This window comes from Xenopus laevis, chromosome 7S, assembly GCF_017654675.1.
Source record: "Xenopus laevis strain J_2021 chromosome 7S, Xenopus_laevis_v10.1, whole genome shotgun sequence".
Lineage (NCBI taxonomy): Eukaryota > Metazoa > Chordata > Amphibia > Anura > Pipidae > Xenopus > Xenopus laevis.
In genome coordinates, this window is record NC_054384.1 from 65,303,483 (window position 1) to 65,375,571 (window position 72,089).

At 43.1% G+C, this 72,089-nt stretch overlaps 1 protein-coding gene and 2 long non-coding RNA genes across 3 annotated transcripts; 1 reads left to right on the top strand and 2 right to left on the bottom strand.

Moving 5' to 3' along the window:
* Positions 1 to 17,409: 17,409 nt before the first annotated feature.
* On the top strand, positions 17,410 to 23,701 carry LOC121396024 (neuromodulin-like). Its single transcript, XM_041570619.1, has 8 exons — positions 17,410 to 17,432; positions 17,558 to 17,645; positions 17,741 to 17,794; positions 18,029 to 18,088; positions 18,398 to 18,468; positions 18,851 to 19,379; positions 19,945 to 19,978; positions 23,490 to 23,701. The coding sequence occupies exons 2-8, from the start codon at positions 17,595 to 17,597 to the stop codon at positions 23,699 to 23,701; spliced, it is 1,011 nt and encodes a 336-aa protein (XP_041426553.1). The 5' UTR covers positions 17,410 to 17,432; positions 17,558 to 17,594.
* A 987-nt stretch (positions 23,702 to 24,688) lies between these two features.
* Positions 24,689 to 47,825, bottom strand: LOC121396105. Its single transcript, XR_005962824.1, has 3 exons — positions 47,763 to 47,825; positions 35,027 to 35,128; positions 24,689 to 24,749 (listed from the first exon to the last, which is right to left on the bottom strand). It is a non-coding gene; the product is annotated as an uncharacterized LOC121396105 (long non-coding RNA).
* A 17,100-nt stretch (positions 47,826 to 64,925) lies between these two features.
* On the bottom strand, positions 64,926 to 67,865 carry LOC121396119. The gene is made up of 2 exons (XR_005962839.1): positions 67,803 to 67,865; positions 64,926 to 65,070 (listed from the first exon to the last, which is right to left on the bottom strand). It is a non-coding gene; the product is annotated as an uncharacterized LOC121396119 (long non-coding RNA).
* Positions 67,866 to 72,089: the final 4,224 nt, after the last annotated feature.

Here is a 72,089-nt window from a genome sequence, read left to right on the forward strand (position 1 = left end):
ACTATCTTACATAATTGCAACATATTAGGGTAATAAATATAAGCACATCAACAAAGTCTCATTATTGTGTATCTTTTCTTATGTCTTATCTATGAAGGAAAATTATCAAGTTCTTTTGTAAGCATGAAGTTCAGCATTAATTCTAGTTACAAGCAGAAATGGGTAAACTCCAGTAATCTCTCTTTTCTTAGTCCTTCTGAGGGTATTATATAGCAAACTGTCATATAAAGGGAGACATCGCCAGGGTTTCATTAAGTCCTCTAGGAGCCACCACATCCAATTTATAGATCCACATTGACTCTTTTGTAACAATAGTAGATCCCTGTTGCCTCCTCTCCTTGGGGCTGGCACATGGTCGATAAGCATGTGTATAAATTGAGGTAAGGAGTGTCCAAACTTCAGCCAGTGTTTCGCCACTGGCTGGTCAGCCTTTCCTGTGGTTAGGGCAGCCCTGATGGTTCTTCTGTGGTTATTCATCCTCTCCCTGTAGGTCGTGGATGCTTTGCCTACATAGTGCAAGCCACAAGAGCACTATGCTATATAGACCACATGGTCCGACTGACAGGACAGTCTATGTCTGATCGTGAACTTGCGTCCCGTCCTAAGGTGTGTAAAAAAGGTTCCTTGTGATATCCCGCTACAAGTGAGACACCCTGCACACTTGTAGCAGCCATTTTTGAGTGGTTTCTCCAGCCAGGTCCTTCCCTTAGTTGTCTTATCCGGAGGCACATCTTTAATCACTAGCAGGTCCCCAAGGTTGCGTCCTCATCTTTAGGCCAACAGCAGCCTCTTTTTATCCAAGAAAGAGAGATGTGGATCCGAGTTGATAATCTCCCACCTACTATTCAACGCGTTTTTTTTTTCAAACCAAAAAGTTTTTATTGATTTTCATTCACAAGACAAGGGGGAAGGGGGGGGGGGGGTATGCTCCCGCCTGGGAGGCACGGACCAGTAACAATTCCGTACAATAGTAACAAGAATACAGATACATTTCCCTTGGTCAGGAGATACATGCTTATTCACCCACATCCGAAATACCCTCAGCATCAGTCCAGGGACGCCAAATCTTATCAAACTTGTCAGGACAGCCCCGAGACAAGTAGGTAAGTTTGATCAGGGGGAGGACAGCATTCACTAGCTTACGCCACATTGTCAGTGTAGGGGGCCGAGGCCCCATCCATCTCAGTATAATAGACTTTCTTGCATAATATAGCAGACCTCGAGTGAGCAGTTGTAAGAATTTCCCATGAATAACTCCCTCTAAAATACCCAGCAGACAGGAGTGTGGAGTAAGCACCAGGGGGAGATCCAGACATGTCGAGAGATGTGTTATGACAGCTCTCCAAAATGCTTGTATGTGGGGGCATTGCCATGACATGTGGAGAAAATCGGCCTGCTCCTCCTGGCACCTATGGCAGTTACCAGTAGCCCTACCTCCAAACCTATGTAACTTAGCCGGGGTTAGATAGACCTGATGGAGAAACTTGTATTGAATCAGCCTATCGCGAGAGCATACCAAGAAGTGATACAGATTACCAGTCACCTCTTCCCACTGGTCCTCCTCCAGGTCGCCTAGTGTGTCCCGCCATTTAAGGTAAGTGCGATGGAATGGGGCCGCAGGGGCTCGGACCAGGAGCCAATAGATTCGGGATACTAACTTAGCTGGCGTGTCCGTCTGAACCAGCTTCAAGAGGGGGTAGTCCTCGGCTACCAGTAGTTGGGAGCGAAACTGCGCCACAAAGGCCTCCCTCAATTGGAAATAAGCATGAAGCCTCAGATTGGGAACCCTCATTCTATCTCTAAGCTCAGTATAAGAAATAAACATATCGTCCACTAGAACATCAGATAAGAATCTTATACCCCCTAGTGGCCAGTCTTGGAAATCGGGGAGGTCCTTAAAGTGGATTAGGGTAGAATTTCTCCAGAGTGGCAAGCTCGGGGAGAGCAATGGTGGGTCAGCCCCTGTCATACGGAGAGCGGAGAGCCATGCCCTATGGGTAGTCGTCACCACAGCTAGTCCCTTGGGGAGATCAGTGGGTGCTCTATAAGGAGCATTCCGCAATGCCTCTATTGAGCCCATCCACGAAGCCTGTAGCTGCATGTGAGGGTTCTCTGCATTAGGCACTAGCCACCAATGGACATAGGCAGCCTGGGCTGCCAAGTAGTAGGCCTTCAAATTGGGCAGCGCCAGACCACCGCTATCCAAAGGAGCACATAAAGTTTCCCTGGCAATCCTGGGGGCTTTATTGTTCCAGATAAATGACGTCACCACTTTGTCAATGGTGCGAAAAACCTTATTGGGTACGTGAACCGGGCAATTGCGAAACAGATATAAGAATTTCGGAAGGAAAACCATCTTAAACAGGGCCACTCTACCCCATAGCGTAAGCGGCAGGTGTTGCCATACAGCTAACACCCTCGTACACTGCTGAATCGCTGGATCTAAATTCAAGGGAATAAACTCAGCAAAGTTATTATGAATTTGAAGGCCCAGATATTTAAAGGTGTCAACCACTTTCAGGTCGGGCCTGGGGGACAGAGTTTGAGCAGGGGGTCGATCTAGAGGGAACAAAACAGATTTCCGCCAATTGACATGTAAACCCGAGAATCTGCCGTGATCTTGTATAATCTGCATGGCTACCTCCATAGACGGACCCGTGTCCTGAAAGTACAGCAAGACATCATCGGCATAGAGAGAGATTTTCTCCTCTACAGCACCCACCCGCAGACCCTTACAAGTAGGAGTTGACCGAATTTTAGCAGCTAGAGGTTCTATCGCCAAGGCGAAAAGCAGAGGGGACATAGGACAACCCTGCCTCGTCCCTCGCTGGAGTCGGAAAACAGGGGACAATATGCCGTTTACTTTGACCTTGGCGATAGGATCATGGTATATCATCTGGAGCCATTTTATAAAAGTAGGCCCTATCCCGTACTTCGGCAGCAGTTCCCACAGGTAAGGCCACTCTACTGAATCAAAGGCCTTCTCCCAGTCAATTGACAAAATAGCCCGCTGCCCCTTATTATCATGTGAGATTTGCAAATTGGCATACAGCCGCCTAAGGTTAACGTCAGTTGCTTTTTGTGGCATAAACCCGGACTGATCAGGCTCAATGAGCGTCGTGATGACCTTGGCTAATCTGGTGGCCAGAACCTTGGCCAATATCTTGGCGTCCGCATTGAGGAGCGATATGGGCCTATACGCTCCGCATTGGTCGGGGTACCCTGGTTCCTTAGGTATAACCACTATTGTCGCTTCCTGCATTGATTGAGGAAGGCGGGCCCTCTGGTGGGCATCTATTAGGGTAGCATGTAGGTGAGGAATAAGGGCCTTCGCTTTAGCTAGGTACCAATCAGCTGGGAAACCATCTGGCCCAGGGGTCTTATTCGGGGAGAGGTCATGTAAGGCTAAGGCTAAGTCGTATTGCGTTATCGGGGAATCCAGATAGCCCCTCTGCTGGGGGTCAAGGGAATTAAGGGGGATATCCGAAAGATAAGCGTGGATGCGGTCCCTGGGAACCGTCAATCTGGTCTCATACAGCCTAGAGTAGTAGCTAGCAAATTCCAGGGCTATGCCGTCAGGGTCCGTAATCGCCGTATTGTCCTGTCTCAGCAGTCTAGGCACTGCTATTGTTTCCGTAGGGAATTTGGAGAGTCGTGCTAGCACTTTACTATTCTTTTCACCCTGATCAAATATTCTCTGGTGGGTATAAAGTAATTCCTTCTTAGTAAGTTCCGTCTGCTTTAACCTAAGAGCCTGCTGAGCCCTCAACATCTCCTGATAGGTAGCATCCGTAGGGGCTGCTGCATGGGTTCTCTGGGCTTCTACACATAAACTTTCCAGGTGAGACACCTCGTCTAGCAGGGATCTACGGTAGCGTTTTATGCTATGTATTCAACGCGTTTTTAAACGGTACACTTATGGTACTCCAGTTGTAAATATTAGATCTGGTTGGGGGGTCTCATCTCTCTTAGACAGCAGAAGTTCCTCCTGGGTTCTAAGTATCGCTTTCTGTAGTTGTTCCTGTATCAATCTATTCGGGTATCCCATGGATTCAAACTGTTGCGCCAAATTATCCAGTTGTACTGCTGCGGTGTCTCTGTCAGTATTGTTCCTAATAACTCTGAGGAACTCCTCAATATGGTGGCGCATTCCTTTTCGCGGGAAGCAGAGAACATCACGCCAGCAACAATGCTTCAGCAATGGCAGCATAGGTATTCCCCTGTACTAAGCACAATTCAGCAAGAACTGTCCCTAAGTTTGCTCATAGCCTATACAAAGAGATCCCATAAAACTATGGCAGCATAGGATTTCCCTTGTACCAAGCACAATTCAGCAGGAACAATCCACTACGTTTGCTAGTTTGCTCATAGAATCTACAGAGAGATTGCATAAACCTATGGCAGCATAAATATTCCTCCTTACTAAGCACAATTCAGGAGGAGCAGGCCCTAAGATTGCTCATAGCCTGTACAGAGAGATTCCATGAATCTATGGCTGCATAGGTGTTCCCCCGCTGTATTAAATGGATACTGTCATGGGAAAACATGTTTTTTTCAAACGCATCAAACATGTTTTCCCATGACCGTATCCCTTAATCACAATTCAGCAGGAACAGACCACTAAGTTTGCTCATAGACTGTACAGGGAGATCCCATAAAGTTGTGACAGCATAGGTATTCCACTGTACTAAGCACAATCCAGCAGGAACAGTCCCCTAAATTTGCTCATAGCCTGTAGAGATAGATCCCATAAAACTATGGCAGAATAGGAATTCCCTATACTAAGCCCAATTCAGCAGAAACAGCCCCTAAGTTTCCTCATAGCCTGTACATCGAGATCCCATAAAACTATGGCAGCATATGTATTCCCCTGTACTAATTACAGTTTAGCTGGAACAGTCCGTAAGTTTGCTCAAAGCCTGTACAGAGAGATCCCTGTATAACTCAACCTGCAGCCTTGTGCCTTTATATGGTTATAGAACCCCGGGCCAGTGCCCAAGGCCCACCCCAGATTCTGCCAAGCCCACACCACAGTAAAAAGCCCACATAGACATCAGCGCTAAAAACTAACCCCCCACACATAATTTATAAAAAGCCACTGGTGGTCAGGACCACCCTACAAGTTAAAAAAAATCATTGGTGGCCATAAAAAAATACAAAAACCTTTGCACCAGGATCCCCAAAAAACTCTCTAAAAAAACATTGGTGGCCATGGCCCCCCTCTTAAAAGTTAAGAAACATTGGTGATCAGGGGCCTCATAGATTATTTTTAAAAAAACATTGGTGGCCTGGGGCCTATATAGTATTAACATAATACCATACCTCCCAACATTTTGGAAATAAAAAGAGGGACAAAAAGTTGGTGCAAATATTTTTTGACCACGCTCATTTTTGTGGCCACACTCCCTAATTACCATGTTCATTTTACAAAATTTGTCGGGTTATAAAAGTTTGAACATACTTCTGTGTTTTTTTCAGTTATTACAGTTTTGCTAATGAAGGTGAATTTCCCTTTAAGCTGTGAGTCCCAAGGGACCTGTTGTCTTATATTGTTACAAATACTTATTTGCGTATCTCAAAATTGTTACAAAAGTATCTTATCTGCTGCTCTGGCTGTTCTGGGCTCTCTGCCAAAAGTCAATTAAGTTAGCAACTTTGTTTCTTTTTCTGGCTGTTCAGTGCACAGAAAAACTGGACTTTCCAGTACAAACGAGGGTCTGCGGGTTGAGCAAAAGAGAGACTGTCCCTCTAAAAATGGGACAATTGGGAAATATGTAATACATTAGTAGCCAGGGGTTTAATAAAATAAAAAACATTGTTCAGTGGACCTTACTCCTTACCTGGCTTTGGGTCCTTTCGAGGCTTCAGGACTTCAACTTCGGGTCTTTTCGTGACGTCAGGTCTTTTCGCAGCTTTGAAGACCCCCTCCACATGGTCTGTCATTTCAGGTACTGCAAAATCAACACATTTACAGCATTAATTTGTGTGGCAAAGATAGAAAAATGTACATTCACCCAATAAAATATATATTTTCAGAAAGTAGACATTCCCCTGAATCCAAATTGGGTGTGCATGTCTTTCTACTCTGAAGCACCAAGCTGCGAGCCTTAACTAAATTTGGCGATTTTGGAGATAGTTATGAAAATCACCTCATAACTTCTACCTTGCAGCATTTTACCTGCCACATACTATTAGGTAACAAGATAAAACACCCTAACTACGAAAGCCTGGGTCCCCTGAAAAGTTTGATACCCAAAATACTTAGATTTAATGAAGTATATAACATGTAAAGACCCCAAATCTACCTTGTGCATACTTTTGATGTCTTACACTCATTTATAAACATTGGCAGATTTATGTGGGATAAAAGTTACAAACAATTAGAGGCCCCAGTTCTATAATCCCACGATTAGGACAGCACATGTTGTTACACATATACTTTCTCTAGAGTAAACCGGAGCTCCTCCCCAGATGGTTTGTCCTCAGGTTCACAACCATTCCTACGCTCTTTATATATTTTAACTATACAGAAGTAATGTTTTAACATACTATCCGGTGGTATGAGCGCGCTACTATTATAATCTTAGCAAAGGGGAACTATCCCTTGCCACACACCCCTTCTACATCTCCTCTTGAACTCATCTACCCCACCCCTTTCTTTACCACTGACTTCTCCTCCCCATTCCTCCCCACACTCTAAGTCCTAACCTTCGCCCTCACCCCCCACTTTACTCTCTTCCACTACTTCATCCTCTTTCTATCTCTTTCTATCCCCCCTCCTTTTTTTTTAATGGACTTAACTCACCTCAGAAACGGATCTTATTAAGTTCAGAATTGAGACGACTAAAAGCACAAGTTGCCTTTGTACAAGAGACTCATTTTAAGGTGTCCTCATCCTTCCGATGGACTAATAAATACTTCCCAGAAATGTACAGCAGTATCCCCAGACCAATAAGACAAAGGGCACAGTGATTCTGTTTGAGAAACACTTTAACTTCAAAGTGTCGGCTACCAAAAAAGACCCAGCTGGACGATATATTTTTGTGAGGGGCACCCTAGATACCCAAAAGATTACTTTTGCCAAAAGCGACAGGACAAAACTTTTCACACAATTGCAGAGATCTTCCTCAGATTCTCCGAAGAAATCCTCATACTAGGGGGAGATTTCAACATCCCTATGGATCCCCAAATTGACTGTCCTGACGGAAAATCCAGCATTCCCCACCGCATTATTCACTATATCACAAAAGATTTACATCAACTACAGGTAGTAGATGCCTGGCGACTAGTCAAGCCTAAGGAAAGAGACTATACTTTTTATTCTGCTAGGCACAGCCTATACACCAGAATAGATCATTTTTTTCTATCTCAGCACCATCTGAGTGCGATAGGAGGCGCAGACATTCACACTTGCACATGGTCGGATCACGCCCCCATATCCATGCAACTCTCCCTTAAAACAAATATCTCAAAATGGAGTAACTGGAAATTAAATGAGTCAATACTGAAAGATAATAGTGTCCTGAATGAGGTTAAAACAGCTATTGCAAACTATTTCAGGGAGAATGCCATGGAGGGACGTTGATCCAATTATGTTCCAAAAGGAAGAAAGTGCATCAAGCTAAACAGAACTCACTCTTGGCTGAGGTCAGGAATCTGGAAATGGCACATAAAAAGGCACCAACTACGGAACTATATACACTAGACTTACCGCATCACGGCAAGCCCTAGCGGAACACCATAAACTTTTTACGGAAAAGGTCATCTCCAGAATGAGACACCGTTTCTATGAGCACGGGGACAAGAGTGGCAAGCTACTGGCCCGATTGCTGAAAGCGAGAGTCATTAAAAATCATATACACTGCTTACGGAACAAACAAGGTGATAAAACTTCAACATAGCTCAAGAATTTCAGAAATACTACTCAGAGCTGTATCAAATTGACTCTCCCACAACTGTTGACGGCCTTCCAAGAGCAGAGGCTATAGATGCTTTCCTAGACAAGTTACCTATACCACGATTATCAGACTCGCAGAAATTGCTTATGGAAGCCGATATCACAACGGAGGAAGTCTTTCAGGCGATTAAGACATCTCCAAATGGCAAAAGCCCCGGACCAGACGGCTACCCCGCGGGGTATTAAAAAGAGTGCTCAGACCTGCTTATACCACACCTGACAAGAACCTTTAATGCTCTCCAAAATAACACTCGCTTTCCTCTGACTCCTTGCAAGCTCATATCACTCTTCTTCTGAAAACGAATAAAAATTCAGAAGATCCAGGTAACTACAGACCAATATCACTAATCAATGCAGATGTGAAGATATTAGCGAAGATAGTGGCATCTAGAATACAAACATCCTTAAGTTATCTTATAGGTCTGGATCAAGCCGGCTTTATACCTGGAAGAGAGTCGAGAAATAAATTGATCAACATACTCCACCATGCAAAGCACAAAAAAATCCCTCTCATGCTTCTGTCCACCGATGCTGAAAAAGCATTTGACAGGGTCGAATGGTTTTATATGTTCTCCTGCCTCTCCAGGTTCGGCTTCGGGGACCGCCTGTGCCAGTGGATTAAATCTCTCTAACCGGTAGCTAGGGTTAGAGTGAACGGAGTACTCTCTCAACGCTTACCCATCAAAAACGGCACACGACAAGGGTGCCCCCTCTCACGTACCCTTTTTGCCCTGGCTTTGGAACCCCTGCTCATATCTATTAGATTGAATGCAGATATATCAGGGATTTCCATAAAAGACAAACAATATAAAGTAGCAGCGTACGCCGACGACCTTCTTTTTTTCCTGACAAAACCGCTAACCTCAATCACAAACCTCAACAATCTCTTTGAGATATTTGGCAAGCTTAGCAACTTCAAAATTATTTTCTTAAATCGCAAGCATTAAACGTATCGCTCAGCCAAAACACAATTCAACGACTCTCAAACAACTTCCCATACAGCTGGGCAAACCAGCAGATCACTTACCTAGGAATAACCATTACTAAAGACTATGAAGAATGGACTGATACCAACTGTAAACTGCTATACGCAAACATTCATAAAGATCGACGGAATTGGACCAAACAACCCCTGTCCTGGATAGGTAGAATCAATGTGGTCAAGATGAACATAATGCCACGGCTACTTTACCTATTCCAGGGTGTACCTCTACTATATTCAACCAATTGGCTAAAATCTTTTCAATCTGAAAGCACCAAATTCATCTGGCAGGACCACCCACCACGACTTAAAGCTGCCATCTTACATAAGAAAAATTCGGAAGGAGGTCTTGCCCTCCCGGACTGTGCCAGATACCTAAAAGCAGCAGCACTTGCTCGTATAATTGACTGGTTGCACCACCTAGATAGTAAGGACTGGGTGGAGATTGAGCAACAAGCCACACATCTGATCCACCTGCCATGGTTTGACAAGATCCATCGAAGGATATTACACAATTCCCACCCCCTATTGAAAAGCACGCTAAATACTTGGGACCGGGTTAGTGGCAAAACCCAAATATCGGCATACCCATCTCCGCTCATACCAGTTACAAATAACCCAGCATTTCCATCTGCACTCAAGCCTACCGCCTTCCGAGAATGGCTGGTAGATGGACATCTACAAATTGCCCATATAATGGAACAGGGACAATTAGCAGATTTAAATCTTCTTAGACGGGCCAGGCCGACGGTAAATTTGCAAGATTATCAATACTGCCAGTTTAAGCATTTTTTGGGGTATCTAGGTGGAGCTAACAAATTAGGACAACCCCTTACGCCCTTTGAGACTCTATGCACTAGGGAAACCCCCCTAAACATATAATCTCTTCAATTTATGATATGCTCTCAAGTGAGTGTGAGAGAAAGCAGCTGCCTTTTGTCCAGGCATGGGAGTGGGACCTAGGACTGGACGTCTCAGAAGAACTCATCCAGAAATGGATTCCCAGTCTAATTTACAGCTCTAGATGTTGCAAGATCCAGGAGTTAAATTATAAAATCTTAAGTAGATGGTATTACACCCCAGAAAAATTACATAAGATTTATCCAACCACGAGTAACCCCTGCTGGAGGTGTAAAGCAGATATAGGCACGTTACTACACATATTCTGGGACTGCCCAGCTCTCACAAACTACTGGCAGGTAGTTCTGAAAGCCTGTTCCCAGGTGCTAGGAAGAGATCTATCCTTATCACCAGCCCGCATACTTCTATTTTGGGACACAGAAAATACGGAGGGGATCCCCGATACTACTCTGGAGTATCATCTTCTTAACTCAGACAAAATCCTAATCCCTAGACTCTGGAAATCCACTATACCACCAACCAGTAAAGAATGGACAGGGAAGGTTAACGAATTAGCAAAATTTGAGGAATTATCTACATTCACAGAAAAACAACACTCTAGCTTTAGGGCTACATGGCTGAGGTGGTATTTATACAGGGACTCTGCGGAATATAGACAACTTCTGAACTCCAAAACTCACATAACACAGATCGTTATTAGGGGTTTCTTCAATCTGTACTCTGAGCATTACTACACGTTGTTAACATGCTATATCCCTTCTACCCGTATAACCTTGAGGGGACTGTAATTCTTGCTGTATTGCCTTTGTGTAATGCTTTGTTTAAAAACGATGCCTGAGTCGTGATGCTTTTTGTTAATTTTGTTGTTTCCCCCCTGCTCACTTTCCCTACTCCCCCTCCTTTTTCCTTCTGTATCCCCCACCCCCATCATCTCCTTTTTGGAAAACAATAAAAATCATTATACAAAAAAAGAAAAAAGAAAACCCTCAATAACTTTAAAAAATCCATGTCACAAACTAGGGGGTACAGTATCCGTTATAATACATTAGTTCTATTCCCCTGTATAACACAGCATGCAGCCTTCTGCCTTTATATGGTCTCATAATGCCTCAATGCCTTCTAACATCCTTACAATTTACAGTAGGGGGTACAGTATCCTTAATAGTACATGAGTGATAGTCACCTGACTAACTCAGCATGCAGCCTATGTACCTTTATGATTCCCAAACCCCTCAGTGACTTTAAAATGTCCTTATATTTTACAGTAGAGGGTATATTATCCCTTATAATACATGAGTGGTTCTCAGAGTCCCCTGACTAACTCATTCCGCAGCCTTGTGCCTTGAAATGGTAACAGAACACCTAAGAGATTTCTATAATCCCTAATAATACATGAGTGACACTCAGGGTTTCCTGTACAGCTCAGTCTGTAGCCCTGTGCCTTTATATCAGTGGTCCCCAACCAGTGGCTCGTGAGCAAAATGTGGCTCACCAATCCCTTGGATGTTGCTCCCAGTGTCCTCAATGCAGGTACGAATTTTTGAAATCTTAGCTTGGAAGCAAGTTTAAGTTGCATAAAAACTAGGTGTACTGCCAAATAGAAGCTTCTGTGGGCTAACAGTCCACATAAAGGCTACCAAATAGCCATCCACAGCCCTTATTTTGCACCCCTGGAACAATTTTTATGTATTTGTTACTCGCTGATCCTTCTACATTTGAATGTGGCTCGTGGGTAAAAAAGGTTGAGGACTCCCTCTTTATATGGTCACAGAACCCCTTAGTGAGTTTTAATATCACTACGATTTACAGCAGGTATAGTACAGGTATGGGACCTGTTATCCAGAATGCTGGGGTTTACTAGAAACTCATTTAAACATGAAATAAACCCAATAGACTGGTTTTGCTTCCAATAAGGATTAATTATATCTTAGTTGGGATCAAGTACAAGCTACTGTTTTATTATTATAGAGAAAAAGGAAATCATTTTTTAAAATTTGGATTATTTGGATAAAATGGAGTCTATGGGAGACAGCCATTCTGTAATTTTGAGCTTTCTGGATATCGGGTTTCCGGATAAGGGATCCTATACCTGTATATAAAACATGAGAAATATTCAGAAAAACTTGTATAACTCAGCCTGAAGCATTGTGCCTTTATATAGTCCAATAACCCCTCAGGGACATCTAATATCCTTATCATTTACAGTAGGGGGTACATGCTCTCTCATAATACATGAGTGATCCTCTGAGTTACCTGTATCACTCAGCCAGTTTAAGGGGCAAATTCACTAAGCACCGAACGCTGGCGTAACTTCGCTAGTGTTACTTCGCACCCTTACGCCTGGTGAATTTGCGCAACTGACGTAACTACGCAAATTCACTAACACACGCATTGTTCTGAACGCTACCTTTTACGCTAGACTTCCTTCGCCACCTCAGACCAGGCGAAGCGCAATAGAGTAGATAGGGATTGCTTCAAAAAAAGTTAAAAAAATTTCTAAATCCCAAAAAACGCTGGCGTTTTTTCTTTATTATGGGTGATAGGCTGAAAACGATCAAATTTTTTTTTGGGGCTCCCCTCCTTCCCCCCTACATTTCCTAACTTATGGCAATTTAACTATACAGTGGGCACATGTGTAGGGCAAAATAAAAATTTTATTTGCTGTTTTGAAGGTTTCCCAGGCTTGTGTAGTTCTGCTACATATACCTCCATTGTAACTTCAATTTGGCGCCGTATGCCAATTAACCATCGCTAACGTAACTTTGCTTTGCTTGGCGAATGAACGCTAGCGCAACTTCGCAACTTTACGCTACCCGTGAGCGCAACTTCGGATTTTAGTGAATTTGCGGAGCGCTGGAATAAATACGCCTGGCGAAGTGCAGCGAAGCGGACGCCAGCGCAACTACGATTTTTAATGAATGTCCATATAAGAGTTTTACTTTAGTCCCTTTGTAAATTGTATAATGAAGCAATTGAATGCTTAATGAATAAAAAAAACAATCCCTGTTTTGTTTAAAGGGTAAGGCATTTTTAGTAGCTTAAGGCACATAATCTTTCAATGTCCTTTATATATTGATAATGGGTTAAGTGCAGAGGATTTCTTCTATGTGTCTATGTGAATTTTGTGGTCACCTCATTGCACCTCCCCCCCCCATCTTAATGTTTTAAAAATTAGTGGTGAGTACAATTTTCACTTTTTTGTCTATGGGAAACAGCCTTCCGGTCATTCAGAGCTTTCTGGATATCAGGTTTCCAGATAACAGATCCCATACCTGTACCACAATTAAGAAAGTGCTCTGATAAAGACAAATGTATGAAAATTATACTCCTCCTCAGGATGCTCCATTATACCACATATGAAAATCCAGGCATTCCGAAAACTACTCAGACTGACATGTTGGGCTGCCCCTTAACTACTTAAAAATACTGGACACCCTTTCTAAAACTGGGAAGTGGATTAACGCCCCCGCTCTCCATATCCCAGTCTTTGGCAATCCTACTTTCTCTCCTCACCTAGACTTAGACAACTACAAGGGAATTACTGATACAGATATCCCGGACACTTCAATCACAGTCACAATGATTCCTCCCTGTCTGCTAGCCTGTACAGAAAAGGATTCCTTCCAGTTGATACTGCAAAGGCCCTCATCCTTATGAAACGGAGACCGACTAAGAAACTGACCCAATCAACTGGCTGATTATTCAATTATTAAAGGTATTCCAGTGTACTTGGCAAAATTCAGCAGGAACAGCCCCTATGTTTGCTCATAGCCTGTACAAAGAGATCCCATAAAACTATGGCACCATCTCTACCTACTATAGCTGCTATCCCAAAGCCACACTCCCTTCCCAAATGTGTTGCAAGGACCCCAATATTTGCAGAGACCACTGCAGATGCTAGGTGGTAGCTGAAGAGAAGAACATGTAGATGGCTTTTAATCTGACATATGCTCTTCATATAATGTGGAAAGTAATTGAAAAAAAGTCTTTATTTCTGGGGAACAATCTGAAAACAATTGAACTGAAAATCTGGAAGGTAAACAACCCCTTTAAGTATATGGCACCAGCTAAACAAAAACTGTTCACTGGCTCCATATCCATCACCACTGACCCCAATAAGAAACAACACTGACTACTTACCTGGGATTGAAGATAAGGGATACGAAACTGCTTTTGGGCTCCAGAATCTTCAATCGAGGCACCTTCTAGGCATGGAAAAAGACCAGATCCCCATGCTCCTAAAAAACAAAGAAAAGCGGTGAGTTGGGGACAAGTGGAGGTACAGACAGCTGAAACATTACATGACGTCTATATCAATAGGAAATACTGTGTGTAGACCACTAACCAGCTTTGAAACATAAAGCTCTATAAATACACCGACACGGACTCTCTCTAACGTACAAGGTCATGCTGGAACACAAACACCCCAATTTACCGGACTATACTAAGTCTTGGGAAACAGACTTTGACCTCAATCCCTGAGCAAGATTGGCTGGACATATTCCAAATAATCACAAAATGCTCAGTAAGCAATAAATAACAAGAACAATGAGATCCACCATCTCTACCCACTATTAAGGCTAAGGAAGGGACCCCCTACAAGCCAAGGACCCCCGGATCTACCAGACTGAGCAACAGCAGCAGCACTGATTGGAACCATGGCAGATGAATGAATGGACCCAACAGATATGGCAGCGCACTAACTGCACTGACTCAATAGGCCACACATACAAAGCAATGCTCTGTGTACTTAATAGTCTGTGTATGTGCTGCACATCTAATTAGAAATAAATGTCATATAAACCTCACTCATCAACAGGGGACACTTCCCCTTTAAGAGCAGGGGACAGAGGTGACCTCCACCTGGAAATGTGACAGTTGGTTCAGTCCGTTGGTTGGCCCTGTGGTGAGAGGTAAGAGTACTTTCCCTCTGGGAGATTTTTTGCCAAAAAACCTTTATTTTAGTGGAAAAAGAGGAGGGAATTTGGGCAATGTCCCCCACAGACTAGCAGGTGGTGTGCCTCTGCCTGATTTTAGTGAATTTGGATATTTTTCCCCTAAAATGTGCTTGGGAGATGCCTTTAATCTTAGTGCTGGTTGGGGGGACACAGACTTTTTGTGCATTTGGCATTATGCAGGGCTGCCAGCAAATATTCACATTATCTACAGAAGGAAACTTTTGGGGACCCTGTAGCACACCATAAGGAACTAGGGGTGGCAAGCAGAGGCACGTGCCATGGGGACAGTTGGGGGTGATGAGTGGGGGACATACAGCAGGTCCCATAGAAGAGAGGAGACTTTACACCTAGGGTTTGACAGTTGGTTTAGTCCGTTGGTTGGTTAAGTGTATATTCCCTCTAAGAGATATTTTGCCAAATAACCTTTACTATAGTAAAAACAAGAGGGGGAAAAGGTTAGGTGACGCCCCCAAGCAGATGTTGCTCCTCTCCCTGATTTTAGTGAATTTGGAGATTTTTCCCCTAAAATGTGCTTGGGAGAAGCCTTTAATGTTAGTGCTGGTTGGGAGACACAGACTTTGGCAGTTATTTAGGGCTCTCTGCTAATTGACTGTGTGAGGAAACTTCCAGCATTCTAGAGACTGAGGCTCAGTACCTGCTGGAACTGATACAAAGCTCAAACTTTAGGGGAAATACATTTCTGCTTTCCTCTGTATTAAATAGGAAATATTAAGCGCTAAATTCCTTAACTTGCCTTTATATTCTCTTTTCTATACAGATTGCTACAGTGCCTTTCCTGCATTTTTGGACCGCGACTTCGGTGATTCACACCTGCCCATTAACACCTGGGAGTTTTTTTTTGGCTTCTCCATTGTTCATATAATTACATCTTTATCTGAACAGTGTAAGAGAGCCAGGGGTTCCTTAGGGAGACCCCCCTTGGGGTGGCCCGGCCTTGTGCCGCCCCCTATATTTTTTCCCCATCGGAGAATCTTCTTTAAGAGGTAATCTTGCAAATTCAACTGATTCAGCACATGATTTCTTCTTCAGAGAGTCTGTCATCAATTCACTTGGGGGGTCCCACGTGGCTTTGTGTATATGAGCCCATACGGTTACTGTATATTGTATTTATAAGAAGCCAATCCATCAACAGCATTAATAATGGGCTTTAATCATTGACTGGAACAATGTTTCATACAAATGGGAGAATATAGATAAGGAAATAATTAAATGGGTTGTTCACCTTTAATGTATATTTTAGTATATTATAGGATGGCTACTTCTAAGCAACTTTTCCACTGGTCTTCATTAAATGTTTTCGATAGTTTTCTGACTCTTTCCAGCTTTCAAATGGGGGTCACTGACCCCATCAAAAGACAAATGGTCTGTAAGGCTACACATTTATTGTTATTGCTACTTTTCTTCAGCACATGGTTGCTAGAGTAATTTGGACCCTAGCAACCAGATAGCTTTAATTGCAAACTGGAGAGCTGCTGAAGAAAAAGCTCAATAACTCAAAACCCACATATAATAAAAAAGGCAAACCAAGTGAAAATTGTCTTAGGATATCATTCTCTGCATCATACTAAAAGTTCATTTAAAGGGGAACAACTCTTGACTTCATTTTGGCTGATTATGTCTATTTGTCCCTCTAGGTTTCAACGATGGACAAGAAGCAGAGAAATCCATCTCTTCTGGTAATGCCTCAGTGTAAAACAATCCTCTCTCATCTGAACTGGTGTTTCCCTTTCACTCTTCTATATAAGCTCTCCTTAAGCAGCTGTCTGTCTGCTTCCTTTTATATATATACGTATATATATATATATATATATATATATATATATATATATATATATATATATATATATATATATATATATTGCACTCTTAACAATCCACAGCTGCCTGGGTGCTCGTGAACACATTAGTATGCAGTGAACAAACAAGCCACACTCCAAGGACTTTATTTTGAAAAATAAAGGTGAAGTTTTATTCTCAACGTTTCGGCTCCTGAAGACGGCCCCAGTTAAGGAGCCAAAACGTTGAAATAAAACTTCACCTTTATTTTTCAAAATTAAGTCCTTGGAGTGCGGCTTGTTTGTTCACTATATATATATATATATATATATATATATATATATATATATATATATATATATATATATATATATATATATATATATATATATATATATATATATATATATATATATATATATATATATGTATATGTATATATATAGATACGTGTTGGAGCTGCCAAACAATGTGACTCAGGTAGAACTGAAATCCAGGGAATCCAATCACTACGTTTATTAAATTTTCAAAATAAAATGCCCTTATTCCTGGCATGTTTGCCCCATAAAAACCCAAACCCCTTTCTGTCTCTATTCTCCTCAGAGCCAGAGCCACTTAGTATTCTGTCCCTAATGCTTTTTCTTTTTACTTATAGACGCTGTACTCCGTCCTGAAGGACTTCAGGGGGGAACATACGGACTTTGAGGCCCTCGCTTCTTATTATGGTAAAATCCTATATTATTTATCAGTTCCTAAGGTTGTGCCCATTGTTTTATTATTTGTGAATTCCTTTCCCCCTTTAGCTCCGTATTTAACTGAATTGTGTTTTTCCCGCAGAACATCACTACCGGGTCGAATTCGGCGAGAACATCGTCCTGTAAGTAAAACATAAATGGACTTGTTACATGTTGGGAATCATTTGCTATTGCCCCAGGGGTAACTGCAAGGGCAATACGGCTGGAAAATGTTTTATTAACATTCAGTGATATCTTTCTTTTTCAGAAAGCACTTCCTTCTTACATGCGACGTGGACCCGAGGATGAGGGCCAAAGAGAACATCATGCATTACTGGAAAATGCTCAACTCTCTGGTATGTAATGCAGAATAGATGTTTAGATGAATAGGGAACAAATGATATTAGATTGCCAGCTCTTATCTCACGCTGCTTCTTTCTTTATGTTACAGGAAGTGATCAAGAGGGAATATGCCGCCCTCAGGAAATCTGCCAAGCTGCCTCCTGTAAGTGTCACTAGTATAATATTATAGGAGAGGTTATTATTCACTGTGTGTCTCTATAATAATCTAGAACATTATCATTCATTGTATCTCCTGCTCCCCTGGGGGCATCTAAAGTCTCCCATCCAAGTGCCATTTTCACCAGAAACAAAAATGGTTTTATTACAAGTGTTCACATGGCCACAATAATGGCATTGGTACAAAGAAGCGCTTAACTTTGTTTTTTTTCTTCCACAGGATCATCCAACTCGAGTGCGAAACCGGAGGAAGCAGCTTGAGTATTTGCGGCTGGAGAATGTAAGTTCCCCTGGGATCACTGTCCCTGATGCTTTTCTTGGGTGTTTAACCGCTAGATAATGAACTTTGATTGGTCTATTGCAATCTGGACAACGGCACAAGGGGTAATTTGGTTTTTTTTCTCCCTATGATGAGAAAAGGCTGATGCTCAATTATAATTTCACAACATCAGCTGCCGGCAGGGAATCCCACACCCTGACTGCCCTCAGCATATAAAGGTACTATTAGCAGCACATATACAGGCATAATCCTAATTGTCTCCTTTCTTTCCCCTTTGCTCCTATCCTTGTGCCTGCCCTGCGCTCACAGACTATCAACCAACATCTGACCCAGCTTCACCATGAGTTCCTGAGGGAGCTGAAGCTACAGAAAGCAGCTAGGTATGTATTTTGCAATTAACACTTTCAATTACACTTACTGGCACATAACGTATTCAAAAAAACTAGATGTTTTCTCGTACCTCTTGGTGCTTTTGGCCATACTGATAGCACAGAAACTTGTTAAACTTTTTTAGGTCCCTACAACCATATCATGTATCTCAGCATGTATCACTGGGTGAAGTCTAGCATGGAACTTACTCAGCTCAGTAACTGCCCAATGTGTTACAGTAGGGACAGGTGTGTAGCAGGTATAATGATATTTCTTAGGTACAAGGCTATCTGGCTATTTTAATCATCCAGTGATCAGAATTGTAGTTGCAATACTTTGGAAACAAATTACAATAATGACCCATTTTTTTCATTTTCTTCCCTTTAAACCTAGTAGCAAAAAAGCACACAGTCCTGCAGCTGAAGAAGAGGAGGATGGAGCCCCCGCAGCAGCAGATGAGGAAGCCCTTCATACAGAAGACAAGGAAGAGGAAGGAGCTCCCGCTGAAGACCCTGCAGTGGAGAAGATGATGGAGGAGCAAGCTCCTGCAGAGGAAGAAAAGGAAGAAGAAGCTCCTGGAGCAGCAGAAGAGGAAGCTCTTGCCTCTCAGGAGAAAGAGAAAGGAGCTGAAGATAATGATGAAGCTCCAACAAATGAAGAAACAGCTCCTCCCGCTGAAGAACAGCAAGTCCCTGAAGAGGAGGAGAAAGAAGAGGGAGCAGAAGTAGGAGGTTCTGCAGAAGAACATCAAGTCCCTGGAATGGAGGAGAAGACGACGGAGGAGCAATCTCCTGCAGTGGAGGAGAAAGAGGAGGGAGCTGATGGTGAAGAAGAGATCATCAAAGATCCTCTGGTGGAGGAGAGGCCGACCCTCCGAAAACAGTTCAGGAAGGCCATCATGAAGAGGCTCCGGAGAGTTTGGGTAATGTATCAATTTACTGACAATTACCCATTATCTAGAGATGCCTCATGTTGTCCAATGCAGCTCCACTTTACTTCCTGCTGTTCTGAGCATTTTCAATCAGAACAATAAAAGGAAATCATACACTGTCTGTTGATGCCGTAGGCTGATTACTTTGAGGGCACCCCATAGACCAATGTTTGGCTGCCTTTAGGTTGTAAGAGGGTGCTGACAGAGATAAGTCTGCAGATAAAGTGTCGATTCTATAGTAGGCCAATAACAGGGGAGGTAGGTAACGCTTATAGGGCTGCTGGACATCTGGCTTAGATATCCACCTATGGAAATGGGTTGCTACTGGGTAATGGACTGGCGCCAGGTGATCAAAGCGTATAAAAGATTAAATGGCGCAGGCTCAGACTGAGATTCATAATAAGCCAAGGCATTCCATGTGTAGAGAGACCCAAACAGTCCCCACAGGCCCAACGAATAGTGCGTTCTTAAAGCAAGACCTATAGCCTTTAATATCATAAGGAAACAAGTATGTCTTTATTCTTATGTCAACACTTTCTATATCTTTTCTTTTCAGCATTCCACCCAAAGACTCGCCGCCTGCTGCTGCTGCTGCTGCCGCCGACCCAACACCATGGCCTAAATCCTAAATGATCCAGGGTGTAAAACCGACTGCCGTTTCTAGGAGTCAGGAAGGAATTTTTACCTACAGTGCAGATTGGTTCCCATAGTACTCTAGGGTTTTTCGCCTTCCTCTGGATCATTGGTCGTTAGGGATGCCCAAATATAAATTAGCTGTTAATTTTAATAAATCCTGTGCTCTCCGACAGGTTTCCCCATAAAAAAGTCTCTGTTTTTCTTTAATCCCTATGGTGAATATTGAGGAAAGGGGCTCCTGTGCCTCATTCTACCGGTTGGGTGACAGGGCAATTAATACTGCTGGGAGCTGCTCAAAATGGCAGCGTAAGGGTAAAACTGGGTTGTGGTGCTGATACAGAGGTTTATTTGAAGAAGGGAATGGGTTAATATCTCTGCAGGGTTATTTGCTTAATATGTACATTGATGGGGATGAAAGACATAAGGACACATATTGATCTCAAATGATTGCAAGGAACTACAAAATTGGTTTACTCCATAGGCCACAATGTAAGCATTTCCATTCAAGTCCATTGCCCTCTTAATATTGGAATTCCATCCACTTCCCACCAGCCTATTTATACTATACCAGACATTTAGTATATGAAGGTGCTTGATATTGGGGAATGCCTGTGCTGGATTTGTTTTTTGGTTACCACTCTCTCCAGGTTATGAGACATCCTTTTGGGGTGGGGGATTCCTGCTAAAGTGATGGAGGAATATTATATTTCTTCCTGCCCCCACAATGACACACTCCATTGTTTGCTAGGCGAGGAAGCCCTTTGAGGGGTAATAAGGAAGGTAGGGGCAAGTTGGGCCAATCCTGCACATGAACCTGGAACAGTAACTTTTAGTCAAGGTAGACTCTTTAAACAGTTACCTAACTCAACCTAAATCAAATTTATTAGTAGAACTAGGCAGTAGGTTAAATACTTTGGTCAAACACTCGCCGGTCCGAATAAAGGCAATGGTAAACGAGGAAATGTATTGCCTATGGAAAATCTGTGCTTCTGTCAGGTGACAATTCTCATGAAAATACCTTCCCCTCATTTAAATCTTAAAAAAACATTGGTGGCCTAGGGCCTTAAGAGTTAAAAACATTGGTGGCCCGGGGCCCTAAGAGTTAAAAACATTGGTGGCATGTGGCCCTAAGAGCTGAAAACATTGGTGGCCTAGCGCCCTAAGAGTTAAAAACATTGGTGACCCGGGGTCATAAGAGTTAAAATATTGGTGGCCCGGGGCCCTAAGAGTTAAAAACATTGGTGGCATGTGGCCCTAAGAGCTGAAAACATTGGTGGCCTAGCGCCCTAAGAGTTAAAACATTGGTGACCCGGGGTCATAAGAGTTAAAACATTGGTGACCCGGGGTCATAAGAGTTAAAACATTGGTTGCAAGGGGCCCTAAGAGGTAAAAACTTTGATAGCTTGGGACCATAAGAGTTGAAGACATTGGTCGCCTGGGGCCCTAAGAGGTAAAAACATTGGTGGCAATGGGGCCCCAAGAGTTAAAAACATTGGTGGCAAGGGGCCCTAAGAGTTCAAAACATTGGCGGCAAGGGGCCCCAAGAGTTAAAAACAATGGTGACAAAGGGGCCCTAAAAATTAAAAACATTGGTGACCTGGGGCATAAAGAGCTAAAAACAATTGTGGCAAGGGGCCCTACTACAAATATCCTTATCATCTACAGTGGGGGTACAATATCCCTTATAATACACAATACTCAGAGTTCCCTGTATAACTCAGCCTGTAGCCGTGTGCATTTATATGTGATGTCTATAGCCTTATAATTTACAATGGGAGTTTATTATCCCCTATAATACTTCTGTACCAGTCCCCAGTGTAACTCAACCTGCAGTCTTGTGCATTTATATTGTCACAGAACCCCTCAATGACTTCAAATCTGCTTATTATTTAATGTAGGGGGTACATTATCCCTTATAATACATGACGAATGCTCCGAGTTCCCTGTATTAGTCAGCTTGCAACCTTGTGCCTTTATATGGTCAAAGAACCCCTCAGTGACTTCTAATGTCCATATCAATTACAGTATAGGGCACAGAATCTGTTATAATACGATTCGTAAAGAAATGAGGAGAGCACTCTGCAAGCAATTAATGCTGTGGTTATCTTTTTATTACTTGACTACTTGTACAAGTAGTCAAGTAATAAAAAGATAACCACAGCATTAATTGCTTGCAGAGTGCTCTCCTCATTTCTTTACGAATCGAGTTACAGATATCAGGATACCGGTGACCTGATCGAGGACCCTTTTCCTGAACCAAGCGGGCAGAGCGTTTTTGGGATATTATACTTTCTGAATCTGTTATAATACATAAGGGATAGTTCCCTGTATAACTCAGCCTGCAGCCTTGTGCCTTTAAATTGTCAAATAACCCCTAAGTGACTTCTAATATCCTTATGAATGACAGTATAGGGTGCACAGTCTCTGTTATAATACATAATACATGAGTTATACAGTGATAGTTCCCTGTATAACTCACCGCAGCCGTGTGCCTTTATATGGATTCTAAAATCCTTATAATTTACAGTAGGGGTACATTATGCATTATAATACACAAAATATACTCATTGTTCCCTGTATAACTCAGCCTGTATCCTTGTTCCTTTATATGGTCCCAGAAATGTTTCACCGTCCCTCTCTACTATAGCACCTCATCTATTCAATGTGGCAAAACTGCTGATCCCCACATGATAGAAATCACTGCAGCCCCCAATAATCCAGGACTGGATAAACAAAATGAGTGAATTATACCATTCTGACGAAATCTCAGCTACAGCCCCTGAATATGTCACTAAATTTACAGCTAAATGGATATACTGGACCCTCTATAAAGGGGTTGTTCACCTTCCAAACACTTTTTTCAATTCAGTTGTTTTCAGATTGAAAACTTTTTTCAATTACTTTCCATTATTTATTTTTTACGGTTGAATGTTGAAAGTTGAATGTTCCTGTCTCTGGTGTTTGATTCTAGCAGCTCAGTAAATCAGGTGCAGACTCTGAACTGTTACAATTTTGCAACATTAAGTTGATACATTTCTCAGCCGCATCTCTGGAGTATTAGCAACTATTGTATCAATTCTAACAGCTGCCTGTAATGAAACCCAGAGATTCTGCTCAGCAGGGACAAAGATAAGAAATGTATCAACTAAATGTATCCATTTAGAACAGTTTACAGGGTCAGCGACCCCCAGGGCTGCTTCAGAATGTGAAAAATGACACTTTACACTTCAATATTAGAAAAACTGTGACACATAGAAAATAGAAAGTCATTGGAAAAAGTCATTATCTCTGGTGATCTATCGGAAAACAACTAGTTGTTTGAAGGTGAACCACCCCTTTAAAGGGAGGCTGGGTTGTGCGCTGGGCCCCTCGGAAGTGCCAATTTAAAAAAAGCACCCAAATTGCCTACCTCTACAGCCACTCTGAAGATAATCCTCCCAGCCGCTCCTAAATGAATCGTTCTAGACACTTTGCAGATAATCCTCCCAGCCGCTATGAAGATAATCCACACAACCGCTCTAGAAATAATCCTCCCATCTGCACTGCGGATAATTCACTCAATCCATATGAAGATCATCCGCTCAATCACAACAAAGAAAATCATCCCATCCAACCTGAAGATAATCCTCCCAGAAGCTTTGAAGTTAATCCTCTCAGTTTCCTCTCAATCGCTCTGAAGATCCCATCTGCACTGCGGATAATTCACTCAGTCCATATGAAGATATTCCTCTCAGTCTCAATGAAGAAAATCCTCCCATCCGACCTGAATATAATCCTCCCATCCGACCTGAAGATAATCCAACCTCTCAGAAGATAATCAAGCCACTCTGAAAACAATCCTCACAGCCGCTCTGAAGATAATCCAGCTGCTCTGAAAATAATCCTCCCAGCCGTTCTGAACATAATCCACCAAGCCGATCTGAAGATAATACTCCCAGCCGCTCCAAAGATAATACTCCCAACCCTCTGCAAATAATCACACAAAATGAGGTCTCAAAAGTAATTGCTTTATTGGGCCAAATTCCAAATTGCTTTCTTAAAGAACAAAAAATCATTATCCTATTTATCCAGATTAGCATCCAGGCAAATCCTAGCTCCCCAACTGGTAAAAATCTCCAGTACAGGTATGGTACCTGTTATCCAGAATGCTCAGGGTTTTCTGGTAAACCTTTCCGTAATTTGGATCCTCATACCTTTAGTCTACTAGAAATTCATTTAAACAATAAATAAACCCAATAGGCTTAGTTTGGATCAAGTACAATGTACTGTTTGATTATTACAGAGAAAAAAGAAAACTGTTTTTAAAATTTTGGATAATTTGAATAAAATGGAGTCTATGGGAGAAAGCCTTCTTGACATTCAGAGCTTTCTGGATTACAGGTTTCCAGATAACCGATCCCATACCTGTAAAACAAATTAAGCACGTGATCCTAGAACTACCACAATATATACAACATGAAAAAAACCTTCTGTAGAATTTTACACCAACCACATCACACTAAAAACCTAAAAAATGGGCTCTATGCTAAAAATAACTCACAATATCAACCCCCCAATATCTCCCACAGCAATGCTGGACTAAATACAAACATGTTCAGTACCGACCAAAGCCATAATACTTACCATGAGAGTGTCCCAGGCAAACGTCTTCCTCTGTCTTCTGATCTCTCTTCTATCCCTTCTGCTATATCCTTCTCTTTTCTTCTGCTTCTTATTTGCATATTCCTGATAAAGACAAATGTATGTAAAAATATCCATTAAAAAAACCTATATTATGGTTTTTTTTTTGACAACATAAACTTTTCAAATCTGCCGTCATTTTTGTACAATTCTATTTCTATAACAAGTTATAGACTAAAAAAATGAAGGGGAAAAAGATCAAATTGAAGGTCACTTTAGAAATCAACATACTTTAGGTTCCAAGTCCAAAAACTGTAGGTTCACCCCACAGAATCATAGACTTTTTTTGCAAAATACACACAATCACCAATATGAGCCCATAACCCTTTAGCCCACACAAAAACCTCTGGCTCACTGTCCTGACCTGACTCATAACACTGCTACAGTGCACTATAAGAAAACTAAACCTATGCTAACTGAGCCTCACACTTCCTACTCACTTGGGTCCTGGTTGTGGTTCTCCTGCAAGGTGGCTTCTTCAGTAGATGTTCATCCTGTGATGCACAAATGTCCCTGTGGCTTGTCTCCAGTTCTCTTCTAAACTCCACCCCTTTCTATGTGTTTCACTACTCTCACTCCCTCTAGTGGCCAAACACTATATATACAGGTAAAATAGATCCAACCCAACTCTACACTGCCATCTAGGAGCAGAAGTTGGTAATTACAATGTAATAACTTGGGAATGCCTTTAAAGACTAATGGCACACTGGGAGATATGATGCCCACGTTTCAATTTGTGCTACCATGGGTGAAACATATCCCTGAAATGTTTTTCCACTGGCCAGGGCCAGAACTAGGAGCAGGCAGAAGAGGCAGGTCCTACAAAGCAATGAAAGGGGGGCGCTGGGAGCTACCTTTAAAAATGTCTTCTGCCTTCCCCTAGCCGGGTTCGCACCACTTACTTCCCTTTGCTCTCCCCTCCCTCGTCACCCTCCCCTCCGTTGCTTTCTCTACCCACCCTTCGTCGCATTCTCCTCCCCTCCATTGCTCTCTACTTCTTTGGGTGCATCCGGGTTGTTCTGCCACCGGCAATAAAGTAAATCGCCAGTCGGAAAACATACTCGGCACTTTGTTCCCAAAATGCAACTTCAGGTAACTTAAGGAACTTTTTATTACCAGCAGGGGAAACATTTTGAGAGAGATTTGTATAAATTCTATTTTCTGTATAATCTTGTCCAGCCCTAGAAGGGATTTTGATCTCCATCTCTTAATTCTGCTAAAAACATATAAACTTTAACTTAGTTACCATCAAGTACAAGACACTGTTTTATTATTAGAGGAAAAAGGCAGTCATTTTTAAAAAGTATAGGTATTCCTTTGTACTAAGCTTTATGCACTGAATCTAGGATTTGCATATTCAAATTAGGGGTGAGAAGGGAAATCACGTAACTATTTGTCACAAAACAAGGAAGTAAAAATATTTTTTCCACTTTTTACATTCCTGTCACTGCTCATATGCAAATTTAGATTCCGATTCTATATGGTATTCGGCCGAATCTTTAATTAAGGATTCTGGTATTTGGCCGAATCCCAAATCCCTGACACCACTACACACTATGGGTGGCAACAAGACCCAGATGCAGCCGCCAGGCTGGAACTCCATGACTGGACTGCTCCACAAGATGGCGGCACAATGCTTTAAGTCCAGGCTACTATGCACCGCAATAAAGGATTGCTGGGCAGCCCTATCTGTAAAAATAGAGGCAGTTAAGACCGACCTCTCCCTCCTACAAGCTGACCTCCAGACACTGATAAAGAGGACAACTGGAGCGGAGAGAAGGATCTAAAGATTAGAGGACATGTGCAACCCCCTGGGGGTACAAGTGCACACTCTACAAAGCCAAAACCCAACCCTGGCATCCAAACTGAACAACAACGAAAACAGGCAGCTAAGGAATGCCTAAGTTTGCTTTAAGACTGTACAGAGAGATCTCAAAAAATAGGGAAGCAAAATTCAGCAGGAACAGTCCATAAATTTGCTTACAGCCTGAACAGAGTTCCCATAAAACTATGGCAGCATAGGCATTCCCCTGTAATAAGCACAATTCAGCAGGAACATTCCCAAACTTTGCTCATAATCTGTATAGAGAGTTCCCATAAAAATGACCACCATGATGATGGTCAATGTTCATGGGTCAAAGATCGTGTGCCAAATGGTATGGGACAAAGGTCATGGGTCAAATAGCATTGGTCAAATGTTTGGGTCAGAGGGCAATCCACCAAAGCATATGGCTGCAGATATCGAACCCCATGATGGTGGTCAAAGGTCATGGGTCAAAGGTCATGAATCAGGGGTAACTCCCTCAAAGCAGATGGTGGCAAGGTCATGGGTCAGAGGGGACTCTGACAAAGCAGAAGGCTGCAAGAGCCACCAAGGCAGACAAATGACAACTATTATGGTGGTCAATAGTCATGGGTCAAATGACATATATCAAAGGTCATGGGTCAAATGGCATGGGTCAAAAGAGTGTTCTATGCCAAAGCCGATGGCTGCAAGAGTGACAAGGCAGAAAAGTATACCACTCCGCCAAAGCAGAAAGCTGCAAGAACCCACATGGCAGATGAGCCTCATGATGACGGTCAATGGTCATGGGTCAAAGGTCATGTGCAAAATGGCATGGGTCACAGGTCATGGGTCAAAAGGGACTCTGACAAAGCAGATGGCTGCAAGAACCCCCACAGCTGATAAGAAAACCCCATGATGGCTGTCAAAGGTCATGTGTCAAAAGTCGAAGGTCTAATGGCATTGAAGGCCGTCCAAGTAAAGGCACAGCTGCAAATTATGTTGTGCTGATCACAAGAAGAAACTGGAGGGATTTTGTTACATTTGTGTTCGACTTCTATAGTCAGATTTTAACTTGGTGCTTACTAGCACGGTGAAGGCAGGCTGGTATCACCTGTAGCAATAAAGAGCATGGGTTAAAGGTCATGAGTAAGATACAAAGAATTTAAATTGGTGTTTACGCAAAAAGCCCTCTGTTTGAATAAGGGCACAGCTAGGAATAAGCAAACCCCATGATGGAGACCAAATTGCATGGATCAGAGGGAACTCCCTCAAAGCAGATGGTGGCAACAGCCACTAAGGCAGACAAGTGACAACCATTGTGGTGGTCAAATTGTATGGGTCAAAGGTAATGGGTCAGCAGGCACGCCGCCAAAGCAGATGCTGCAAGAGCCCACAGGGCAGATGTTCATATACTATTCATATACTACTTCTGATTTGATCGTGCACCTCTGGCTTTGTCTTGGATCGAGTGCGGGCACTGCCGGATAATATATATATATATTAGCAAAAAAGAAAACCGCACCAAACAGGACTTCATATTGTGTCAAAAATTCAAAAATGTATTTTCAACATTTCGGCTCTAGTGCTCGAGCCGTCTTCATGAATAAGAAAATTGTGTACCACCATACAAACTTAAATCCCTCAAAAGCCCGCCAAACAATGCAGTGACGTGTGTTAAGGGGGTTGAACCATTTAGGGCCCCATGATGACATCATCCGATAGCCCCATCTACTATTTAACTGTATAATTCCCAGTGTGACTTATCCAAATATAGTGACTTCAATATAAGTGCATTTTAGTGTGAACAGGCAATTGCTCGACTGTTAGAAGTACCTTTAATGGGGGGCGTGGCCTAACTGCCGATGTGAGAGCACGCATCTAGGAGAGCTCCGCCATAGACCCTGCTACAAACCCTGATTAAGCAGCACTAACTCGCTCAGAACGGAGCCACACGAGCACCTGTGGCACCCTTTACCCCAGAGGCAAATTATGGAGTACACCAAAGCGCAGAAAAGAGCGTCGGAGGCAGCATCTCACCTGGAAAAGTTTGCCCGCGAAGAGCCACAAAATGGCGGTGATGATGAGCAGGCCGCAGATCAGCCTGGAACCACTGCCGAGAGCCAGCGAGCAGAACACGAGGGCAACCCGCCAACTGACACCTGCGACCCGCCGGTAACACCAGAGCCTACGCTAGGCGACATTATGGCTGAAATCAAGTCTGCAAACACCTCCTGCACCGCACTAATACAGACCAAGACGGAGGAAATCCGGATCGACCTGTCGATCATCAAAGGCGACTTGCAGAGGCTGAGGGAGCGCACAACCGAAGTGGAAGCCCGAGTGAGTACGCTAGAAGATAACTGCCGTGACCTCCCAGAACAATATCGTGAGGTCAGAAAACTACTGTCTGACGGTCAGCGCAAGGCAGACGACCTAGAAAACCGCTTGAGGCGCAACAACCTCAGATTTGTGGGGTTCCCCGAACAGGCAGAAGGCAATGCACCAGAGGCCTTTATCGAAGGATGGCTAAAGGAGACCTTCGGAGCAACACACCTGTCAGCCACCTTTGCCATAGAGAGAGCCCACAGAATCCCCACACGAAGGTCCCCCCCAGGGGCCCCCCCCAGACCCCTGATAGCCCGTCTCCTGAACGCGAGAGACAGGGACAAAATTCTATCACTGGCCAGAACCCGGGGCCCTCTCCGCTACGAAGCGGCCACCATTTCTATATTTGCAGACTACTCAATGGAGGTACAGCGCCAGCGAGCAGTCTTTCAGAGCGGGAAAAACAGGTTACGGGCGGCAGGAATCAACTACGCCATGCTGTATCCGGCGCGTCTCCGTGTCCTCGCAGGCGGTAATACGCACTTCTTCACCTCGCCCCAGGAGCTCAACGCCTGGATGGATGCGAGAGGAATCCCTGCTTGAGACTCAGAGACCCATAGTCCCACTTAACTGTGAGTATGAGCGCAAGCTCACAACCAGCCCAGCAGTTACAACCCAGGCAACAGGGTAATACCCGGGCCGCTGGGGCCCCTGTTCTCCCCTGCTGGAGTCGCGGCACCAGCGCCCCTGAAATATAATGGCTACTATTTTTTTTTTCAATTGTCTGCCTGGCCGAGGGGGGGGAGGGGGGCTTGGTGACAACATACAGCAGAACAACCAGTGGCTGAGGCCACCCACCCCTGAAAGCCTACTCCTACCACAAGGCTAAATCACCACAATTTACTGCTTAAACAACTCAAGGGACGTAATACAGTCACCGCAAGCTGCAACCCAGTTGAGGCATAGGGGTAAAAGGCGGTCCCTTTGCTCTCCAGAAGATATCCCCAACAGACGTTGTTTAACACAGCTCACTACGGTGGTATGCTTTACCCCACATGAGATGTCTTTTCACCACTTTTTGGTTTTGGTACAAATTCTGCCCTCAGTTGGGGATTGGGCGGAAGGGGAGGGGGGTTTTAAGGGGGTAACAGGTTTATACAAGTTTACGCAGTTAGCTCAAAAATGTTTGTTTGATATGTGCAAAAATGTATTGATATTTGTATGGTATGCCCACAACTCTAAAGGAAAATGGCAGTGGCCTTAACAAGCTGGAATGTAAGGGGCCTAAATGACCCAATTAAAAGAAGGCTAGTCCTTGACTTCTTAAAATCCCATTCCACAACAATTGCCTTCTTGCAGGAGACCCACTTGGTGGGGTCTAAGACCCTGTCCCTCAAAAGGCCTTGGATTGGTTGGGCCTTCCATGCCACCTTTTCCACACACTCCTCAGGGGTTTCGATTTTGATAGGCAAAACAGTCCCCTTCAGGTTCATCAACCTTAAATCTGATCCAAAAGGGAGATATGTATTTCTCCATTGCTATATCTATACAAGCGAGGTATTGCTGGTGAATGTATACATTCCTCCCCCGTTCGAACCAACAGTGCTGCGGACCATAGCCGGCTTACTAGTGCAACATCCGCATGCACTCACTATAATAGCTGGTGACTTTAATGAGGTTTTGTCCCCTAATATAGATAGGATGCACAGAAACCAGGCTATCCCCTCGCCTTCCACTACAGTTCTGAACAGGTTCATGTCATCCATGGCGTTGTTCGACCCATGGAGACAAGCCAACCCAGACTCTCGGCAATACTCTTGCTTCACTACGTCACATTATGCTCTCTCCAGAATCGACATGGTGTTTGTCAATGCCCTAGCGATCCCAATGGTGAGGCAAACCTGTTATTTGCCCAGAGGCATTTCCGACCATGCCCCCCTACAAATACGTCTGCAATTCCCCTATAGAATTGAACGACCTAGACCTACGATTAACCCAGTCTGGTTAAATATTTTAGATAACGTGGAAGCAGTAGAGGGATACTTACAGGATTATCTGGAGCTAAACCAAAGTGTAGACCTGATTCTCCCATTTTGGGATTCCCTAAAATCCTATCTTAGAAACTCTATATCAGCTGAAATTTCAGCATACAAAGCCCAATCCCGACAAGCAGAAAGGGCCCTAGAAAAACAAGTCTCCCAACTAGATACCCAGGCCGCTGAAAACCCATCCCCTGAGGCCCTTAAGCAGCTAAGAGAAGCCCAAGAGCAATACTCGCAGTACCTAGCCCAAAAAGCCCAGCGTAAACACTTCTTCTCAAAGATCAATGTTTACGAACATGGGGAAAAACCGGGCAGGCTACTTGCCCACCTAGCAAAAGCACACTCATCCCCCCCACCCATACCAGCTCTGAGGGATCACGAAGGTAACCTTCAGTCAGACCCAGACAGAATAAAAGAAATATTGGTATGCTTCTATAAAGACCTATATGCCTCCAAACTGCAAGCCTCAGACGATGAGATAAGAACATTCCTAACCCCCTTGGGGCTCCCTAAATTGCCACGGGAGCTCAGTGACTTCCTAGAGGAAGAAATCTCCAGCAGTGAAATACAAGAGGCAATTGACTCCTTTCCCCTGGGCAAGGCCGCTGGCTCAGATGGTATACCAATCGAGCTATATAAGAGGCATGGCAGAACCCTAACCCCCCTACTTCTGAAACTTTATCGTGAAGCACTCCAACAGGGGCATTTCCCCGAATCCCTGTACGAGGCAGCTATAATTCTCTTACCCAAGCCGGGCAAAGACCCGCAAAAATGCGAATCATTCAGGCCCATATCACTGCTAACAGCCGACGTAAAAATATACGCTAAAGTCCTGGCTAAGAGATTAGGCAAAGTGATCACCGAAATAATCCACCCGGACCAAATAGGTTTCATCCCAGGAAAAACCCCGGCCCTAAACACCAGAAGACTATATCTCACTCTCGAGGAGGCACTCAACAGCACAGGCCACAGAGCTATAGCTGCGTTAGATATCGCCAAGGCATTTGACACAGTCGAATGGCCATACCTGTGGCGTGTGCTGGAGAGCTTCGGTCTGGGCCCTAAATTTATTGCAAGAGTTAAACTCCTATATAAGTCCCCTCAAGCCACGCTCCGTATTAACTCTATTTCAACCCCCAGTTTCTCCCTGACCAGGGGCACGCGGCAGGGCTGTCCCTTGTCCCCCCTGCTGTTTGCCATAGCCATCGAACCTTTTGCCCAGGCAGTCAGGCTCCACCCTCAAATCAGGGGCTTAGGTGGCAGTGGGCCAGACAACAAAATCCAGCTATACGCTGACGACACCCTGGTATATCTGGGGGACACGGGCCCCTCTGTCGAGGCCCTGATGGCACTTACGCACGACTTTGGGGAAATATCAGGGTTAATTACCAGCACCACCAAGTCAATGCTTTTCCTGGTAGACAAGCAAGGCAGAGCAGGGCCTCCAACCACCTGCCCCCTCCATATTGCCTCTGAGTTCACGTACCTAGGAGTTAAAATTGCACTCCCCCTCGATCAGTTCAAGGCACTCAACGTGAACCCATTGATAGGATGGGTGCAAGACAAATGTAAATCTTGGAGCTCGCTTCCACTGGGCCCTGCAGGTAAAATCCACCTGACAAAAATGTTCATACTACCTAAGCTCCTGTACACCCTATGGCACTCCCCAGTATACATCCCTAAGGCAACTTTTTTGAAAATCAATACGTTGTTGAACAAATTCATATGGGGCAAGTCGAGAGCTAGGCTTCGCCTCACAAACCTGATGAGAGCGAGAGACCAGGGAGGTATGGCTTTTCCCGACCTCCACCTATACTATCTAGCCGCTCAACTTACCCATATCTCACCCATGTTGCATCAGAAAATCTCTCCACCTCTCTACAACATGTGGACCCAGGCCACAAAATGTCCAGAACACCCCTGGCGAGCCCTCCTGGTGAAAAAACCCAGAGGCCCAGTCTCCTCATTATCTAAACTGCAGGGGAAAATCCTGCACCTAGCCCATGCAACAATCCGATATACGAACCTCTTGCCACAGACTCCCATATGGGGCAACGGGGTATTTCCAGGCTTAGTCCCCTTTAACCCACCCCAGGTATGGTTAGATCTAGGCCTCACCACTCTTGAGGATGTGTGGTCCGAAGGTAACGTCAGGACCTTCCAAGAACTCCTGAGCGAGAGAAACCTCCCCCAAGCACAATGGCTAATGCACCACAGACTGAGCTCTATCTTAAAATCCCAATCCTCCAAGCAACATATTCAGTTAGCAAACTCACCAATAATGGACATACTAGCGGATCACAACCAAAGGGGTAAGGTTTCTAAACTTTATAAACGAATGCAGGAAAAAACACACAATGATAGGACCTTCCCAACTAGAGAGACTTGGGAAACAGACCTAGGGGTCATCACTGATGAACAATGGAAATGGCTTTTGACCACGCCACTTCTGGTCTCCGTGTCTCCTCGCCACCACCTACAACAGCTCTACCTAATACACAGGTCATACTTTACTGTACAGAGACTATACAGAATGAAGGTACTTCCATCCCCAATATGTCCAAGGTGCGGGACAGAAATAGCCACCCTGTTGCATACACTCTGGGAATGTGCGAGCATTAGACAGTATTGGGGAGATGTCTGTGACTGGCTAACAAGGGCTGCCCCCGGGTGGAGTGATTGTTTGGCCAGGTCATGCCTACTGACTCTGGACCTAGACACTAACCTGGAATTCCCCAAGAAAGTTTTCATAACCAAAGCCCTATTCCAAGCTAGGAGAATCCTCAACCTACACTGGAAAGACATTTCCCCCCCTACTATACAGGAGTGGCACAGAGCAATGTCGGACCTTGCCACAGTGGAGTATGCAATAGGGTCCAAGCAAGGTCGCCTCGGCAAGTTCATTAATATCTGGCAATGGTGGACTGAAAATCCAAACTAAATGGAGAATGCTCTGCTCGGTGTTAGTAAGGTCTAGGCCACAGATAGGGTTGGGTGGGGCAACATAGAGCCCTCTGGAACTACAGGTCCCTTGCTGTCATCCAAACACTATTAGTCCCCAGAACTGTTGTTTATGCACCTACCTATAATTCTGTACTGTAATATGCTACCCTCCATGCATGTGAACCTGATCCTGTACTGCTAAGCATTACTCTATATACATATGACTTTGAATTGTAAAATACTATCAACCATGCATATATCTGTTGTACAACTGGTAAACAAAATAAAACAAATTTTTTTTGAGCAAAAAAAGAAGTACCTTTAATACTCACAGTTAAAAAAAGGGGGGAAAAAAATAACCGTGTCTTCTCCACTTTCCCTCTTCAGAGGGAGTAAAGCCATTGAGGTAGACGCTACGCTGGAGAGGATCCAGCTATACACATGCCTTGTATGTTGTCGCCTCCACTACAGATACGGAGAGGTGCATAGAGATGGCAGTTCCGTTGTGCTCCATGGCCATACCTTCCTTGAAAACATACTACACCTTAGAGCAGGGATCCGCGACCTTTTGGACCCTCGAGCAACATTCAGAAGTAAAAGTAGTTGGGGAGCAACACTAGCTATGAAAAATGTTCTTGGGGTGCCAAATAAGTGCCATGATTTGCCATTTGGTAGCCCTATGTGGATTGTCAACCTACATTGAGGCTCTGTTTGGCAGTGCACCTGGTATTTATACAACCAAAACTTGCCTCCAAGCCAGGAATTCAAAAATAAGCTCCTGCTTTGAGGCCACTGGGAGCAACATCCAAGGGATTGGTGAGCCACATTTTGCTCACGAGCCACTGGTTGGGGACCACTGCCTTAGAGTGTCCTGCGCTTGCCGTATTATCCGCACCACTTGGCCCGCACCTCATTGGACAATCGCTGACACACACTACCAATTAACCCTTACTGGGATCTCTATAGGTAACTCATCACTCGAACAGCTTACACCATTACCCACCAGATGTGGAGAACGGTGAGCATATTACATTGGCGTTTCTGTTACACACAATAGGCAGTGGTCATGCAATGTTCACTCAAGTACATCCTCTACCAGAGGAATCTACTCGCACTTCCTATAGGCGCTGTGTCGGCTATATTGCTTGCTCATTGTAAGTGGCATGTGGGGATTCAATAGCGCACTCTCTTAGTGTTAGTAGATGAAATGTCATCGCTATTCTTACGTTTCTTATTTCACCGGATACTGCCACACACTAGCCGAACTCTGCAAGAGGCATGTAACCATCTGTGAGCCGGATCCTCAATCGAGCGTAAATGTATAGAACCTGAAGAGCAATATACAGAAAATAGGGGATTAATTCTTACAAAAGGGAATAACAATAAAAAACAAAAAATGAAATAATAAAAAATGAAACAAAAAGGGGGGGGGAATAGGGGGGAGGGGGAGTTACATATAATTGAAAGTGTTGGCAGTGGTGTAACTAGACCACAAAGGGCCCTGGTACAGACATTTACAACTGGGCCCCCCCTAAAAGGATTGTTCGCCTATGAGTTACATTTTAGTATGATGAGAGGGATATCCTGAGACTATTTGCAATTGGTTTTCATTTTTTATTATTTGTGGGTTTTGAGTTATTTAGCTTTTTATTCAGCAATTTCAGTAGTCTGGTTGCTAGTAGTCTGGTTGCTAGGGTCCAAAGTCCCCTAGGAACCATGCATTGATTTAAATATGAGACTGAAATATGAATAGGAGAGGGCTTAAATACACAAATGAGTCATTAAAAATTAGCAACAACAGTTAATGTAAAAGTTACACGAAAAAAGGACATTAGAAGTCACTGAGGGGTTGTTCTGTGACCATAAAAAGGCTCAAGACTGCAGGCTGAGTTATACAGGGAACTCTGAGTATCACTCATGTATTATAAGGGATAATGTACCCCCTACTGTAAATGATAAGGATATTAGAAGTCACTGAGGGGTTATTCTGTGACCATATAAAGGCACAAGGCTGCAGGCTGAGTTATACAGGGAACTCTAAGTATCACTCATGTATTATAAGGCATAATGTACCCCCTACTGTAAATGATAAGGATATTAGAAGTCACTGAGGGGTTATTCTGTGACCATATAAAGCATATTCTAGTACCATATCGACCACATAAACTACAACTGCCAGCATCATGAACCAGCAGGTGGAAGAATTTGCCCAGGGTTATATGGCAACACTTCAAAGTTCTATAAAGAATCACAATATTTATATTAAAAAAAAAACCCTGGGTGTCCCAGTGCAACTAGCAATGAGCTCCCTGGTGCCAGGGCCTGGACTGCAGTCTGCAGAAACTTTTCCCTCTCCTGCTGTAGCAGCGCTAACCCAGGGACCGTCTTAGTCAGTGTGCCCACACACCTGCCATTCATCTCAGGCTGCAGGCACAAAAAGACTTTGTACCAGAACACAGACAGACACACACACACACACAGCACACAAAGGCTGAGAGAAACTTACCCCATGCACCTGAGGTCTCTAACGCACAGGGGTGCTTCACCAATGAGGCAAGTTGAGGTGGTACTAGGTACCAGGGGCAGCAAAAATGCTGCTCCTGGTACTTTAAGAGCGAATTTCGGGGGGGGGGGGCAGCAGCAATGGCTGCTGCCTCAGGTGGCGGAGGGGCCAGGATCGCCCCTACTAACGCATCAGGGATGCCCCTCCCCCTAGTATAGCGGCAGCAGCTCCTCCATGTGGGTCTGCGTGATAGCCAGTGCCTGTGTAAAATGGAGGAGGTGGGGAGAGAGATGAGAAAAAAACAAATTCCCACTCCGAGAATGCCTGTGCTTCCACCAGCATTTGCCATGATATCATGACGGACCCGCCCCCTGCTTGCGCTTCCCAGCGTAGCCTGGAGACGGGGGAGATCACATGCAGGAGCTGAACTGAAGCGGAGGCGGAGCTACTGTCACTTGAAACTCCCGGTGTGCAGGCTTTGAAGGGACATTGGTGGAGGAGGAATAACAGAACTTCCTGCTTCCTTCCATCGCTGCCCGATTGGACGAAGCATGCCACTGCCACCAATGATGTCACACGAAAATACAAGTAACTTAATTCCTTTTCTGGGACGCTGCGGCGCCTGAGGGCCCCATAAATGGGGCAGGGGTGTGGGGGCCCTGGTACAGCCGCACCCGCGGTAGTTCCACCATTGTAATAGGGGAAAAAAGAGAAATTTATAGGAAGGCCGGTATTTTTTTCCAGAAAAGGTGGCAACCCTAGCAGGCTGGTATAGCTATTCTCAGTAAACTCTCCCATCTCATCTTATTTGTAAACAATGTTTCTTCATAAGCATTTTCATAAGCATCTTTTCATAAAATATCTTTCTAACTTGCATGTGTTTCCCCACTACTGCTGCTCCTGAATCTGGTGCTGCCAAACTCAGGCATGGCTGAATACAAGGGAGGGCAGAGACCTGCAGGATTTCATATAGCATGCAGGGCAGTCTGCAAAAACATGGCACCGCCATTTTGAGAAATTTGTACTCTGCCTTGCAGCTGGCAACATCATATCCTACTGTATCTTGTGGGCAGGATGTGGTAGCAGCCATACGCTAGCCAATACGATACCGCATCTGACCACTTGGCTCACACACTGAACTTATGGATAGCCTACAAACCATTTTTTATGTTCTGTTTTTAAAGCTTATGGTGTGAGCCAGGACTACCATCAGTGAGGTTAGAGCCTCTGTCTATGCGGGGTACTTGGACTGTAGGGTTGCCACCTGGCTGGTATTTTACCGGCCTGGCCGGTAAAAATGACGATTGATCCCAATGTTATTAATAGGGAAAAAAGATAAATATATAGGAAGGCCGCAACCCTATTGGACTGCCATATAGTGGTGGGATTTGGGCGGGACGGGGTAGGTGGGTTTAGGTGGGCTGTGTATGGCAGATTTGGTCTAAACAATTGGAACAGCGGGAAGTGAAGAGGAGCTGCGGCTCCTCTTTGTTTTGTTATCTGCAGGGCTGGAGTCTGTACATAAATCCTTCGACTCCTACTCCTCATTTTATAGTACTTCCAACTCCTCTGTTTTTAAACTACATAAACCAAAAAAAAACTTGTATTGAATATTAAACCTCGCATATAACTGTTAATCCAAAATAAACTAAAGCTTTTGGCGACTCCAGATACCCAAAATTCCTCCCAACTCCGACTTCACAGCTCTGCTTTTCTGTCTATGCACCATGTTCTGGCCTGTACATTGGCAGATTAAAAGTGTACATAATGTACATGCAAAATGAATAAAGAGTAACCCATACTGGGATTTGGTGGGTTTCCTTGGTGCAGCAGCCATGGGGTCCGCAGAAAAGTTTCCAGGGGGGGGGCAAGGAAGAAAACATATTTCACAATTTACTAGTACCCACATTTTGGTTTTCACACAAACCTAACAACAGCTTTTCTATAAATATTTCGAGTAGTAACTGTTGCACATGTATAGCATTGCCATTCTGTTAGTGACACAAACTCCTTGTTTGCCAGGACAACACTTGGTATTTTCTACTTTCTTAACAAAATTACTAGCCAGAGGTTTGTAGAAAGTTATTCCCTCTAGAGTTCCTGTTACAACTAGATACATACAGTGATGCCTCCATTTTACATAGCCTCATTTTAAGTATTTCCATATGTTATACAACTTTTTGTGGCCCCACGGTCCCACCAATATTTAATGCATAATACGTTTCACTGACTTTACACCATTTTTCTGGTCCATTTTTTTACATATGGCAACAGAATATCCTCTATTATGACGTGTGTGTGTGTGAGAGAGGGAGTGTGTGGAAATATTATGCAACAAACAATTTGGTTTTCTCGCAGTCCTCATAAAAGGAAGCACTGCATGCAAACACTGCAGCATTCGCAGCATTAAACATTCGCAGCATTAAAGCCCGAACAACCAGGCCGCGCGAAAGCTTTTTTTATCGTCAACTCACTGCCTGCCCTCCCACTACATTCCAGATACACCTGAACTGGGAACTGAACTTTGTGAACTGTTCATTTATTTGCACAATTCTAAAGGTTTACACATGTATATATCCAATTTCTGCCAATATATTGTACATTTCAAATGTTTAAATATATATTGTGTATTCTATGTGCTTTTTTGTGATATATACTAGCTGGAGCCACGTCGTTTCATCTCACTGTGTATCCGTATACTGCTGAGATTACAATAAAGTTTAGTTTGACTGTCCTTGTCAGATTTAATTAGAAGGTGGATGCCTTCCTCAGCACCTGCTACAGTATTGTACATACAAAATATCTGCGGTTTCCAGAAACTGCTACTGATGTAGGTGCCGTGTTATCTCTTGGAGAGGACAGGGGAGTATTTATATTAAGAAACCCGAGGGCCTGTGCCTAAGGCGGCAGGTTTTGGGGGGCGGCCCTCGGGTGCCTATAAATGTAGTTTTTTAAATTAAAAAAAGGTTAGGGTGCACGGCTTAGGGGGAATGTTTAGGCCCTTGCTGGGTCTGCTGCACCCTACTAAAGCATATTTGTTGGGTGCAGCTCTAGTCTCAGTCTCTATAGACAAGTAACAATAGGCTGTGGCAATAGGCTGCAAGCGTCAAGGGATACTATGCCTTTCTATGTCTATTTAAGCCTCTGCCTGGATGCTAGGGAGGTAGAACATTTGAACAAGAAAATTATTCCAATTTAAACATAAAGAGCTGCAAAAGAGTAAAGTGAAAAAACAGAATAATACTGTCTGCCTCAGTGATCCCATAACTGTATCTCTCTAGCCACTGCTAAACTACAATTCCCAGCATTCAAAGCCAGAACCAGTAGCAGAGTTGTAGCTGATGGGCTAAGAGAGGAGATCTCAGCAGGACCTTCCTTCATTGGGCATGGGAGAGTCCAGTCAGCGACCAGTGAGTTCTGATGGTGGCCCTGGTTCTATGACTGCTTATGTTTAATGTCTATTTGTTGTATTTTCATAAATGCACATGTGTGTGACTGATGTGATTGGCTGCCAATTACTGGTATATCATGCCTTACTTGAGGATGACATCACTCCCAGCTCAGCACTGATTGGCTGAAAGCTTCCAGGGAAGGTGACTTAACAGCTCAGGCACAAGTGACCAGTATTTCATTTCTGGATTCAGAGGTAAGTGGAACATACTTTATGGGGGGAGGGGGGTATCAATAATACAAGGGGATAGTTTGGGCAGTGTGGCTTCCATGATTTATAGTAGTGCGGGGACTAGAGCCAGGCCCGGACTGGCAATCTGTGGGATCTGGCAAATGACAAAAGGGCTGCTGTAAGATGCCATAGACAGTCACTATTTATTGGGCTGCTGGGGGGGCTATGAGGGCCTATGTGTGTCTCAAATTCCAGGGCCATTTTTAAATCCCAGTCCGGACTTTAGTCTAGAGCCAAAGCTCCCAAAATTGCCCCACTATTGCCTGCTACTGTAATTGTCTGGGAAGGTGCTTGTCATGAAATTGTCCATTGGAGATGTCAGTTTATCTTTCCAGTTCCATCTTTTCCAATTTCATTGGAAAAGGGGGGGGTATTTTTGGTTATAAGCCACCAGGGAGTACAAATGGGTATAACTACAAGGAAGGGTACAATCAATGATGGGGCCTTGAAAATGCCCCTTCCCAAACTACTAAAACTTGTGGGTGCCAAAGTACCCAAAATCTGCCTGTGTGCCATTGCTAAGGGGAATGAGACAACATGAGAACTTGCTGTCCCACCAACTCTAATCCTGTGCTTATCTAGCTGTGCCTTAACTACAATTCCCAGCACCCCCTGTGGCCTGTAGTTATAGAATATAGTATGTTTGGTATTTCTTGTTTACTTGTTACAGCTTTTGAAGTGTTAGACCATATACTCAGCTGCTCTTTAGCTGTAACTGTCAACTGCCATTTTTCCAACTGCCATTGGCCAACTGTCCCACTCATCACTCATCCTAGTGGCCTCAGCATTAGAGTAGATGATGGGTAAGGGAGGACCTGAGAAGAAAGACAAGTAGCACAAGCCTAGAATTAGGGTGCCTTGTGTTATGGGTGCAGGGGCAATGATCAGAGCTTGACTGGTTATGAAAAGCCCCAGTGGGCCCTTTACTCACCTGGGCCTCTAATGGGAACCAGTTTCTTCTGCCCCTATTAAACCCCGCCAGTAACATACAGCTTTACAGCAATGGCACAGAGGGGGATTTGGGATTTGATTGATGACTCCCGTTCAATTCTAAATTCAATTTAATTGAGCCCTGGTGAAAGCAATTGGCAAAGAAATGAATGAGGGTGATTCCAAGTGTTCATTTAACTATTAGTTTGTGCATTGTATCACCAGGACCCAACCTAGATTAGCAGGGGTGTCTAGGGCCCTTGATTGCACCAATAAATTCTGTCTCTCCCAATCAGCTCCTTTATTCTATTAAAGTTGCTGCTGATTGGTGTTACTGGTTATTTATAAGGCACAACTATATCCAGTAGAGCAGTATTGAACTATTAAGGGAAATCCAGTATATACAGATATATTTATGGCAGAGAGGGTTCAGTTCACAATCTCTTCTCTCTCTTTCTCTTCCCATAAAGTGAAATACGAGCGATTCCTAGTGATTTCCAGTGATTCCTAGTGATTCCCAGCGATTCCTAGTGATTCTCATCGATTCCCAGGAGCAGAAGGAGAAAGAAGAAACACAAAAGTCTTTTTAAAGACTATCAACGTTCATCAGGAGCAGAAGAACAACTTGCCCAACCCATTGCGGGTTATTTGGAAGAAGGTAAGGATCCAGGGCCGCCATCAGGGGGGGACAGGGGGGACAAGTGTCCCTGGCATGAAGGGGGGCCCAGCAGTGCTGCACTTTTGAAAGAGCTGGGCCCCCTTGAGAGCGCCCGAGCCATGTGGCCATTTTTCAAGTTCCGAACAGCCGAAATGCGGAAGTGCCAAAAAGCCGAGCAGCCAAAGGACCCGAAGTCATGAAAACAGCCGAAGCCGAACTCCCGAAGCGGCGAAAAGGCCGAAGTCATGAAAAGAGGCGAAGTTTAAGTCCTGAAGCCATGAGTTCAGTTTTACTGAACACCAATTTGTGTTTTATTTTTTAAATCCCCTGGCCACCAATGTTTTATTATAATATTCTAGAGGCCCCTGCCACCAATGTTTTTTTAAAAAATATTTTTTGGGGCCCCAATTTTTTTTAACTTGTAAGGGGGGCTCTGTCACCAATGCTTTTTAAAAAAAACATTTATGGGGGGGCCATGGCGCCAATGTTTTTTTTTTTTAACTTATAATAGCGTTTTATAACTTGGCTGGGGGGTTACTTTTTTAGCGCTGATTTTTAGCACTATTTTCTTTAACTTATAATTGCGTTTTATAACTTGTGTGTGGGGGGGGGTTACTTTTTTAGCGCTGATGTCTGTGTGGTCTTTTAACTGTGATGTGGAGTGGGTGGTATCTAGGGTGGGGCTCGGGCGCAAGTGTGGGCAGGGCCCAGGGGGCAACGAAAATTTTGTTGTACGGGGCCCCGTGATTTCTAATGGCGGCCCTGTTCCCATCTGTAATATGTATTAAACAGTAGATGAGGCTGAAAAAAGACACACGTCCATCAAGGTCTACCTTTTGTGTAACTGCTGATCCAGAGGAAAGTAGGGCCCTGACAGAAATAATGGGCTGATTTGTGGACCAAATAAAATGGGATGGTATTGTCTTAAAATGGGGACATGGGGAGCTGGTGGGGAGGGGCATTCTATATACATAAGTTAGCATTTGTTTCTAATTGGAACCATATTAAAACCATAGTTTCTGAATGAAAAGGGTTCTTATTAAATAAGGTGTAAATATGCTGCTGTGTTTACCTCTTTATTGTGTTTATTTGGGGGTCTTACATCTTTACGTTAACTCTAACCTTCCCAAATCTCTATTTTATATTACAGGAACATCAAAGATGGGCATGAGTGCAAGTAGCCGGCAATACTACCAGTGGCGCTTTGAAAAGGTAAAGGTGCTCACAGCTAATTTCCTCATTTTATTTTCTGACTGCTGCGAAAGGTATCCAAGGGGCTAAAGGAGGGGCTAACCCAATGCTAAACATGTCATATCTTCTGTGTAAATACAACGAAACAGAAATTTGACAGGGTTTAGCATAGTGTGTGCCCTGACCTCAATGTTTTCTTGCTTCTTACATTTTTCTAGCCCGCACCGTGGATCTCGCCTGATCTGGACATCTTTGAGATCAGGGATTTTGAGGATCCACTCGCGGGCCCTTATCTCGAGTGCATCAGGGACAAGATCACCTTTGACATCAGGTTTGCACTCTACGATCTGTGGATGGCCAAGGACTGCGTGAAGATCACAAAATGGTGGAAATTACACCTTAAGAACGAGTTCTGGCAGGACTACAGATACATCAAGGCCCACCTGAAACACCTCTACAAAGAGCTAGAGAAGATCAACAAGGCCATACTGATTAAGAACAATGAGAGATATTCAGGTGCAGTATATAATCCATCCTTTTCTTTCCCACACTTGGCTTAATCACCTGATTTGTGCTTAATGTGCTCCTAAGTCCTAAATATTACAGGTGTGGGATCCGTTATCCGGAAACCCATTATCCAAGAAGCTCCGAATTACGGAAAGTCCATCTTCCATAGACTTCATTTTATTCAACTAATCCAATTTTTTTTAAAAATGATTTCCTTTTTCTCTGTAATAATAAAACAGTTTCATAACCTTGATTCCAACTAAGATATAGTTATTGGAAGCAAATTCACCCTATTGGGTTTATTTAATGTTTACATGATTTTCCAGTAGACTTGAGGTATGAAGATCCAAATTACAGAAAGATCCGTTATCCAAAAAACCCCAGGTCCAAAGAATTCTTGATAATAGGTCCCATACCCCTATAAGGACTTTACAGGAATATCACTTGCTAAGGTGAAAAAATACGTAGTCTGAGTTATCTTGTTTGGTTTTACAGGTGGTCCTCGGATCAACTCGGCCAATGATACCAGCACCACCAGCAGTTTCCTCGGTACCAAATACCGATGTACCTCAGTCTAGGCACCACATCCTCAGGAAACAGCAGTAACTATGGGACATCTCAATTCCACCAGTGATGCCCCCCTTTCATCCACTGCACTTTCACCAGCGGTGCTTTCAACCACTGTAGTTCCACCAGTGGTTCCTCCCCTTTATCCAAAATATGGTGTTATACACAGGGACTCCTTTAAGCCACTTGGTAGACCCTGCATTCCTTTTCATTGCATCCCTCCAATGGAATGGAAAGGAATGCAGCATTCATCGTGCGGCTTAAATGTGCCCTTGTTTATGCTGCCATATTCCCTTCTCTTTCTCATCCTTTCACTGCAGTCCCTTACCTTACCATATTCCCCCCCCCCCGCTTCCCTTGATTCTATTTGGCGCATTGATCGTGGGAGCAAATCCGATCGCCTTTAAGGGGTCAGGAAGGAATTTTTCCCTCTAGTGAAGGAAATCCGCTTCTCAGAGGTTTTTTGCCTTCCTTACGATCAAAAAGCGCAGTTTATCTAATTATTAATAAAGCTGTGAATTACACAGATTAACCACAATGTCATTGTGTGTATCTTTATTGTGGGTATTGGGATAGGGATTTGGCAGGGATAACATATAGAGGGGGAGGGAGAGAACTTAGGATAAGGCTCTTATAGAGCAGGAAATGGTTATGTTTCTCTTTGGTTCCTAAAAATGAAACGGAAACAACATAAAACTACTGTGTTAGTCCTACTATCCTCCTTAGGACTTTTAGGAACCTATGTAATACTGAGAGCCAATACACATCCTTCCCAAATCTCACCCTTACTGGCCTTCGGACAACTTCTCCCTTTGGAAAAGTGCCGGCTCCATACAGCAGCGATCCTAGAGGGGGACGGGCCCTGGTGCGTGACACGCAGCTGTGACCCGCTGCCCTCCGTACGGCCGCATTTGGCCGCATTTTCAGCGGCGAACGGACTACCGGGGGGCCCTGAGGGGGTGCGGGCCCTGGCCCGCTCGCACCCCCTGCTCCCCCGGTAGTCCCGCCACTGAGTGTTGGTGAGTTAGGCACAACCCTGGATAATGTGCTCTTATCTTTAAGAGAATGTAGAGGAGGTTACCCAGCAGCTACAATGTAACACCACCACCAAATAGATTATCAATACAAGGACTATCTTACATAATTGCAACATATTAGGGTAATAAATATAAGCACATCAACAAAGTCTCATTATTGTGTATCTTTTCTTATGTCTTATCTATGAAGGAAAATTATCAAGTTCTTTTGTAAGCATGAAGTTCAGCATTAATTCTAGTTACAAGCAGAAAGGGGTAAACTCCAGTAATCTCTCTTTTCTTAGTCCTTCTGAGGGTATTATATAGCAAACTGTCATATAAAGGGAGACATCGCCAGGGTTTCATTAAGTCCTCTAGGAGCCACCACATCCAATTTATAGATCCACATTGACTCTTTTTGTAACAATAGTAGATCCCTGTTGCCTCCTCTCCTTGGGGCTGGCACATGGTCGATAAGCATGTGTATAAATTGAGGTAAGGAGTGTCCAAACTTCAGCCAGTGTTTCGCCACTGGCTGGTCAGCCTTTCCTGTGGTTAGGGCAGCCCTGATGGTGCTTCTGTGGTTATTCATCCTCTCCCTGTAGGTCGTGGATGCTTTGCCTACATAGTGCAAGCCACAAGAGCACTATGCTATATAGACCACATGGTCCGACTGACAGGACAGTCTATGTCTGATCGTGAACTTGCGTCCCGTCCTAAGGTGTGTAAAAAAGGTTCCTTGTGATATCCCGCTACAAGTGAGACACCCTGCACACTTGTAGCAGCCATTTTTGAGTGGTTTCTCCAGCCAGGTCCTTCCCTTAGTTGTCTTATCCGGAGGCACATCTTTAATCACTAGCAGGTCCCCAAGGTTGCGTCCTCATCTTTAGGCCAACAGCAGCCTCTTTTTATCCAAGAAAGAGAGATGTGGATCCGAGTTGATAATCTCCCACCTACTATTCAACGCGTTTTTAAACGGTACACTTATGGTACTCCAGTTGTAAATATTAGATCTGGTTGGGGGGTCTCATCTCTCTTAGACAGCAGAAGTTCCTCCTGGGTTCTAAGTATCGCTTTCTGTAGTTGTTCCTGTATCAATCTATTCGGGTATCCCATGGATTCAAACTGTTGCGCCAAATTATCCAGTTGTACTGCTGCGGTGTCTCTGTCAGTATTGTTCCTAATAACTCTGAGGAACTCCTCAATATGGTGGCGCATTCCTTTTCGCGGGAAGCAGAGAACACCACGCCAGCAACAATGCTTCAGCAATGGCAGCATAGGTATTCCCCTGTACTAAGCACAATTCAGCAAGAACTGTCCCTAAGTTTGCTCATAGCCTATACAAAGAGATCCCATAAAACTATGGCAGCATAGGATTTCCCTTGTACCAAGCACAATTCAGCAGGAACAATCCACTACGTTTGCTAGTTTGCTCATAGAATCTACAGAGAGATTGCATAAACCTATGGCAGCATAAATATTCCTCCTTACTAAGCACAATTCAGGAGGAGCAGGCCCTAAGATTGCTCATAGCCTGTACAGAGAGATTCCATGAATCTATGGCTGCATAGGTGTTCCCCCGCTGTATTAAATGGATACTGTCATGGGAAAACATGTTTTTTTCAAACGCATCAAACATGTTTTCCCATGACCGTATCCCTTAATCACAATTCAGCAGGAACAGACCACTAAGTTTGCTCATAGACTGTACAGGGAGATCCCATAAAGTTGTGACAGCATAGGTATTCCACTGTACTAAGCACAATCCAGCAGGAACAGTCCCCTAAATTTGCTCATAGCCTGTAGAGATAGATCCCATAAAACTATGGCAGAATAGGAATTCCCTATACTAAGCCCAATTCAGCAGAAACAGCCCCTAAGTTTCCTCATAGCCTGTACATCGAGATCCCATAAAACTATGGCAGCATATGTATTCCCCTGTACTAATTACAGTTTAGCTGGAACAGTCCGTAAGTTTGCTCAAAGCCTGTACAGAGAGATCCCTGTATAACTCAACCTGCAGCCTTGTGCCTTTATATGGTTATAGAACCCCGGGCCAGTGCCCAAGGCCCACCCCAGATTCTGCCAAGCCCACACCACAGTAAAAAGCCCACATAGACATCAGCGCTAAAAACTAACCCCCCACACATAATTTATAAAAAGCCACTGGTGGTCAGGACCACCCTACAAGTTAAAAAAAATCATTGGTGGCCATAAAAAAATACAAAAACCTTTGCACCAGGATCCCCAAAAAACTCTCTAAAAAAACATTGGTGGCCATGGCCCCCCTCTTAAAAGTTAAGAAACATTGGTGATCAGGGGCCTCATAGATTATTTTTAAAAAAACATTGGTGGCCTGGGGCCTATATAGTATTAACATAATACCATACCTCCCAACATTTTGGAAATAAAAAGAGGGACAAAAAGTTGGTGCAAATATTTTTTGACCACGCTCATTTTTGTGGCCACACTCCCTAATTACCATGTTCATTTTACAAAATTTGTCGGGTTATAAAAGTTTGAACATACTTCTGTGTTTTTTTCAGTTATTACAGTTTTGCTAATGAAGGTGAATTTCCCTTTAAGCTGTGAGTCCCAAGGGACCTGTTGTCTTATATTGTTACAAATACTTATTTGCGTATCTCAAAATTGTTACAAAAGTATCTTATCTGCTGCTCTGGCTGTTCTGGGCTCTCTGCCAAAAGTCAATTAAGTTAGCAACTTTGTTTCTTTTTCTGGCTGTTCAGTGCACAGAAAAACTGGACTTTCCAGTACAAACGAGGGTCTGCGGGTTGAGCAAAAGAGAGACTGTCCCTCTAAAAATGGGACAATTGGGAAATATGTAATACATTAGTAGCCAGGGGTTTAATAAAATAAAAAACATTGTTCAGTGGACCTTACTCCTTACCTGGCTTTGGGTCCTTTCGAGGCTTCAGGACTTCAACTTCGGGTCTTTTCGTGACGTCAGGTCTTTTCGCAGCTTTGAAGACCCCCTCCACATGGTCTGTCATTTCAGGTACTGCAAAATCAACACATTTACAGCATTAATTTGTGTGGCAAAGATAGAAAAATGTACATTCACCCAATAAAATATATATTTTCAGAAAGTAGACATTCCCCTGAATCCAAATTGGGTGTGCATGTCTTTCTACTCTGAAGCACCAAGCTGCGAGCCTTAACTAAATTTGGCGATTTTGGAGATAGTTATGAAAATCACCTCATAACTTCTACCTTGCAGCATTTTACCTGCCACATACTATTAGGTAACAAGATAAAACACCCTAAATACGAAAGCCTGGGTCCCCTGAAAAGTTTGATACCCAAAATACTTAGATTTAATGAAGTATATAACATGTAAAGACCCCAAATCTACCTTGTGCATACTTTTGATGTCTTACACTCATTTATAAACATTGGCAGATTTATGTGGGATAAAAGTTACAAACAATTAGAGGCCCCAGTTCTATAATCCCACGATTAGGACAGCACATGCTGTTACACATATACTTTCTCTAGAGTAAACCGGAGCTCCTCCCCAGATGGTTTGTCCTCAGGTTCACAACCATTCCTACGCTCTTTATATATTTTAACTATACAGAAGTAATGTTTTAACATACTATCCGGTGGTATGAGCGCGCTACTATTATAATCTTAGCAAAGGGGAACTATCCCTTGCCACACACCCCTTCTACATCTCCTCTTGAACTCATCTACCCCACCCCTTTCTTTACCACTGACTTCTCCTCCCCATTCCTCCCCACACTCTAAGTCCTAACCTTCACCCTCACCCCCCACTTTACTCTCTTCCACTACTTCATCCTCTTTCTATCTCTTTCTATCCCCCCTCCTTTTTTTTTAATGGACTTAACTCACCTCAGAAACGGATCTTATTAAGTTCAGAATTGAGACGACTAAAAGCACAAGTTGCCTTCGTACAAGAGACTCATTTTAAGGTGTCCTCATCCTTCCGATGGACTAATAAATACTTCCCAGAAATGTACAGCAGTATCCCCAGACCAATAAGACAAAGGGCACAGTGATTCTGTTTGAGAAACACTTTAACTTCAAAGTGTCGGCTACCAAAAAAGACCCAGCTGGACGATATATTTTTGTGAGGGGCACCCTAGATACCCAAAAGATTACTTTTGCCAAAAGCGACAGGACAAAACTTTTCACACAATTGCAGAGATCTTACTCAGATTCTCCGAAGAAATCCTCATACTAGGGGGAGATTTCAACATCCCTATGGATCCCCAAATTGACTGTCCTGCCGGAAAATCCAGCATTCCCCACCGCATTATTCACTATATCACAAAAGATTTACATCAACTACAGGTAGTAGATGCCTGGCGACTAGTCAAGCCTAAGGAAAGAGACTATACTTTTTATTCTGCTAGGCACAGCCTATACACCAGAATAGATCATTTTTTTCTATCTCAGCACCATCTGAGTGCGATAGGAGGCGCAGACATTCACACTTGCACATGGTCGGATCACGCCCCCATATCCATGCAACTCTCCCTTAAAACAAATATCTCAAAATGGAGTAACTGGAAATTAAATGAGTCAATACTGAAAGATAATAGTGTCCTGAATGAGGTTAAAACAGCTATTGCAAACTATTTCAGGGAGAATGCCATGGAGGGACGTTGATCCAATTATGTTCCAAAAGGAAGAAAGTGCATCAAGCTAAACAGAACTCACTCTTGGCTGAGGTCAGGAATCTCGAAATGGCACATAAAAAGGCACCAACTACGGAACTATATACACTAGACTTACCGCATCACGGCAAGCCCTAGCGGAACACCATAAACTTTTTACGGAAAAGGTCATCTCCAGAATGAGACACCGTTTCTATGAGCACGGGGACAAGAGTGGCAAGCTACTGGCCCGATTGCTGAAAGCGAGAGTCATTAAAAATCATATACACTGCTTACGGAACAAACAAGGTGATAAAACTTCAACATAGCTCAAGAATTTCAGAAATACTACTCAGAGCTGTACCAAATTGACTCTCCCACAACTGTTGACGGCCTTCCAAGAGCAGAGGCTATAGAAGCTTTCCTAGACAAGTTACCTATACCACGATTATCAGACTCGCAGAAATTGCTTATGGAAGCCGATATCACAGCGGAGGAAGTCTTTCAGGCGATTAAGACATCTCCAAATGGCAAAAGCCCCGGATCAGACGGCTACCCCGCGGGGTATTAAAAAGAGTGCTCAGACCTGCTTATACCACACCTGACAAGAACCTTTAATGCTCTCCAAAATAACACTCGCTTTCCTCTGACTCCTTGCAAGCTCATATCACTCTTCTTCTGAAAACGAATAAAAATTCAGAAGATCCAAGTAACTACAGACCAGTATCAATAATCAATGCAGATGTGAAGATATTAGCGAAGATAGTGGCATCTAGAATACAAACATCCTTAAGTTATCTTATAGGTCTGGATCAAGCCGGCTTTATACCTGGAAGAGAGTCGAGAAATAACACCAATAAATTGATCAACATACTCCACCATGCAAAGCACAAAAAAATCCCTCTCATGCTTCTGTCCACCGATGCTGAAAAAGCATTTGACAGGGTCGAATGGGTTTATATGTTCTCCTGCCTCTCCAGGTTCGGCTTCGGGGACCGCCTGTGCCAGTGGATTAAATCTCTCTAACCGGTAGCTAGGGTTAGAGTGAACGGAGTACTCTCTCAACGCTTACCCATCAAAAACGGCACACGACAAGGGTGCCCCCTCTCACGTACCCTTTTTGCCCTGGCTTTGGAACCCCTGCTCATATCTATTAGATTGAATGCAGATATATCAGGGATTTCCATAAAAGACAAACAATATAAAGTAGCAGCGTACGCCGACGACCTTCTTTTTTTCCTGACAAAACCGCTAACCTCAATCACAAGCCTCAACAATCTCTTTGAGATATTTGGCAAGCTTAGCAACTTCAAAATTATTTTCATAAATCGCAAGCATTAAACGTATCGCTCAGCCAAAACACAATTCAACGACTCTCAAACAACTTCCCATACAGCTGGGCAAACCAGCAGATCACTTACCTAGGAATAACCATTACTAAAGACTATGAAGAATGGACTGATACCAACTGTAAACTGCTATACGCAAACATTCATAAAGATCGACGGAATTGGACCAAACAACCCCTGTCCTGGATAGGTAGAATCAATGTGGTCAAGATGAACATAATGCCACGGCTACTTTACCTATTCCAGTGTTTACCTCTACTATATTCAACCAATTGGCTAAAATCTTTTCAATCTGAAAGCACCAAATTCATCTGGCAGGACCACCCACCACGACTTAAAGCTGCCATCTTACATAAGAAAAATTCGGAAGGAGGTCTTGCCCTCCCGGACTGTGCCAGATACCTAAAAGCAGCAGCACTTGCTCGTATAATTGACTGGTCGCACCACCTAGATAGTAAGGACTGGGTGGAGATTGAGCAACAAGCCACACATTTGATCCACCTGCCATGGTTTAAATCTTCTTAGACGGGCCAGGCCGACGGTAAATTTGCAAGATTATCAATACTGCCAGTTTAAGCATTTTTTGGGGTATCTAGGTGGAGCTAACAAATTAGGACAACCCCTTACGCCCTTTGAGACTCTATGCACTAGAGAAACCCCCCTAAACATATAATCTCTTCAATTTATGATATGCTATCAAGTGAGTGTGAGAGAAAGCAGCTGCCTTTTGTCCAGGCATGGGAGTGGGACCTAGGACTGGACGTCTCAGAAGAACTCATCCAGAAATGGATTCCCAGTCTAATTTACAGCTCTAGATGTTGCAAGATCCAGGAGTTAAATTATAAAATCTTAAGTAGATGGTATTACACCCCAGAAAAATTACATAAGATTCATCCAACCACGAGTAACCCCTGCTGGAGGTGTAAAGCAGATATAGGCACGTTACTACACATATTCTGGGACTGCCCAGCTCTCACAAACTACTGGCAGGTAGTTCTGAAAGCCTGTTCCCAGGTGCTAGGAAGAGATCTATCCTTATCACCAGCCCGCATACTTCTATTTTGGGACACAGAAAATACGGAGGGGATCCCGATACTACTCTGGAGTATCATCTTCTTAACTCAGCCAAAATCCTAATCCCTAGACTCTGGAAATCCACTATACCACCAACCAGTAAAGAATGGATAGGGAAGGTTAACGAATTAGCAAAATTTGAGGAATTATCTACATTCACAGAAAAACAACACTCTAGCTTTAGGGCTACATGGCTGAGGTGGTATTTATACAGGGACTCTGCGGAATATAGACAACTTCTGAACTCCAAAACTCACATAACACAGATCGTTATTAGGGGTTTCTTCAATCTGTACTCTGAGCATTACTACACGTTGTTAACATGCTATATCCCTTCTACCCGTATAACCTTGAGGGGACTGTAATTCTTGCTGTATTGCCTTTGTGTAATGCTTTGTTTAAAAACGATGCCTGAGTCGTGATGCTTTTTGTTAATTTTGTTGTTTCCCCCCTGCTCACTTTCCCTACTCCCCCTCCTTTTTCCTTCTGTATCCCCCCCCCATCATCTCCTTTTTGGAAAACAATAAAAATCATTATACAAAAAAAGAAAAAAGAAAACCCTCAATAACTTTAAAAAATCCATGTCACAAACTAGGGGGTACAGTATCCGTTATAATACATTAGTTCTATTCCCCTGTATAACACAGCATGCAGCCTTCTGCCTTTATATGGTCTCATAATGCCTCAATGCCTTCTAACATCCTTACAATTTAAAGTAAGGGGTACAGTATCCTTAATAGTACATGAGTGATAGTCACCTGACTAACTCAGCATGCAGCCTATGTACCTTTATGATTCCCAAACCCCTCAGTGACTTTAAAATGTCCTTATATTTTACAGTAGAGGGTATATTATCCCTTATAATACATGAGTGGTTCTCAGAGTCCCCTGACTAACTCATTCCGCAGCCTTGTGCCTTGAAATGGTAACAGAACCCCTAAGAGATTTCTATAATCCCTAATAATACATGAGTGACACTCAGGGTTTCCTGTACAGCTCAGTCTGTAGCCCTGTGCCTTTATATCAGTGGACCCCAACCAGTGGCTCGTGAGCAAAATGTGGCTCACCAATCCCTTGGATGTTGCTCCCAGTGTCCTCAATGCAGGTACGAATTTTTGAAATCTTAGCTTAGAAGCAAGTTTAAGTTGCATAAAAACTAGGTGTACTGCCAAATAGAAGCTTCTGTGGGCTGACAGTGCACATAAAGGCTACAAAATAGCCATCCACAGCCCTTATTTTGCACCCCTGGAACAATTTTTATGTATTTGTTACTCGCTGATCCTTCTACATTTGAATGTGGCTCGTGGGTAAAAAAGGTTGAGGACTCCCTCTTTATATGGTCACAGAACCCCTCAGTGAGTTTTAATATCACTACGATTTACAGCAGGTATAGTACAGGTATGGGACCTGTTATCCAGAATGCTGGGGTTTACTAGAAACTCATTTAAACATGAAATAAACCCAATAGACTGGTTTTGCTTCCAATAAGGATTACTTATATCTTAGTTGGGATCAAGTACAAGCTACGGTTTTATTATTATAGAGAAAAAGGAAATCATTTTTTAAAATTTGGATTATTTGGATAAAATGGAGTCTATGGGAGACAGCCATTCTGTAATTTTGAGCTTTCTGGATATCGGGTTTCCGGATAAGGGATCCTATACCTGTATACCTGCATTAGGTTTTCAGCTAAAAACACAGAACAGAAATGGTTGTCCTTTAAAATGATATTAAATCATTACTGTTCTCAATTTATTCCCTTAAGGACTAAACGTAGAAGCTCTAAGAATCATCCTGTGTGGCTTAATGCAGAAGTAAAGAAGTTAATGGGAAAGAAGAGAAAGGCATTTAAAAACTACAAATCTGTAGGGACAGAAGCTGCATTTAATGAATATAAACACTGTAATAAATGTTGTAAATCAGCAATCCGGAAGGCTAAGAAAATAAATGAGTTAATTGCGGTGGAGGTGGAAACTAACCCTAAAAAGTTTTTTAAATATATTAATAGTAAATCTGTGCTACTATCAGGTGACAATTCTCATGAAAATACCCCTCCTTTAAATCTTAAAAAAACATTGGTGGCCTAGGGCCTTAAGAGTTGAAAACATTGGTCACCTGGGGCCCTAAGAGTTAAAAACATTGGTGGGCAAGGGGCCGTAAGATTAAAAACATTGGTCACAAGGGGCCCTAAGAGTTAAAAACTTTGATAGCCTGGGACCATAAGAGTTGAAGACATTGGTCGCCTGGGGCCCTGAGAGTTAAAAACATTGGCGGCAAGGGGCCCTAAAAATTAAAAACATTGGTGACAAAGGGGCCCCAAGAGTTAAAAACAATGGTGACAAAGGGGCCCTAAAAATTAAAAACATTGGTGACCTGGGGCATAAAGAGCTAAAAACAATTGTGGCAAGGGGCCCTACTTCAAATATCCTTATCATCTTCAGTGGGGGTACAATATCCCTTATAATACACAATACTCAGAGTTCCCTGTATAACTCAGCCTGTAGCCTTGTGCATTTATATGTGATGTCTATAGCCTTATAATTTACAATGGGGGTTTATTATCCCTTATAATATATTTGTAACAGTTCCCAGTGTAACTCAACCTGCAGTCTTGTGCATTTATATTGTCACAGAACCCCTCAATCACTTCTAATATCCTTATGAATGACAGACAGTATAGGGTGCACAGTCTCTGTTATAATACAAAACACATGAGTAAAACGATAGTTCCCTGTATAACTCACCAGCAGCCGTGTGCCTTTATATGGATTCTCAAATCCTTATAATTTACAGTAGGGGTACATTATGCATTCTAATACACAAAATATACTCATTGTTCCCTGTATAACTCAGCCTGTTTCCTTGTTCCTTTATATGGTCCCAGAAATGTTTCACCGTCCCTCTCTACTATAGCACCTCATCTATTCAATGTGGCAAAACTGCTGATCCCCACATGATAGAAATCGCTGCAGCCCCCAATAATCCAGGACTGGATAAACAAAATGAGTGAATTATACCATTCTGAGGAAATCTCAGCTACAGCCCCTGAATATGTCACTAAATTTACAGCTAAATGGATATAATGGACCCTCTGTAAAGGGGTTGTTCACCTTCCAAACACTTTTTTCAATTCAGTTGTTTTTAGATTGTTCCCCGGAAATGAAGACTTTTTTCAATTACTTTCCATTATTTATTTCTTACTGTTGAATGTTGAAAGTTGAATGTTCCTGTCTCTGGTGTTTGATTCTAGCAGCTCAGTAAATCAGGTGCAGACTCTGAACTGTTACAATTTTGCAACATTAAGTTGATACATTTCTCAGCAGCATCTCTGGAGTATTAGCAACTATTGTATCAATTCTAACAGCTGCCTGTAATGAAACCCAGAGATTCTGCTCAGCAGGGACAAAGATAAGAAATGTATCAACTAAATGTATCCATTTAGAACAGTTTACAGGGTCGGCGACCCCCAGGGCTGCTTCAGAAGGTGAAAAATGACACTTTACACTCCAATATTAGAAAAACTGTGACACATAGAAAATAGAAAGTCATTGGAAAATGTCATTATTTCTGGTGATCTATCGGAAAACAACTAGTTGTTTGAAGGTGAACCACCTCTTTAAAGGGAGGCTGGGTTGTGCGCTGGGCCCCTCGGAAGAGCCAATTTAAAAAAAAAAAAGCACCCAAATTGCCTACCTCTACAGCCACTCTGAAGATAATCCTCCCAGCCGCTATGAAGATAATCCACACAACCGCTCTGGAAATAATCCTCCCATTTGCACTGCGGATAATTCACTCAATCCATATGAAGATCATCCGCTCAATCACAACAAAGAAAATCCTCCCATCCAACCTGAAGATAATCCTCCCAGAAGCTTTGAAGTTAATCCTCTCAGTTTCTCTTTAAAAAAATCCTCTCAATCGCTCTGAAGATGATCCTCCCAGCTGCTCTGAAGATGATCCTCCCATCTGCACTGCGGATAATTCACTCAGTCCATATGAAGATAATCCTCTCAGTCGCAATGAAGAAAATCCTCCCATCCGACCTGAATATAATCCTCCCAGCCGTTCTGAAGATAATCCTCAAAACCGCTCTGGAGATAATCCTCCCATCCAATCTGAAAATAATCCTCACAGCCGTTTCGAATATAATTCTCCCAGCAGCTCTGAGTCTATGGATACACGTGCGGTTGTTCAGCGCAGTTTCAGTGCAGTTTTTAAAAAAAGCCGACCACTGCATAAATACGCTAGCAGTTTCAATCTTAGGTTTTTTTAAAAAAACGCGTTGCGAACCTCTGAAAATCCACACGTGTCAATAGCCTGAAGATACACCTCCCAGCCGTTCTGAAGGTAATCCTCCCATCCGACCTGAAGATAATCCAACCTCTCGGAAGATAATCAAGCCACTCTGAAGATCCTCAAAGCAGCTCTGAAGATAATCCAGCTGCTCTGAAGATAATCCTCCCAGGTGCTCTGAAGATAATCCTCAAAAGGCTCCAAAAATAATCCAGGCACTCTGAAGATAATCCTCCCAGGTGCTCTAAAGATAATCCTCAAAAGGCTCCAAAAATAATCCAGGCACTCTGAAGATAATCCTCCCAGCCGCTCTGAAGATAATCCACCAAACCGATCTGAAGATAATCCTCCCAGCCGCTCCAAAGATAATACTCCCAACCCTCTGCAAATAATCACACAAAATGAGGTCTCAAAAGTAATTGCTTTATTGGGCCAAATTCCAAATTGCTTTCTTAAAGAACAAAAAATCAATATTCTATTTATCCAGATTAGCATCCAGGCAATCCTAGCTCCCCAACTGGTAAAAATCTTCAGTACAGGTATGGGACCTGTTATCCAGAATGCTCAGTGTTTTCTGTTAATTAATCTTTCCGTTATTTGGATCCTCATACCTTTAGTCTACTAGAGATTCATTTAAACAATAAATAAACCCAATAGGCTGATTTTGCTTCAAATAAGGATTCATTATCACTTAGTTTGGATCAAGTACAAGGTACTGTTTAATTATTACAAGGAACATTTTGGATAATTTGAATAAAATGGAGTCTATGGGAGAAAGCCTTCTTGACATGCAGAGCTTTCTGGATTACAGATCCCATACCTGTAAAACAAAATTCAAGCAAGTGATCCTAGAACTATTACAATATATACAACATGAAAACAACCTTCTGTAGAATTTCACACCAACCACATCGCACTAAAAACCTAAAAAATGGGCACTATGCTAAAAATAACCCACAATATCAACCCCCCAATATCTCCCACAGCAATGCTGGACTAAATACAAACATGTTCTGTACCGACCAAAGCCATAATACTTACCATGAGAGTGTCCCAGGCAAACGTCTTCCTCTGTCTTCTGATCTCTCTTCTATCCCTTCTGCTATATCCTTCTCTTTTCTTCGGCTTCTTATTTGTATATTCCTGATAAAGACAAATGTATGTAAAAAAATACATTAAAAAAACCTATATTATGTTTTTTTTTTTGACAACATACACCTTTCAAATCTGCCGTAATTTTTGAACAATTCCATTTCTGTAACAAGATATAGACTAAAAAAATGAAGGGGAAAAAGATCAAATTGAAGGTCACTTTAGAAACCAACATACTTTAGGTTCCAAGTCCAAAACTCCCACTAACTGTAGGTTCACCCAGCAGAATCATAGACTTTTTTTGCAAAATACACACAATCACCAATATGAGCCCATAACCCTTTAGCCCACACAAAAACCTCTGGCTCACTGTCCTGACCTGACTCATAACACTGCTACAGTGCACTATAAGAAAACTAAACCTATGCTAACTGAGCCTCACACTTCCTACTCACTTGGGTCCTGGTTGTGGTTCTCCTGCAAGGTGGCTTCTTCAGTAGATGTTCATCCTGTGATGCACATCTGTCCCTGTGTTTTTGTCTCCAATTCTCTTCTAAACTCCACCCCTTTCTATGTGTTTCACTACTCTCTAGTGGCCAAACACTATATATACAGTTAACATAGATCCAACCCAACTCTACACTGCCATCTAGGAGCAGAAGTTGGTAATTACAATGCAATAACTTGGGAATGCCTTTAAAGACTAATGGCACACTGGGAGATATATGATGCCCACGTTTCAATTTGTGCATCCATGGGTGATACATATAACTTCAGGTAACTTAAGGAACTTTTTATTACCAGCAAGGAAAACATTTTGAGAGAGATTTGCATAAATTCTATTTTCTGTATAATCTTGTCCAGCCCTAGAAGGGATTTTGATCTCCATCTCTTCATTCTGCTAAAAACATATAAACTTTAACTTAGTTACCATCAAGTACAAGACACTTTTATTATTAGAGGAAAAAGGCAGTCATTTTTAAAAAGTATAGGTATTCCTTTGAACTAAGCTTTAGCACTGAATCTAGGATTTGCATATTCAAATTAGGGGTGGGAAGGGAGATGACGTAACTATTTGTCACAAAACAAGGAAGTAAAAATGTTTTTTCCACTTTTTACATTCATGTCACTGTTCATATGCAAATTAAGATTCCGATTCGACATGGTATTCGGCTGAATCTTTAATGAAGGATTCTGGGATTTGCCCGAATCCCAAATACCCCGACACCACTACACACTATGGGTGGCAACAAGACCCAGAGAGTATGCTCAGATGCAGCCGCCAGGCTGGAACACTATGACTGGACTGCTCCACAAGATGGCGGCACAATGCTTTAAGACCAGGCAGTACAGCTGCTATGCACCGCAATAAGCGACTGCTGGGCAGCCCTATCTGACAAAATATAGGAGGTTAAGACCGACCTCTGCCTCCCACAAGCTGACCTCCAGACACTGATAAAGAGGACAACTGGAGCGGAGAGAAGGATCTAAAGATTAGAGGACATGTGCAACCCCCTGGAGGTACAAGTGCACACTCTACAAAGCCAAAACCCAACCCTTGCATCCAAACTGGACAACAATGAAAACAGGCAGCTCAGGTATTCCTACGTTTGCTTATAGACTGTACAGAGCGATCTCAAAAAATAGGGAAGCACAATTCAGCAGGAACAGTCCATAAGTTCGCTCACAGCCTGAACAGAGCTCCCATAACTATGGCAGCATAGGCAATCCCCTGTAATAAGCACAATTCAGCAGGAACATTCCCAAACTTTGCTCATAGCCTGTACAGAGAGATCTCAAAAAAATATGGCAGCATAGGAATTCCCCTGTACTAAGCACAATTCAGCAGGAACAGTGTCCAAGTTTACTCATAACCTGTATAGAGAGTTCCCATAAAACAATGGCAGCCGACCACCGTGATGATGGTCAATGTTCATGGGTCAAAGATCATGTGTCAAATGGCATGGAACAAAGGTCATGGGTCAAATGGCATTGGTCAAATGTTTGGGTCAGAGGGCAATCCACCAAAGCATATGGCTGCAGATATCGAACCCCATGATGGTGGTTAAAGGTCATGGTTAAAAGGTCATGAATCAGGGGTAACTCCCTCAAAGCAGATGGCGGCAAGTTCATGGGTCAGAGGGGACTCTGACAAAGCATAAGGCTGCAAGAGCCACCAAGGCAGACAAATGACAACTATTATGGCGGTCAATGGTCATGGGTCAAATGGCATGGGTCAAAAGAGTGTACTCCGCCAAAGCAGATGGCTGCAAGAGTGCCAAGGAAGAAACGTAAGCCACTCCGCCAAAGCAGAAGGCTGCAAGAACCCACATGGCAGATGAGTGTGCCTCATGATGACGGTCAATGGGTCAAAGGTCATGGGTCAAAAGGGTCTCTGACAAAGCAGATGGCTGCAAGAACCCACATGGCAGATGAGCATACCTCATGATGACGGTCAATGGTCATGGGTCACAGGTCATAGGTCAGAGGGCACTCCACCAAAGCATATGGCTGCAAGAGCCCCCACAGCTGATAAGAAAACCCCATGATGGCTGTCAAAGGTCATGTGTCAAAGGTCGAAGGTCTAATGGCATTGAAGGCCGTCCAAGTAAAGGCACAGCTGCAAATTATGTTGTGCTGATCACACGAAGAAACTGGAGGGATATTGTTACATTTTTGTTCGACTTCCATACTCAGATTTTAACTTGGTGCTTACTAGCACGGTGAAGGCAGGCTGGTATCACCTGTAGCAATAAAGAGCATGGGTTAAAGGTCATGCGTAAGATAAAAAGAATTTAAATTGGTGTTTACGCAAAAAGCCTTCTGTTAGAATAAGGGCACAGCTAGGGGTCTGACTGGATGGCCTAGCAGAGGAATAAGCAAACCCCAGGATGGAGACCAAATTGCATGGATCAGAGGGAACTCCCTCAAAGCAGATGGTGGCAACAGCCACTAAGGCAGACAAGTGACAACCATTGTGGTGGTCAAATTGTATGGGTCAAAGGTAATGGGTCAGCAGGCACTCCGCCAAAGCAGATGGCTGCAAGAGCCCACAGGGCAGATGAGCATACCTCATGATAACAGTCAACTGTCATGGGTCAAAGGTCATGTGTAAAATGGCATGGGTCAAAGGTCATAGGGGACTCTGACAAAGCAGATGGCTGCAAGAGCCACCAAGGCAGACAACTGACAACCATTGTGGGGATCAAAGGTCATGGGTCAAAGAGAACTCGGACTAAGCAGGTGGTGGCAAGAGCTACCAAGGCAGACGCGTGACAACTATTGTGGTGATCAAAGGTCATAGGTCAGATACCACTCTGCCAAAGCAGATGGCTGCAAGAGCCCACATGGCAGATGATTGTACCTCATGTTGACTGTCAAAGGTCATGAGTCAAAGGTCATGGGCAAAATTTGAGGGTTAGGTTAACCAGGAAGAGAGGGTGAAGGGAGTACGATCAGAGTAAGGGGTCATGCAGTGTAACCTAGCACATGAATTAGTGAATCTCATTATGGCGGTCAAAGGGCTTGCGTTCAAGGTCATAGGTAAATTGCATGGGTTAAAAGGTACTCCATCAAAGCAGAAGGCTGAAATATCCATCAAGGAAGATGCTTTGGTTAGATAGTTGAGCTTTTGATTAAAAAGGAAGGGGAATTGAAGTGAGCAGAGTTAAGGGAGCATGGGGCAAAGGGGACCCCACAAGAGCAAATGCAGATAAGCGGTCCCCATGATGGTGGTCAAAGTTCATAGTTTAAAGATAATGGGTTAAATGACATGGGTCAAAAGTCATGGATCAGAGGTCACTCCACCAAAGCAGATGGCTGCAAAATCCCCAAGGCAGACAAGCTACCACTATGATGGTGGTCAATGGTCATGGGTCAAAGGGCACTCCACTAAAAAAACATGGCTGCAACAGTCCCCAAGGCAGATAAGCGAACTTAATGATGGTGCTCAAAGGTCATGGGTCAAAGGTCATGGGTCTCTGACTGAGCAGGTAGTGGCAAGAGCCACCAAGGCAGACAAGTGACAACCATTGTGGTGATCAAAGGTCATGGGTCAAAGGCCATGGGTCAGATAGCACTCTACCGAAGCAGATGACTGCAAGAGCCCACAGGGCAGATGAGCGTACCTCATAACGGTCAATGGTCATGAGTCAAAGGTCATGTTTAAAGTGCCATGGGTCAAAGGTCATGGGTCAGAGGGAAGTCTGTCAAAGCAGGTGGCTGCAAGAGCCACAAAGGCAGACAAGTGACAACCATTATGGTGGTCAAAGTTATTGGGTCAAATGACATGTGAAAGGTCATGGGTCAAATGCTATTTGTCATATGTCATGGGTAAGAGGGAACTCTGACAAAGCAGGTGGTTGCAAGAGCCACCAAGGCAGATAAGTGACTACAATTATGGTAGTCAAATGTCATGGGTCAAACGGAATGGGTCAAAGGTCATAGGGAACATTGACAAAGCAGATTGCTGAAGAGGTTAAGATCGACGACCACAATGATGGCGGTCAATGTTCACGGGTCAAAGATCATGGGTTGAAAGTCATGGGTCGAATTGCATGGGTCAGAGGGAACTCCGGTCACTGCCCTCTACAGAGAGATCCCATAAAATGATTGCAGCATATGTATTCCCCTGTACTAAGCACAATTCAGCAGGAGCAGTCCCTAAGTTTGCTCAGAACATTTACAGAGAGATCTCAAAATCTATGGTACCATATGTATTCCCCTGTACTAAGCACAATTCAACTATGGAAGCATAGGTAATCCCTTGAACTAAGTACAATCAGCAGGAACAGTCCCCTACTTTTGCTCATAGCCTGCACAGAGAGATCCCATAAAACTTTGGAAGCATAGGAATTCCTTTGTACTAAGCATAATTCAGCAGGAACATTATCTAAATTTGCTCATAGCCTTTACAGAGAGATCTCAAAAAATATGGCAGCATAGGAATTCACCTGTATTAAGCACATTCAGCAGGAACAGTCCCTACGTTTGCTCTAACCCAGTACAGAGACATCCCATAAACAATGGCAGCATAGGTATTCCTGTGTACTAAGCACAATTCAGCAGGAACAGCCCCCTACATTTGCTCATAGTCTGTACAGAGAGATACCATAAAACTATGGCAGTATAAGGATTCCTCTGTACTAAGCACAATTTAGCAGAAACAGCCCCTAAGTGTGCTCATAGCCTGTACAAAATATACCATATAACTATGGCAGCATATGTATTCCCCTGTAGTAGGCACACATCAGTAGGAACAGTCCCCTAAATTTGCTAGTTTGCTCTTAGCCTGTACAGAGAGATCCCATAAAACTATGGCAGCATAGACATACCCCTGTAGTAAGCACAATTCAGCAGGAACAGGAAGTTACATCACACAGAACTGATATGGTGCTGCAATCATAAGCAAACAGAGAGCTTCTAGAGCTGTTTTACTCAGGTATGGTAGAACATTCTGCATTATAAATATAGAGTTCTATCTTGTACTATAGTGACAAATTTATTGGTAATGTAATGATGCATCACTAGTTTTAAAACGTTGCTTTTGCTCGGGCAGGACACTTGCTTCCTTGGGACAATCCCGCAATTCACTGATTATTTGCTTGCGACTGCTAAGTCACTAATTTGAGGCTACGGACTTCTTAATTACTTTGTAGCAGTTCAACAGATTCGGGTGCCCATACATTACAAAACATTTGCTTGCAAGGAGCAGTCACCAAAAACTGAGCGCTGGGTCTGTATGCACTGTGAGGCCCGTTTAAACTAGAATAGTTATGGGGTGTACCAACTACATGAATTTAACATTGGCCCCCCTAGGCATTTCATCATGTGAACGATTATTCTGAGGACTCTGAATTCATATCACACTGACTTTGCACACTACTACTACTACTACTACTACTACTACTACTACTACTACTACTATCTACTGGGGTAAACTATTCTTATGTTATCATCATTTTTCTCATACAAAGTTACTGTTCTGGCAATTAACGTGTACCATACACGGGATAATACGCAGCATACAATTACGACTACGATATGGAGATTGTGCTCTGTTAAAACAGCAGTTAATCGAGTTATTATGCATGCACTTCCCTCACATTCGACTCTTTGATTCGGTAGTGGGGTGACAGCATATCTAATAGAGGGATCCCTCTTTTTTTTGTAAATTCTTTATTTATTTTGCTTTGCAATAAAGAAGAAGATGGAGGGTAGGGGGGATACAGAAAAGAGAGGGGGAGGGGATGGGAGGGAGACGTTACACATTCAATAAGTACATATCAGTTATCAGAGCATACCAAACATAAGCATTCCCAGTGTGACGGCCCTTCCCTCGAGAAGGAATAGGGGGAACTTGATAAGACAAATATGGGGGGAAACAAAAAAAAAAAAGAGGGGGGAAAAAAAGTCGATTAGTCTCTTTTAATAAACTTATTTCAGCTTATGAAGTCATGTTTCAGAACATTCAATCCTTAAGGAATATTTCCAAGAGAGCAGCTAGAGGATCAAATGAACATTTTATATCATGTTGTTTTTACAAGGGTACTTTTATATAGTGACCAAGGGTCCCATATGCCTTTATTTTTCAAATAGGAGCCTTGTCTAATCGTCTTTATTTCTTCAAATTTTTTAATCTCGTCCATTAGTACTATCCATTCCTGAACAGTGGGTACATTTAAGCTTCGTCATTTTTTTGGGATCAGAGCTTTGGCCGCTTGAATCATAAATAATAGCAATTGGTTTTTTATAACACATTTAGTTTCTGTATTATAATGCATTGCAATCAGTGCCGGTAAGTTTACCTGGGGGTGCAGAGGGGTTATTGAGTGAATAGCCAAATAAATTTCTCCCCAATAGCGTTGTATTTTAGGGCATTCAAATCATATGTGTGTGAGAGATCCCACCTCTTTCAAACATCTCCAGCACAAGTCTGTTGCTGTACTAAACATTTTACTCAACCTTTGTGGGGTGAAGTACCACTGTGTTATAAGTTTATAAATAGCCTCATGTGTTCTAGACGAAACAGAGCTTTTATGCATTGATTTATAGATAGCTTGCCAATCCTCTGGCTCTTAGGTGATTTGCAAGTCTCTTTCCCATCTTGACTCTGACTATCATACCTTTACCTCTTGCTGCAAGTAGACCTTTATGAAATATAGAAATGGATCTCCTGAGTGGGGTAGGCTTACTTATCAGTGACTCCCACCAAGTTAGCTCCCTCTCAAGTGCCTTCACATGTAATGAATGGATATAGTGGCGCAGTTGTGTATAGCACCAAGTGTCCCTAGGTAGGGATCCGTATCTTTCGCAGATTTGTCTTAGAGGTAGTATATCTCCGTTCTGCATAAAATCCACAATTAGTGAAACTCTATTCCTTGTTGTTGCCCAATGGGGAAATGCTCTGGGATCCAAACTAGGGGTAAAGTCTAGATTCCCTATTATTGGGAGTAGTGGGGAAGGCCTTGAGGATAACCGGTATTTTAGCATATTATTTCTCCACACTTGCAGTGTGGCCCCAATCAGAGGGTGGTTGAGGCATTCCTTAGGGATGTTCTGGGGTGACGCCCAGGTAGTATTCGCTAAAGGCACCCTAGAGCATTCATATTCTGTCGTGCACCAGTATTTACCTTCATCTGTTCCGAAGTGCCAATGATGTATCTGGAACCCCCAGACCTCCCTGCTGTTTGTTTCTGGTTATACTATTACATTTTTGTCTCGGCCTTTTGTTGTGCCATATGAATCTGGAGAATGCCCTTTCAATCCTCTGGAAGAAAATATTTGGAATTTTCACTGGTAGCATTTGAAGCAACTTCTCAGCCCATTGGAAGGGGAAATTCTGCTTTATTTTGGTCACCTCCTGTTCTGATAAATTTATGTTCAGTGCTTCTGACTTGTTAGCATTAATCTTGAAATTGGAGATCTCCTATACCAAAGCCCATTAGGGTATGTCTTAAGAAATCCCAGGAAACCCTATCAAATGCCTTTTCCGCATCTGTTGTCAAAAGCATGCTAGGTTCTTTTCTGTTTTTGGCAGAGTATATAATGGAGATTAACCTGGTGGTGTTGTCCTTAGCTTCTCTAGCTGGAACAAACCCTGCCTGATCTTGATGTATTAGGGAATGGATTAATTTTTTGATTCTGTTCGCTATCATCTTGGCATACATTTTTAAATCTATATTGATAAGTGATATCGGTCTATAGTTCCCACATATATGATGGTCTTTCTTGGGTTTGGGAATTACTGTGATATGAGCTTATTTCGCTTGTTGAGGGAAAGGAGTATCTTCGTTGGAATGATTACAATATTTTAATAGGTGTTTACATATTTCCTCTTTGAAAACTTTATAATAGGATGCTCCATAGCCATCAGGGCCAGGGCTTTTGTTATTGGGAAGATCCTCTATCGTTTGTTGGAGTTCTAATTCCGTAAAGGGTTTATCTAGTTGATGGGCTTGGGTTTTGCTTAGTTGGGGCAAATTGGCTGTCTGTATAAAATGTTTAATTTTATCTATGTGTTTGGTCTTGTTTGGCGTTCTTTGGATGTTATACAAATTGTGATAATAGTCATGGAAGCACTGAGCAATTTGTTTTGTGCCCTGTTGTAGTCTTTGATTTTTAGCCTTTATGCCCGCTACATATGTTCTACTTTGTTGTTGTTTCAATTGGTTCATAAAGAACCGATTGCATTTACCGTTATATTCATAGAATCGTTGTTTGGTACCCAAGTACGACTTAAATGTTTTAATATCAAGGAGAGATTTAAGTTCTATTCTTTTACTGTCCAATTGGTTTTCTACTTGTTTCGCCAGCGTTTGTTTATGTGTCGTTTCTAGCCTATTAATGTCCTGAATTATCAACTCAATCTCTCTATTTCTTTCTTTTTTAAGTTTAGAACAGAATGCAATAAGATGTCCACGTAGAACACATTTGTGTGTTTCCCAAAGGACTCCTGGGCTAATCTGAGGTGAGTCATTATCTAAAAAAGTCTGTACAATGTGTTTTTTAATTAATTCTCTATTTTCTTTTTTAGGAGTATTTGTTCGTTTAATCTCCATATAAATTCCGGTTTGAGGGTGTTCGGGATTTCGAACTCTATAGTAGTGGGTGCATGATCCGAGATTGCTATATGGCCTATGTCGGCTGTTCTCATTAGGTGTAGCCAATTCTGGGACATCTATATGTAATCTATCCTGGTGTAGCTAGAATAGGCTTTGGCAAAGTGGGAGTAGTTTTTCCCTGTGGGATGGGCACTTCTCCAAGTATCCACTACCTGTAAATTCTGCATTGTTATTTTAACCTTTTTCAGAATTTTATATGAAAGCTGGGATTTTCCCGTGGATGAATCCTGTGCTGGATTCATAGTCATGTTCATATCTCCGCCCAAGAGCAACAAGCCCTCAGAGAATGCCTCCAGCTCTGTAGCTATGTCGGTAAGTACTTTTATTTGTCCTTGATTAGGTAAGTAGATGTTTGCTAGAGTAACCATGTTATTAGCTAACTTTCCTTTAACTATAATGTATCTGCCAGCTTTATCTTTCAGAACCCCAGTGCATATAAATGGTATATCTTTATGTATCATAATCATAACTCCCAATGTTTTTTTTCTGGATTGTTATTGGTGTAGATCTGTGGAAAGAATTTTTTGTTGAGAATGGGTTGGCTTCCCACTTTAAAATGGGTTTCCTGAATAAATATTATTTTCGCCTTAAGTCTGATGCATTCCCGGAAAACTTGTGCTCTTTTCTTGGGTTCGATCAAACCGTTTACATTAAAAGACAATAATGTACATTTCAGATTATCCATTGGTAATAAAGAATTTTTAAACTAACATCTTTTCTGAGACTCTTATTTCTTGTTGCTATAGGTTCATTGTTATAATACCCTGAGAATTGGAGCTAATTGTAATTTACACTATAAATTCTACAATAGGTACCGCCAGTTCTTTTGGTGGCTCTGTTTCTCCTACGTCTCATGTCCCTGAGGGGTATATTGCATAACCTATGTAAATAACTACATAAAGGCCTTAACCAATAAGACTGGTAGATACATTCCCTTCCTCTTTTGTCTGTTCTGACTCTCTTGTTTGTCATATCCTTAACTTCTGTTAAATATCGTAGATGCGACTGTAAACAGGTAAATCTAAAACAATTTAACGTATGGTTATTCAAACTTAACCTCAATATCAACTGAACAAAATTGAAAACTACTAGTATGTTTTCAAAACAATTGAACCACTCATCCCAATGGGGTGTTCTTTTGCCCATTAGGAGGAATATAAAAAAGGAAAAAAAGGCCGGTGTAAATATTTTTTGACCACGCCCATTTTTGTGGCCACACTCCCTAATTACCATGTTCATTTTACAAAATTTGTTGTGTTATGAAAGTTTGAACATATTTCTGTGTTTTTTTCAGTTATTACAGTTTTGCTAATGAAGGTGAATTTCCCTTTAAGCTGTGAGTCCCAAGGGACCGGTTATCTTATATTGTTACACATACTTATTTGCGTATCTTGAAAACAAAAGTATCTTATCTGCTGCTCTAGCTGGTCTTTTCGTGAAGTCGGGTCTTTTCGCAGCTTTGAAGACCCCTGACATGGTCTGTCATTTCAGGTACTGCAAAATCAACACATTTACAGCATTCATTTGTGGGGCAAAGATAGAAAAATGTACAGTCACCCAAAAAAACATCTATTTTCAGATAGTAGACATTCCTCTGAATCCAAATTGGGTGTGCATGTCTTTCTACTCTGACGCACCAAGCTGCGAGCCTTAACTAAATTTGGTGATTTTGGAGATAGTTATGAAAATCACCTCATAACTTCTACCTTGCAGCATCTTACCTGCCACATACTATTAGGTAACAAGATAAAACACCCTAAATACGAAAGCCTGGGTCCCCTGAAAAGTTTGATACCCAAAATACATAAGATTTAATGAAGTATATAACATGTAAAGACCCCAAATCTACCTTCCTTCACAGGCTTAGGCCTAACCTGAGGAGCGGTGGGAACCGGCATTAACTGCCTGTGGGCTACAGTACTATCCTCACAAGGCTGTCGCTTTAGCGCCGCACACAAGGCCCTGACCCACTTCACTGCTATATGTCTAGGGGTGGAAGTGATACAGCCTTTTTTTTTGGTGACTCATCTGCAGTTCCTCCACACTGAGTACCGGCGCTGTCCGGAGGTCAGCAGAAAACCAGTATTCGCAGGCCCGAGCACAGGGAGCATATTGCAAAGTCACTCTCGCCTCTATTCCACTATTGACTATTTTGCCAGTCCGGGAGGCTGCGAGGTAGGGTCCACCCTATACACTTGTGGGGTTCTACTGAGCTATACAGTGCTTCTCACCCCCACCCACGATTTACCACGTTACAGGCCTTATTGGGCCCACCAAGCTAACAGGCTCCACAAACAATAACACTCCTCTCTCCTTCCCCGTGATCACTCTGCCGGAGAGACAGCACGATTGCCCATTATTTTGCACTTAATCTTGTGCATTGTCGGGGTCTCCCTGCGACCAATAACCAGCCTACAAGCTTGCATAGCTACCCCTCGCACCGCTTGCTTTATCTCCCGTACCCGATACGCCATGGCTAGCGGCAGACAGAAACAGGCTACAAATCCAACCGAAGGAACAGCGGATTTCTTCAAAAGTCGGGCCTCTACGACAAGGACCACGAGACAACTCTCCTCTACAACTGACTCAGATTCGGAAGCCCCGAGCACCAAAAAAGATATGAACGAACTGAAATCGCTCCTTCTTTGCTTCAAGGATGAGATCCAGAGTGAAATAAGGCAGTCCCTTACAGAGATTAAATCGGATCTCGCAGCAATGGATGGTAGAGTGCAACATCTGGAACAAGTTCAAAGCTCGTTTCAAGAATCCTCCTCCAATATGGAAACCTTAGTCCAGGATTTACAATTCCAACTGAGGGACCTCCAGGATGCACACGAGGATCTAGAAAATCGCACCAGACGGAATAATCTGCGGTTTCGAGATGTGCCGGAATCAGTACAAATAGACTCTTTTTTGCCTAGACTTTTTAGAGCCCTGGCTCCGGATATCGAGGATAAATTTCTTTTATTGGACAGAGCACACAGGGCATTACGAGCCAGGCCTAAACGAATTCACCTCCTAGAGACATCATAGTATGCTTCCATTACTTCCAAACTAAAGAGGCTATACTGAAAGCATCTCGAACTTCTCAAGTGGACTTGGATGGAATACATCCGAAAGTTTACGCTGATTTGGCCCAAACCACCTTGCAAAAGCGAAAAGAGTTAAAGCCTTTGACAGATGTCCTACGCCAAAAAAACATCCCGTACAGATGGGGTTTCCCATTTAAGCTCGTCTATCAACAAAATGGGCTCACTTACACTGTTCGACATCCCAATGATCTTGAGGAGGCCTTGCCCTTTCTCCAAGGCAGCGCGGACGTCCCCGTGGAGACTGCGGAGCAAAACCAGATCACTTAGAGGCCTAACCCTTTCTTTCTAACTGTTTTTTGATGACCCACAGTTATAGCTGCTATGGAACACTTTCTGTTCACACATTTATATTCGTCTCAGCGCTACCTGGTCACCGAGACTTATCATTTTAGCACCTTCCAGTTATCTGATTGTTATCTTGCTAGATGTATGTGTATGTTGCTCTCCACGTATCTACTATAAGGGTACCGGACAGTTAGAGAGAAATACCTTTTTAGATAAGAGATTGTAACATGTTTGCCAGTGTGGCGGGTCATGCGGACGTATTCACTCCTTCGACTCCGTTCCGTGACCCCCTCTCTAAAAAAGAGTTTTCCCAGAGGGCTGCAATTGAATTGCTCCCCCCATCGGAAACCAGGCGTCGCCTCGTATTAGACGACGACGCATTGTTCATTTTTGTTTGTTTGTTTATTACCCCACCTTGATTACCGCTCTGTTGTTCTCTTGTTCTTAACCTTTAACCTTTACTCTTTATACTTTCAGTTGCGCTTCACCTCGTTCTCGTCTAGAATCACCCCAGATTGGCTTATGATGGGTCCTGGGACCCCCTCCGGCTCCTCCTCTTTCGACCTGAAGGTAGGCTCCCATAATGTCAATGGTTTAAACACTCCTCAAAAACGCACCATAGCCTTCTCGGACTATCACAAACAAAGGGTAGATGTCTTGCTGCTGCAGGAAACACACTTTAGTAGAACATCATCACCTAAATATCTGTCAAAATACTACCCTCATTTCTATTTGGCTAATTCATCTACCAAAACGAAAGGGGTGGCCATCCTCCTGGCAAAACAGATTAAGTTTCAACTTAAACAGAAGCAGGTCGACCCAGACGGCCGATATATTATAGTCACGGGTTTCCTTCAGAATCAACTGACCACACTGGCCACAGTTTATGCCCCTAACACTTCTAAGCAGGCTTTTTTCAAAACTTTCTCTGACAAACTTGCGGAGATCTCGGAGGGCAGAGTTATAGTAGGGGGTGACTTTAACACTACTCTTAATAACAATTTGGACAGATCCAGAGCCATCTTGGACCCTCAGACTCCCATCGCTTCAGACAGAGATTCCAAACATTTGGCTAAATTTCTAAACGCTGAAGCGTTAGTGGACTCTTGGAGAGAGAAACACCCGATAGACAGAGATTATTCCTACTACTCTAATGTTCACGATACTTACTCCCGCATTGACTTTATCTTCACCAAGGCGACACAGATACAATATGTCCATTCGGTCACGATCCACGACATCACTTGGTCAGATCACGGTATGGTAGAGATTATATTCACTAACTGGGATCAGCTGAGAGGGACAGGGAGCTGGAGACTAAATGAATCCGTAGTTTTGGATGTAGATACTTACACTGACGTGACTAATGCGATCACTGAATACTTCCAACTAAACAGCCCATCGGAGACATCGCTAGCAATTCGTTGGGATGCACACAAAGCAGTGATCCGGGGAATACTGCTTAAACATGCCGCACGATTGAAAAAGAGTAGGGAGGAGAAAACTCGACAGCTTTCGCTTAAACTTCATGAGCTCGCTGTTTTGCATAAATGTAACCCAAATAGCGACAGCCTCGAGAAAATACAGAATACAAGAGCGCAACTGCTTCAAGTGCTTTCGGATAGGGCAGCATATGTTATGCAGAAAACTAAACACGTATATTATGAATACGCTAATAAACCTCACACCATGCTTGCTCGTAAACTTAAAGCCCTCCAGACCTCACAAACGATACATGCAATTCGTACCTCAGACGGGACGACTACTAGAGACACACAACGAATCCTTAAGTCATTCCACACATTTTATACTAGCTTATACACGGCAGACAAGGCCCCGTCCGCGTCTTTAGCACATTGCTCAGATTTTTTGTCCGATTGGACTCCCCCCCCTTTGTCAAAAGAGGTCCAAGATATGCTAGCTGCACCTATAGACACTGAGGAGATAGAAGTAGTGCTCAAAGGCTCTAAACCGAATAAGGCTCCCGGCCCTGACGGCTTTACCGCCCGTTACTATAAAAGATTCTCCGCCCAGCTGATCCCTCACTTAAAAGAACTCTTTCAAGCTCTCATGGAAGGGGCATCCTTAACACAACACATGCAGACGGCGAATATTATTATGATATTAAAACCGGGAAAAGATCCCCAAAACTGTGATAGCTATAGACCCATATCCCTTATCAACACTGATGTCAAGATTTTTGCGAAGATATTGGCCAATAGACTCTCCACAACACTTCCACAACTCATCCATCACGACCACGTAGGATTCGTACCAGGCCGTCAAGC

Bases quoted from the DNA above. Each gene is read 5' to 3' on its own strand.
- LOC121396024 (XM_041570619.1), top strand. From the start codon at position 17,595: ATGAGGGCCAAAGAGAACATCATGCATTACTGGAAAATGCTCAACTCT. The intron at 18,469-18,850 runs GTATGTATTTTG...CTTTAAACCTAG, and splicing joins AAGCTACAGAAAGCAGCTAG to TAGCAAAAAAGCACACAGTC. The intron at 19,380-19,944 runs GTAATGTATCAA...TTTTCTTTTCAG, and splicing joins AGAGGCTCCGGAGAGTTTGG to CATTCCACCCAAAGACTCGC.